The sequence below is a fragment of the Rattus norvegicus genome, chromosome 11 (genome assembly GCF_021556685.1).
Source record: "Rattus norvegicus strain SHRSP/BbbUtx chromosome 11, alternate assembly SHRSP_T2T, whole genome shotgun sequence".
Classification (NCBI taxonomy): Eukaryota; Metazoa; Chordata; class Mammalia; order Rodentia; family Muridae; genus Rattus; species Rattus norvegicus.
The window spans coordinates 113,368-185,456 of record NC_141544.1 but is presented as its reverse complement, the minus strand read 5'-3'; the positions used below and the strand labels follow the sequence as shown (position 1 = coordinate 185,456).

Sequence of the window (72,089 nt, the reverse complement as noted above, 5' to 3'; positions counted from 1 at the left end):
TGCCAATCACAGATGTGCATTCTGATCATTTAAAGCAGACATGACATTTTTATACCGATGTTTAGATTTGTGCTTTTTAAAAGCTTCTTATAAATACTTTTAAAGATAAAGAATACAATACTTAACCATTTCTCTGTAAATTCAAATTGCTGCCTACAGTGAAGGGAAACTGACTGAGAAAACTACTTTGCTTGCTCTTTGTTAATCTATAACAAATTGCTTAGTTATGAAGTGACATTGGCCTTGAAAGTAATTTGTTTTCTTTATGTGTACTATGTAATATTTGTTCTCATACAGTATTGCGTATCACTTTTTTCAGCATCAAGCAAGAGAATAAAACTAGGACATGATCACATTTGCAATTTTACACAGCTTGAAAGATTTCGCTAGGATATCAAAGCTATGGGAGAAACAACAAAGTTGTTGGAACCTCATTCCTTCCTTCAAAACTGTATGTATGTATATATGCACATAAGAGTAAAGGTCATTTTCTTGTTCTTTGGGCTTGTCAGGATACCCAGGGCTTACTGTGAAAGGGAAGCTGGGTTCTTATGATGCTTTAGTGCCCTGACTTGTGTTGATTGTGTTCCCATGTTGGACTCTAGCGACCTGGTTGTCTCTGGTGTTGCCTGGGCTGGTATTCCCTGGTGGTACCAGGCCTCTGAGACTGCAGGTATAGCTGGTAATTCCTATTGGTAGCAGGCCTCTAGCTGTCTTTTGTGGTGACAGGCCTCCAAGGGAATGAGCAGAGCTAGTTTTTCTGGTTATTTTCTGGTGTCAGCTGGCCTTCATGGAGGCAGCCTGACCTGTGGCCCAGGGAGTGGACTGCAGAGCGTGGAATCAGTGTCATCTTTTTCACAAGTGAATAGTACTCCATTGTGTAAATGTACCACATTTTCTTTATCCATTCTTCAGTTGAAAGAAATCTCTCTTGTTTTCGGTTTCTGTCTAGTATGATTGAAGCCCCTATCAACATAGTTGGGCAAGTGTTCTTGTGGCCGAAATGAATGTATTTTAGTTATACGCCCAAGAGTGGTATAGCAGGGACTCAAAGTAGAACAGTTCCCAGTTTTCTGAGGAAGCACATTGATTTTCGTAGTTGCTAGGAGTTCCACAGTTGCATCACTTTGCCCTGCCACCAGCAGTGAAGCATTCCTTTTTTCACATCCTTGCCAGCATGACCTGTCACTTTTATTATTTTCCTCAGCCACTGAGACAAGAGTAAGGTATAATCTCGACGTGGTTTTCATCTGTTTTTCCATGGTAGCTAAGGACATTGGATATTTTTTAAACGTATCTTGCACATTTGTCATTCCTTTGTTGAAAAATTCCATTTATATCTAGGCCCCGTTTTTTATTTGTGTTTTTGCTCCAAAATATCTAGTTTATGAGTTCTTCATATATTTTATAATTACACCATTCTGAACTGAGGAGTTGGTAAAAAAATATCTTTTCCCTTTCCTTAAGCTGTCTGTCTGTCCCACTGCCTCTGTCCTTTGTCTTACAGAAGCTTTTTAGTTTCATGAGGTCCCTTTTATTAATTGGTGATCACGGTGCATGCACGATGGGTGTGTTGTTCTGAAAGTGGGCTGCTCTCCTCTTTCTCTTATATCAGTCTCAGTGTGTAATATTTAGTGAGGCCTTGATCCAGCTGTACTTCAGTTCTGTGGAGAGTTATAGGTATGGATCTTCCACATTCGGAGTTTCTGTGTAACCAGCACCCTTCGTTGAAGGTGCTGTCATTATTCCATTGCGCATTCCTGGATTCCTTATAAAAATCAGACATCATTTTGTGGATAGGATCACATCTGGGACTTCAGATTCAATCCGTTGATCAACTTGACTATTTTTAGACCAATGTCATGCAGTTCTTTTATTCTTCAAGTTTGTTTTAGCTTTCCTCATTTTTGTCATTCCATAGGACGTGGTAAAGACTCTTTGAATGTGAGTAAATAATTCATTTTGGACTTTTGAAGAGGCAATGTTGGATCTACAGATTGGTTTTTGTAGTGAGCCCACTTTTACTGTGCTCATCCTACTGATTGGTGAATGTGAGAAATATTTATATCTTTTGAGAAACTTTTAATCATGTCCTTGAAAGACTCGACATGTTTATGATACATTCCTTCCACTTGCTTTTTTTAGATTACTTAAGCATATTTTATATTATTTGATGGTATTGTGGAAGGTATTGTTTGCCTGATTTTTCAGTCCATTTGTCATTTTTGTATAAGATGGCTACTAATCTTGTTAGTTAATCTTACATGCAGCCACTTCTCTGGAAGTTTTTATCGGCTATGGGAGTTTGATAGTGGAATTTTTGGGGTCACTTCTGTATTCTATTGTCATGCCCACCTCAGCCGGCAAGGAAGACGCAACACCGCCGGATCCTTGTCAACAGCCTTTAAGCAGGGCACCTTCATTGCTGATACGGGGACCTCGAGCGGCAAAGTCGCTCGCCTTATATACACAACAGTATGCTAATAATCTCTCAGTGATTGGTGGGGCACGGGTCACCCCACTGTCATCCCACTATCACCCCACTACTTGTCCTCCAGGGATTGGCGAAGAACAAATCAACTCACCAAAATGGTACCGCCCCCTCATTAGCATATTACCGGCCAACTGACACCAGGTGCAAAACCCGCGCATGCGCAGTACTATTGTTCACCACAGGAGGGCGCCGGATCATACAGCTGCCCTGACGAGGGGACAAGCCGGCGCATGCGCGGTAAGTTGTTTACATTCAGACGGGGCTGACTGTCGGCGCCATCTTTGTTTTGCCGCGCCACTCCCTACATTCTATCATATCATCTGACAATTAGGATACTTCAAGCCCTCCCTTCTAAATCACATCACTTGACCCTTTCCCAGCATTTTTATTATTCCAGCTAGAACATTGAGTACTATATTGAATACATACGGAGTGAACAGATGTGTCTTATTCCTGGTTTTTGTGAAGTTTCTTTACGTCTCTCTGTCTTTAGATGATCATGTATTTTTTCTGTTTTTTTTTTTTTTATATTGTAGATTATAGTTCCTGATTTTCATATGTTCAACAATTCCTGAATCTCTGGGGTGATACTTCTTCGAATATCTTCTTGATTTGCTCTTTAATTCTCCAAGTATTTTATTGAGTAATTTTGCATCTATGCTTATGAGAGACATTTGCTTTTTTACACTCTGTGTTGATTCTTTATGTGCTTGGGTGTCAGGGTAATCATGGCTCCATGAAATGAGTTGGGTATTGTTTCTTTCCATTCTGTATTCTAGAATACCTTGAGCTGTATTGGCATTCAGTCTCCTTTGAAAGTCTGGTTGAATTCTGCCCTAAAACCTAGCAGCCTTTGGTTTCTTTGGTTGGAAGCCTTGTAATTAATTCCTCTATGATTTTAGGAATTACAGAGCTTCTTGATATAACTTTGGTAAGTGGTACCTATCAAGAGAATTATCCCTTTCCTTTCAATTTTCAACCTTGGTTGTATATAGGTTTTTAAGGTACGTCCTCATGATTCTCAGGATTTCCTCATTGTTTCTTATTATAGGATCCTTTTTGTTTTTGATTTGTAAAATTTGAGTATTGTTTCTTTTATTTAGTTTACATAAGACTCTGTCATTTTTTACTCAAAGAATCACTCCAGTTTCTTTGATTCTCTTTGTGTTCTCATTCTGTGACATTGAATTCAGACTTCAATTCAATAATTTCCTTTTGTCTTGAGCTGACCACATCTTTTAGCTGTGCTTTCTTCCTTTGATTCTACAGTCTTTAGGTATACTATTAATATGCTAGAAAGAGATCTCTCTTATTTTTTTTTATGTATACTCGGTGCTATCAACTGTCCTCTTACTATTACTTTCCTGGTGCCCCATAAGTTTTAATAGGTTGGATATTCATTTTCATTGAATTCTAGAAAGCCTTTACCATTCTTTCCTTATTTTCATCTTCACTCATTGTTCATTTCTGCAGAATTGCTTACTTTCCATGAGTTTCTAAGCTTCCTGTTGTTTCTGTTGTTGATGCTGTGCAGCTTCCATCCATGCTGATCTGAAAGGACACGGGGGTTATTTCAGCATCCTTTGCGATCTGGACTGTACTCAAGTATGTCATTGCTTTTGGAGAAGGTTCCATTGGTTGCTGAGGATAGTGTATATCCCTTTGTGTTTGGGTACAATGTTATGGAAATATCTGTTGAGCTCAATGCCTTTTAGTGTTAATTAGCCAGAACTTTTCTCTGTTTAGTTTTGTCTGAAGGACCTGTTCATGGGTGAGAGGGTGAGAGATTGAAGTCTGCAACTGTCAGGGTGTGAGGATCATCAGTGTATGTCAGAAGTGTTTCTTTTACAATGGTGAAGGCATTTGCATTTTACATTATATAGATTTTAATAATTATGATATATTATCTTGGTAAACTTTTAATTTTACTATAGAGAATACTTCTTCATCTCTTTTGATTAATTTTGATTTCAAGTCTATTTTGTTAGACACTAAAATGGCTATACCAGCTTGATTCTTAGGTCCATTTGCTCAGAATATCTTTTCCCAAACTTTTACCTTGAGGTAATGAATAAGCTTGATGTTGAAGTGTATTTTTTGCATGCAATAGAAAATTTGATTCTGCCTCAGTATCCCTTCTGTTCGCCCTTATTATGTCGATTTATTGGTAAATCGGGGTTATTGATATTTAGAGCTATCAATTGACACTGATTTTTATTTCCTGGTATTTTGTGTGGTGGTAGTTGTGGTGACGGTTTTATATGTGTGCGTGTGTGTGCTTCCTTTTGTTTTGTTTTGCTAATGAGGTGAGATGACTTATTTCCTGAGTTTCATGTGTGTGGATAACCTCCTTGGGTTACAATTCTTCCCTATGGTACCATGTGTAGAGTTGTATTTATAGACAGATACTGTTTACATCTGATTTATCATGGAATATCTTATTCTCCCCATTTATGCTGATTGAAACATTTCTGGGTATAGTAATCTCGTCTCTCATCAGTAGTTTCTTAGAGTCTGCAGCATGTGTGTCCAAGTCCTGATGGCTTGTTGAATATGGAGAAGACAGGTATAATTCTAATAGTTCTGCGTTTACATGTTACTTGGTTTGTTTGCTTTGTTTTCCCCTTTCAGTTTTTCATACTTTTTCTTCATTCTGAGAACTTAGAATTTTAATTATTACGTGGCATTGCACTTTCTTTTCTGGACCAATCCATGCAGTATTTTGCATCCTTCTTCCACATTCACAGGTCTCGTCTTCTTTAGGTTACAAAAATTTCCTTTGATGAATGTCATGAATTTTTTTCTGGGTATTTGAGCTGGGCATTTCTCTTTCTTCTTTTCCTCTTCTTTATAGTTTTTGTGCAGAGTTCTTGGATATTTTATGGCAGCAAGTTTTGAGATTTAACATTCTTTGACTGGTGTATCCATTTCTTCGGTTGTATTCTCAATTCTTGGGATGGTTCCATCTCTATTCTGTGGTTGAACCTTGTGTCTGTAATTCATTGTTGCAGTCTTACAATTTCCATTTTCAGGATTCTGTTAGTTTCTGCTTTCTTTATTGCTTCTACTTCCACTTTTACACCTTGAACGACTTTATGTATTTATTTCAACTGTTTTCTTTTGTTTTCATTGGTTTTCTCACATTGTTTGATTTCGTTTTCCTGGATTTCCTTAAGTAATTAATTCATTTGCCCTTTAGGGACCTCTATCATCTTCATATAGTTGCATTTATCTTTTACTTTGTTTACAGCTTTGTTCGAATATTCAGGACCTGCTGTGGTAGCATAGCTTGGTACTTTTGGTACCATATTTCTCTGGCTATTATTATGCTCCTATACTGGTGTGTAGACAACTGTGTTTGAAGTGAGTAGAGGTCAATGTGCTGATTTTTGGGGTTTGCCTTGTTTTGGTTAGTTTTCTTTCTGGGTTTCTCATTACTCTCTGGGTTTTCAAAGAGTCCATTTTCTGAGTGTTGTCATTTTTACCAATCCACATGGCAGATGTGTTCAAGGAAGAATGATTGCTGGTATTGGACGCTGGAGTAAGAGAAAGCCAGGAAAAGATGATCTTAGAGGTACAAAGGAAGGGAGGTGTGAAGCTGCCTCTGGTGTTCTAGTTCACTCTAGGATCCATAGTGAAAATTGGGTCTGAGGTAGCAGGTAGTGGGGTAGGTCTTAGAGCAGCCAACTTAGTCTGCGGGCAGGCATGGCCTGCTGGTTGAGGAGGGGATATTTACCTGTAGTTGAGGACTAAGGCACATATGAGTCTAGAAAGGAAGACCAGATGGAATGGTCTTTGTTAGCTACAGGATGCGTGAACAGAGGGAACTGAAGCTGCTCACTAAGAGCAACCCGAAATAATGGGTTTCAGGTAACAGAGAATCAGTAAGGCAAAGGATGTCTGGAGGCATCCTACCTCATTTCATACCCAACATTTTAAGACTTAGGCATCAGGATCTCAGGAATCCTGTCTTTACTTCTATATTTATTTAGGTTTTTGTTGTTAGTAGTCTGTGAAAGACTTTGTTTCTTAGGGAAAAAATGTACTATGTGGGCTGGGCAGGTCACTCAGTAAACATACTTTTTGAGGTTGACCTGACCTCAGATACCAACATACTACCCAAGTTGAGGGCTCATAACCACCTGGACTCCAGATCCTGGGGATCTAATGTCCTCTTCTCTTATGTATCACCTGTACTCAAATGGAAAGAGGTGACACACACACACACACACACACACACACACACACACACACAAACCCATGTTAAAAACAGAGAGAGTACTGATGAGTTATAAATCTATTAGTGTGAAAACAAGATCTTTACGTGTACAATACAAATACACTGTTTTTTTAAAAAAAATCTGCTTTGTTGCATTTGGTTTGTAATCATTTGCATTCTTTACACTGACACAGACTCATATCCCATCATGCATCATTAAAAAAAATGGTTTCTAAGCTTTCCTAGTACATATTCTGTTCTGTATCATAAGAGAATGACACACTTTTGCTAATCCAAATTGTTTCTTTAATGTTGAATCATTTTGTATGCTTTACGCAAATCTCTCTAACTGGAATACCTTCCAGCATCAATCCATTTTTCATTATTCATAAAGGAATAAACCGGAGAGCATAGTTTGAGTGCTGGCCAGTGATTTCTTTGATTATAATTTTGTCTGAAATCCTGTATGTTATACCAAAACTATGTTATATTCATAAGCTTGTCTCTGTGTTTTCTTAGAACAGGGGTACCATCTATATTTTGTAATTTTATAAATTATACTCCTATTTTATCCTTGTTTCTCTAAAACATTGTAGACCTTTACCTTTTTTTACCTTCTGAAAATTTAGTGTATTGCCTTATCGTTCCTTGAGAGTTGGTTGGTTTGGCCACTTTCTGTGAAGAAACATCTTAAGTTTTCTCTTTCTGATGTTAAAGTCTTGCCTCTTCTCATTTCTTGACAGATCTGTGTTTTCCAGTTTTTTCACTCATCATTGTGTTTTGGGTACCTAAGTGGTTATGGTTAACGCATTGTTTTGGGGTTTTTAAAACCTTTCTTAAATTATTGTCACTGTGTCCTAATTAACTTCAGTTCTCCGTGTTATGGGGAAGATGGTCAATTCAGGGAGTGCCCCCGTCAGAATGACCGGTTTACTATGTCTGAGAGATTGTGTTGATTGATCATTGATATGGTAAGTCTGTTCCACAGAGGATGGCAATATCCCTAACAAGTAGGCCAGGATTGGATTAGAGAGCTATCTGAGCATGAGACAGTGACCGGCCAAGAGCACAAAAAGAAAACAATGTTGGTCTATTCTTTTTGTCTTGATTTTCTACCTTGAGTTCCTACCCTAAGCTCTCAAAATGATGGACTGAGATCTGACAGAACCATCCAAAAAAACCATCCATAACCTGAGACACTTTTGGTTAGAAGATTTACTCACAGCAGCAGAGAAGCAAGTTAGAATGACAACAACAACAACAACAACAGCAACAACAAACAGTACACAAAAGTGATTTTGCTGCTTTCCAGAACCTGTAAATTGTCTGTCTTGGAGGAATGCAGAAAGTATCAGAACTTGAGAAGGCAAAGGGCCTAGAGCTGTAAAAACTGCTCAATCGGCCATTCTTTTATGACCTGAAATGAGAGTTTTGAAAGTAATACATACAGGGGAAATTGATGTTATACAATGTCAGTGAGTACTGGGAATCATGAAAACTTTACCGAGGGGTCATTTGTGTGATATTGTTGCATAAAATCTTCCTTATTCTTCCCATGCTGTGAGAAACTGAGTAAAGCAGAATTAAAAAATGATGGACTGAATTCTTAGATGCAATATTAAATCTGTGTGGTGGCTCTTGTTAGTCACTCATTCAGGACTACAGTGAAAAGCATCACAGCAATGGTAGAAACAATTACAAAGTCTGTGATTTGTTGAGAAAAATAACATTATGTAACTCCAGATACAATCTGAAGTAACCCAAGAAGTATCCTATGGGGAACACGCCCTCCTGCTATGCTTGAAATTAGTAGAATGAGTAAGCAAAGTGACTCCTATTCCCAGAAGTAGGTTTCATATAAAACCTACTTGACTGTGGTCCAAGCATGGTATAGTCCTTTTAGACCCAGAACTTTGAAAAATTGTCCATGTTGTAATAATTTTGGAAGCAAGGGAGGTGAAAAATTCAAAGTTGAAGTTCTTTGTCTGTGGTTTGAGTTCAGTACTATTCCAACCACCTATGTTTGTCAAAGTCAGAGTCCCAGTAAAAAAATTGAGTTCACTGCATTGAAGCTATCAATATGAAGCCTGAGTTGAATTCTGAGAACAGAGTGATTTGAGTAACCTAAGCTATATCCACTCAGGTTATAACAAATTCAGATTTTAAACAAATCTAACATGGAGAGATGGATATAGGCAATGGGATTACCCAAACTGATAGATGTATGAGAAGTTGCAAAGATAGCACCATCTAAACCCTTTGAAAACCAAGCCCCATGGGTCTTAGAGCCATGCTGGGTTTCATGCTTGGATCCTATCTTCCCTCACTTTGTACACATTCCTCCCTACTGAAATGGGAAGGAGTATTCTGGGCCCTGGTGTGTTGGAAAGATGTAACACATTTCTGATTTTACAAGATGTAGTACTGAAGAGAGTACTGTGTGACAGGATTGCACTCCTGGGGCAGAGCCAGCAGGACATGGGCCCCAAGAGTTTCTCATTGCTATGCATATGGTACACATGCACACACACACACACACACACACACACACACACAGAGGCAGACACACACACAGACACAGACAAAGACACACACACAGACACACACACAGACACACAGACACAGACACAGAAACACACACACACACAGAGACATACACACACCCACAGACATACACACGAATTTGTTTTCCTCCAGGGAAATCTCTCCCTGTTGAGGATAATGTGTCTGTGGTAATTAGGAACAGCAGGCTTGCAGGAGTGGAAGGTGCATCTATGTTCCTCAGCATAAATGGTAAATGTTGTGATCTTAAGGGAAATCCTTAAGGCTGGGGGAAAGAACTCTGAAATCATGACTTCAAAAATACATAATTTCTCAACGAGGCAAAAGTGCAATGTGAATGGTATAAGGCACTTCGGAGATGTAGAAGAACAGAGGAAGCTGCACTGTGAATCAGACTGCCAGAAAGACACGAAGAAAGGAGAGAAAAAAATTGACTGAGCTGATATTTCAGGGCTGATCCCACCCAGCTGAACTTACTGTCCTTACTTACAAAGATAGGCAGAGCTCTAAATTCATTTCCAATGCTAGGAACAAAAGGAAAAGAATTATGCAAACCAACAAGAGCTCCCAGGGATTAAACCACTACCAAAGACTATACGTGGACTGACCCTGGGCTCCAACTGCATATGCAGAGGATGGCCTTGTTGGGGCACCAGTGGAAGGGGAAGCCCTTGGTCCTGTCAAGGTTGGACCCCCAGTGCAGGGGAATGTTGGGGGTGGGTGGTAAAGGGGGGTAGATGGCGGTGGTTGGGGGGACACTCTTATGGGAAGGAGAAGGTTGAGGGTATAGGGTGTTTATGTACAGGAAACTGGGGAAGGGCATAACATTTGAAATGTAAATATAGAAATATATCCAATAAAAAAGAAAAAGGAAAAGAAATATAATAAAGATAGATGATTGTTTAAAAAAATAGTATCACCTCAAAAAAAAAAAAGAATTACTTACTGTATTTTTTCTTATTGTGCAGGTGTGGTCACCAGAGGAAGCTGACCAGAGGAATAATAAAAGAGGAACCTGGGGTGAACAGTTGAATTGAAATGCAAATGAAAGAAAAGGCTTTGTTATGCAAGATGTGAGCTGTGTGATCTTCATAAAGTTTTGTCCAGCCAAACACAGGCTGTCAGGTGCCACCCATGATTTGGCTTCAAATCCCCAGCACCTCACCACACACACAGACACACACACACACACACACACACACACACACAGACACACACACACACACACACACACAGACACACACACACACACAGACACATACACAGACACACACACAGACAGACAGACACACACACACACACACACACACACACACACACACACACACACACACTGATCTCAAACACCCTTTACTCCAAATCACTCTGGAAACCAAAGCTGTTCAAGGTTGTTCTTTAGCTGTCAACTTGACGTTTTTGTTGTTTTGTTTTTTGTTTTTTTCTTTTGCTTTCTATCATTGGCTCATGGGCCCGAAGTGTGTTTTTGCACACGTGAAACATTTGTTGTCATCCTCACCTTCTCGTACATCTTGAATTTTGGAATTTGGCAGAAAGTATATTCCTTTTCTCAGGACGGATTATAATCTGTCATTATTACTACCTGAGCCCTCTGACTGATTGGATTGCAGGTGTGTGCCTTGTCACCTACCTGTTTTGTTTGTTAAGAAATTTTTTCATTTATATGAGTATCTTGCCTATACTCATTAAAATATTCCTTATGTGTCCGCTTGGCCCTCAACTTAGTCCGAAGATGGCCTTCGAAACCCCGAAGTAGGGAGAATGGATACTTGTGAGCCCATGTGAAAGTATTGGCAATGGAGCTCAATTATTCGCAAACGAGTGAGACCTCTTCTCTGCTGAGCCTTCTGCTCTACGTTCATTTTTTTAGAACCAGCATTGGTAATATTTTCATCCGTGTGCTGACAATGGTTTGAGCGTGCATTTCCTTTTAGTAAGGTATTATTAGTGTCAGATTTAAAATGGGCTGCTTGAACTTTCTGTAAGATGAGTACCAGACTGAAGCGAATGTAAAATTCTTTGTAGGAACTTCAATAATGACCTCTAACTTCTTTTTGTCTTTTATATTCATCTGATTTATTTTTGCTGGGGACTTAAGGTCTCACTATATTCCTATGGGTTTCACAGAATTAACTTATGTCGTACACCAAGCTGGCAACAAACTCACTGAGTTAACACCTGCCTCTGCCTCCATAATTCTGGGATAAAAAATTAGCCAACACGCCCAATTTGACCATCTTTTTTTCCTTCTTAGTAATTGTTCATACCTTTCTCTAATGTGTGTTGAGTTCTCTCTCTCTCTCTCCCTCCCCCTCTCTCCCCTTCTCTCTCTCCCTCTCTCCCCTGCCACCCTGTTAATTGGCATTTCTGTGCCAAGGCTATATCCTATAGAAATGACACAGAAATGACAGATGTGAACCTCTAATTCAGGTGCCCCAGCCAGCGAGGGTTCAGAATCGACCTGGAAGGGGGTGAAAGAATGGGGGCCAAGGGGCTCAAAGAAGGAGAGCGAGTCTGCGTTCTGATCAAGCTCTCAGAGTTTATTTCAAAAAGACAGCAGCTCGGAAAGACAAGCAGGGGGTGCTGGAGAGGTGGCTCAGTGGTTAGAGCGCTGACTGCTCTCCCAGAGGTCCTGAGATCAATTCCCAGCAACCACACTGTGGCTCACAACCATCTGTAATGGGATCCGATGCCCTCTTGTGGTGTGTCTGAAGACAGCGGCAGTGTACACATATCCATAAAATAAATAAATAAATCTTAAAAAAAAAAGTAGAATAAAGACAAGCAGGCGGGAAGGTCACACGGAATGATCTGTCACTGCCACCACCTTTCCTATAGCCCGAAACCATACATTGCAGGTATACACTGAGGAGAACAGATGACTGGCTGGGTGTCCCAAGGCCGGAGGCTCTAACTGGCTTAATTTTCCTGGAGATAGAGGCTGTACAGTGCAATGAGCAGAAAATTCGTGAGAAGAATTCCTGAGACTGAGTGTGCTCGGCTCCTGGCATTCAGGTTCCTTCAGACAGAATTTGGTGATTAAATCAGTACTTCTGGGTCAAGAAATCGTCGGTGGACTGACAAGATTTACACAAATATATTGTTAGTGAGGTGTACATTTTTTTTTCTTTTTTTCGGGGCTGAGTATCGAACCCAGTGCCTTGTGCTTACTAGGCAAGTGCTCTACCACTGAGCTAAATCCCCAACGCCGAGGCATATATTTAAAGTGATGTTGACATCGTGCTTTGTATTGCACACCTGTGTGAGGTATTTTAGAGTGCGGTTACCTACTATGATGGGCGTGTGAACCTCACGTGGGAAGAATGGGTTTCACCGGATCCTTCACAGAAGAATCTCTACAGACAATTGAAATGTAAATAAGAAATATTCAATTTAATAAAAATGGAGTAAAAAAATAAAAAATAAAAATAAAAACAAAAATAATATAAATTGTCGGCACCAGCACCGACACGGTACCGAGAATCGGGAGAAAGCCTATGGGATGAAAGAAACACGCACACACACACACACACACAGGTTATCGTGTCAAGCCAGGAGAGGAAGAGAGGAAGAGAGGGAGAGAGAGAGAGAGAGAGAGAGAGAGAGAGAGAGAGAGAGAGAGGAAGAGTGGAAGAGCGGAAGGAAGAGTGAGAGTCTCCTGTAGCTTTATTCACCACTTATATACCCAAGTCTCCAGGTAGAAAATAACTGGGAAGCAAAGTGGGAAACCCTGGCTCATGACAACCTGGCTCGTGACTTTGGTAACAAAAGACCAACTAAGAGACCTGAATTAATTAGGGAGAAATCTGAGAAGACCAGCCTAAATCTCAAGGATAAAGGCTGAGGAAGCAAAAGGCAGAAGTAAATTGACCACCACCCAGATGTGGTCCAGGTGTGTCGGTTCCAAATGCATCAGCCGGCTCAGCAGAGGTCGTGCAGTGGAGACACAGGTGTTTACTACTTGGTCTTTTCTTTCTGTGCTGTAAATACATGGGAGAGGCCTCTGTCCAACAATCCCATGACTTCTTAACTGTGGCCATGCAGTTACAAAGCGGCCAGGCCCAAATCCAATATGACTCATTAAAATAAATAATAATAATAGTAATAATAATAATAAATATAAAAAATAAAAAATAAACATGCGATGCTGGAGACATGAGGAACCTCACTGCTACAGGTAAGCCGGGGAATATCTTTTTACTTCTTAAAATAAAGGAACAGTCATTCCTTTGTTCGCAAATTCTAGTTGAGAATGAGTAAGCATGAGGTGAACAAATCAGGCGTGGTTATGAGGTGCACGGAAGACAGGAACTTAAAGTGTGCCTGATTTCCAATAATCTGTCACGAATTTTCTCTCACAATATTTGAGGCTACACTTGGGAAGATGAAAATACTGAAGAACACTTTCCAAGTTCTAGAAGACGTGGAAGGTAATTTTCACGCTCATGTGGGTTTGGATACACCTTTTGGGAAATTTTAATGTTCTCTAGAAATTTAAAGGAAAGCAACCATGTGAAAAAGGACGGATTTAAGTTTATCAGTGATCAATAAACTCTTCCCAAACCGCGTTCCTCAATCTCTGTGATCTGTGTTTAAAATTCATTGTAACAAAAAGTAAAAAATAAATAAATAGATAAATAAATAAATAAAATTCGATGCACTGTGAATGAAGGAAGGATACAAGGCCTCAACCATCACCGGCATTTTTCTCATAGCCCCATTGAATTATGGGTTAGAAATGGCTATCTGTTTAATTCCATACCACTCAGATATTGCAAAGTGTGCACACATCAAATAGGTCTTAAGTGTGAGTGCAAAACCTTCTAGTAGGTGAATAGTCCATTGTAAAGCTGGAGATACCCATACATGTGTCACAACATGGCTACCCCTGAGTGTGGATGCATATGAGACTCAGGAATGTTCTTTTGGAGAAATCCTAATCCTATACCACACGCTATTTGGAAGAAAATGTCACTGTGTAAAATGCAATGTAGAACCCTTTCATTTGCTTTTTTCTTTTAATATGTTTATCATATGTAACAATGGACAAAAGCCATGTCTGTCTTCCAGAAAAATTAGAATAAAAAACCTACAACTGTGATCATGTGGTAAGGACTTTATAAGTCAGAGTTGTCTCTTAGACATATGAGAACACACACTGGAGAGAACTTGTGAGTTTAATGAGTGTGGTAAATCCTTTTCATGTCATTATCGTCTCTAGAGGCATGAAAGAATTCACACCAGAAAGGAAGCCTGTGAATGTGTTTAATTATGGTGAAACTTTTGTACATTTATGTGTTCTTCATCGTTGTGAAAAATTCACACTAGAGAGAAATTGTATGGATAGGTTTCTTTTAATGTGTAGCCCAGACTGGCCTCATACTCGTGATCCTACTGCCTCTGCCTCCTTCAGCAAATCCTACAGGTGTGTGCCACCACAACTGGCAATTGTATGCATATAAGCAATGTTGTAGGGCCTTTGTGTTGTGGGATCCACTGAGATTCAACACTATTCAAATACCAGATCAATGCACATGACAAGAATTTATTTTACCAATCTATGGATAACAGAGCCAGACATGGTGCATTTGAGGAACTTAGGAACACTGGACAACCCACTCTCTAGATGAGACACAATTTGAATGGCTTGCAGAAGAGATGCTGGATCCCCTAACAGAGATCTCTGAAGACCTTAGAGACAAGCCCTATAACCCTGAGGATTATCACGTCCCCTTTGGGGGTGGTCTCACCATTAATCTGGCCGAGGACCTAGGGACCTTCATGATCAAGAAGCAGACCCCCAAACAATCAAATACAGCTATTTTCTCTCACTAGTGGCCCCAAGTGCTATGACAGGACAGGAAAGACTGTGTGTACTCCCTTGACACTATCTGTGCATGAGTTGCTGGCCAGGGAACTTAGACAACAACCTGGACTTGTCTTTATTGACCTATTCTGGGAAAGGCACTTGACGATCTGCTGGATTCAAAATCATTAAAATATATCAGGCAATGAGAACAGCAGCAGCCCCTTTGGGGGAATTAGAGAAAGGATTGAAAGAGGAAGGGGCTTCAGACCACATAAGAACAGCAATGACAACCAACTGGAGCTTCCAGGGACTAAACCACTACCCAAAGACTATACATGGACTGACCCTGGGCTCCAACTGCATATGTAGCAGAGGATGGCCTTGTTGGTCACCAGTGGAAGGGGAAGCGCTTGGTCCTGTCAAGGTTGGACCCCCAGTACAGGGGAATGTCAGGGGGTGGTAAGCCGGGTGGATGGGGGCAACACCATTTTGGGGGATGGGAAGGGGATCGGGGACTGATGGACAGAAAATTGGGAAAGGGAATAACATTTGAAATGTAAATAAAGAAATATATCCAATAAAAAATGTATCAGGCAAACACCCAGCTTCCTTCTGTAGCTAATTTTCTTGTTTTCCATACCTGCTACTGAGGACAACGTGAAAAGTGTGTGTTTCCTCCCCCATATATCCCCCACCACCGTCATATACACACTGGAGAGAAGCTCTAGCTATGTAACCTATGTGTTAAACACTTTGCATTTCATTGAAGACTCTAAGTATAAAAAAAGAACACATACTTATTACAAACCTTACAAATATAATAACAGAACACATACTGAAGTTGTGTGTGACCACTGAGAAGCCATGTGGGAAAAGAAAGCCTCTCACGTACCACTAGTCATTTAAATTAGGAGAAAAATGCAGAGAAACGTCCCGTAAAATTTTGCACTCCTTGGTATCTTTATACAGGAGTGAAAACCTTCAGTGTGTAATCAATCTGTAAAGACTTTGTACATCACAGTTGTCTCTGAGGACCTGAAAGAACTCACACTGAATGGAATTTCTAACCATAAAAGGTTTGGTAAGATCTTTAGTCAACACACATACTTTCACTTACACAAGATTATTTATTCTGGGGAAAAACTATGACAAGTGTCAACAATGTATTCAAGCATGATGATGTCCCTTCTTATTTTGTTTGCTCTTGCAAGCTCATATGGACAAAAGCCCTACGAATTTAAATAAAAAGGTAACCATTTTAGATTTCACAGTTCCCTCCCATTATATGAAAAATGCATCTAGGTGTAAAGCTTTTTAGCTCTGGCTTAGTGCCTTTTTCTTTTGCTGCTATAAAATAAACCATCTAAGACAACTTCCAGAGTAGTTTAATTTGGCTCATGTTTCTAGAGGGAAATGCGATCAGGGTGACAATGGCAATGCAACAAGTGTCATATGGCAGCTAAGGCAGGAAGGTCAGAGCTGAAGCATGAAGCAGAGAGTGGGAACTAGGAATGAGGTGTTGGTGTAAACTCTCAAGCCCACTCCCAGTGACATATTTCCACCAGCAGAGCAGTGTTTTCTAAGTCTCTCTCAATGAAATGACTGACGCAGAAGGACTGATTTCTCTGATGGGAAGCCTACTTGCTTGTTGTCTGTTCCATGAACCAGTGCATGATGAAGAAAAACTCTGTAGGTAAGATTCCAGGAGCCTTAACATGTGAGTTACTGGGATGAAACCTTAACAACAACAACAAAAAAATCATGTGATATCCCTGTGTTTCTATGTGTGATGTGCATGCTGGTTCCCATGAATATCAGACCCTTTAATTTTGAGGGAGGAGTTAAAGGAATGTAAAATATCTGACATTGGTCCTCAAGATGAACTTAACTGCTCAGCCATGTTTCTTGCCCTGAAAATACTTTAAAGACTTTATATATTATCTTAATACCAGGAAGTAGGAAAGAACTCATGCAACAGAAAAACCTTACTCATGTGAACATTTTGATACAAGTTTTAGACCTCAAAGTTCTCTTCAGTTTCAAAAAAAAATCCTTTTATCACTTCTCATCATAGCCATGAAGGAAGCAAATCATTTACCATGGTCACTCAAGTGTAATGGAGATCACCGATTGTCAAGTTCTACATGGCCGTGGAAGGGATGACTTGACATGGTTCCCACCCCTACAGCACAACTAGGAAAATGTTGACCTCCAGGACTGTTGACCTTTGCTCTGTGTCTAGGGCTTGTTTGTATAATAATGTACATAATTTATTCCATGTTCCTGTTTTGGCAAATATTTTCATTCCCAAGGTTATTGGGATCTGTTCTTCTTATCAAGGAGAACGACCCCATGATAATTAGAATCAGCATGTGTCCAGGAGTCAAGGGTATGTCTAAGTTGCTCAGGAAAACTGTTAACTGTTGTGACCTTCAGGACAGCCCTTAAGTCTGTGGGAATGAACTCACAAAACATGTCATGAAAAATATATCATTTACCTATGCAAAATATAAGGATGCAGTATGCCTTGTATAAGGGACTTCACCTTACAATACAAAGGCCGGTGCAACAATAAGCCATATTTTCAGAGAGATACAGATATAGGGAGATTCCTGAGTTCAAGGTCAGCCTGGGACAGATCAAGTTTGGGCACAGCTGTGGTGTCACAGTTATTATGGGGATGGTAGCTTCAGGGCAGGATCCCTCCCAGCTTATTAATTGTCTGTGCTTACAAAAAGAGGCAGACGACTAAATTCAATTCATATGGTAAAAAAATTGTACTCACTGTCTTGACTCGATTTGCCAGTTTAAATTATTATTAGAGAATTTCAAAAAGTATCACTGTTCATCAAAACAATGAAGTTTCCTTTGTGAATCTTATCCTTTCATTCTCTGATTCACAGATAGTTCATTTTACAAATACATCATAGCTGGCCTTAGAGTTATGGTCCTGTAATCCCAGTACCTGGAGGACAGTGGGAGGCCAATTTGAGGCCAACTTGGTCCAAGATAGTAAGTTCTGAGACTGTGCAGGCTACATGGAGATTGCCTGTCTCAAAAGGATTCCATACAGGAAAATATCAAATTATGGGAATTTTTCTAATTTAATATGACTGGGTGTAGCTAGATGGCTAAATGTCGGTGACAGCTGGCACAAGTTAGATCAAGGTCTTGATTGGACAGTAAAAAAGTAAGGCAGGGAAAAAGCTCTTGTAAGGTGGGAGAGAAGAGAAAGGAAGGGCAGAATCAAGTTGAAGGATGACCTAGACCTGGGTGGTCTTGAATGGCCCTAGGTAGATTTGTGTGCTACGTATGTGGCACTAGCACCGGGTAAAAGGTTCAGACATTTTTAATATTTACTGTAACAACTGGGGTCTGACTAGCTTCAACACAAACTTTTGTTATCTCTACTCAAATTAACAGGACTGTGTTAATAATAAAAATAAGCAATGTGGAGAGTCCAATCACAGAGGGTTAGTGTCAGACTAGGCCAAGAGACAGTCTGATCCCCAGTGACTAAAGATACAGACGATGTCGAGCCATCTCTCAGGGCCTGAAAATCAGGCCCTGTGCCTGAGAAGCCAATGTTCTTAGGGACCGATCCCTCCGTTCAGTCCCACGAGAGTGACATTAATAGTGATGTGTGATTCGGTGCTTCTATATCCATCTTTACCTCCACCCTGATGACCCAGAAGCAAAATAAAGTTTATAGTCTTTATAGGAAGTAACTCAGACCTGGTGCTAAAGACATTTTCCAGCCCAAATCGCCCCAAAATTAGGGTTGAGTAAGACAAAGAAACAACAAAAAACAAAATAGAGAAACTGACAATACAAATCGTTGAATAAATAGTTGTCGACCACTTGATCAAAGCCACGGAACTTGAGTTTATCTCATATGTTGTAAAAAGGCAGCACCGTCGGCTCACACGGACACACGTCGGGTTTACTATGCTGGAATCTACGCCTACTTTGAGAAGAGAAATGAACTTGCAGGTATGAAGTATGTTTACGGATGGGCCGTGAATCCTCTTTATTCTTTGGATCTTTTTGTGCCTTAGGTGTCAGAGTAGCTGTGCCTTCACAGAGTGAATCAGGCAGTGTTCGTTCTGTTTTTCTTTTATGGCACAATTCTGCATGAAAAGCATCTGGATTTTTTTGGTCGGGAGGATTTTAATGACCGGTTATACCCATCTTAAGGGATGGATTTCTATGGGTCAATTTATCTTATCTAGGTGGGCGGTTTATCTGTCGGCTCTGAGTTCATCGTGTGGACATTTTGTGGAATGTAAACTCACTGAGATAAATCACGTAGGTAAATCTGATTGTTAAATCACGAGCATCTGGATTTTTTATTTTAACTGGTTCCTGGGGGTGGATGCTATAACCATTAGGGGGCAGATGCTGGGGCACAAACAGAGCAGCAGCAGAGAACTGGGAGAGGGTATCCACTCCTGTGACCAGGGGACAGGTGCTGGGACCAGGGAGCAGGTGTTGGGAGTGTGGGCTGAGTCCACAGCAGGGAGCCATGATAAGGTGGCTGCCTCTGGGACCAGAGCAGGACACAGAGCCACGAGGTCCGGCCACCGCTGGGACCTCTAGAGTCCTGATGTTACTGGGTTGCTGAGAGAGACAGATGTTCCCAGCTGTCACAGAGACAGTGGCAGGGTGCAGCTAGCAATGGGGGCTGAGAGACTACTGCGACCAGAGAGTAGGTGGGGTAGCACAGCATGACGTCACTCTAGATACCCGCTGATGCCACATTTGTAGGTCGCTACTCACTATGCTCCCAGGGCAGGTCGCTGCTCACTGTGCTACCAGGGCAGGTCGCTGCTACACGGCCCCATGCATCCAAAGTCACGTGACTAGCTGGGGTGCGCTCCTCCCAAATCCGTGCTCTGCCACTTTGGCTTTCTCTCTGAACCCCAGCCGAGTCGCCTCGTGAAGGAGAACCCCACACAGTCTCAGTTTAGAATCAACAGGACACACAATCACTGGGCACCGCACCCATCATCCTAATTTGTGAGTCGTTCTGAGTTAAGTCCACTGGGGGTGAATCTCGGGGGCCTTGTGTTTGCTACGTCTTCCTCCGAGCTCCCCTTGTGCAAAATCGGGTCACATTTTCCAGCCTCTTCTCTTTCCTTCTGTGACCTGGAAGTCCCGCCTACCCCACTTCCGGTGATTGGTCCCGAGATCTTTATTCATCGGGGAAGGTCATGCCACGATGTAACCAGAGTCTGAAATAACGAGATAAAATGTGGCCGAGTCAATGTGAAAACCTTGGCCACACACTTTTAAATTATTTATACGAAGGAAAGGAAACGTCTGAAAATCAACTACATTTCGTGTCTACTGTCAGTAAAATGTCCACGGTGAGGGACATGCTCTCCACGCCCAGCCCCCCTCACTGCCCACGCCCCGCCCCACTCACCCCTCCTCCCGCACGTCATCATCATGTAGCTCCCCAGCCAGTCGGAAAGGGCCGGGTCCGGGTCCAGGGCCTGAGAGAATGGGCGTGGCCTGACGGTGACCCTGAGTGACACTTGTGCTACCCCAGCTCCTTCCCACAATCATGGACTCATGACCAAGCTCCTTCTAGCACCGCCCACCACCTGAGGCCCCGCCTGGATCAGCCCCGCCCATCAATCAAGTCAGTTCCGCCCATTCCCTGAGGCTCCTCCTGGCAGGAGACCCCGCACAAAGGCGCCACGCCCATGCTCAGGCCATCGCTATCCAGTAGAGAAGGGAGAAAATCAAGAGATAAATTGAAAGAAGTTGGGCCAGAATCAAATTTGTCTTCATCAAGAATAAAGTTCTAGAACTTTTTGAGAGTTTCCCAACTGTAGAACAAGACAGGAGGTTTGGAAAGGGACAGATAACTATAGGGGAAATTGTTTCTGACATCTCGATATCTAAAATCATTGACACTTAACTGGTTAAATAATTAATTATAACTAATTATTTTCTTAACATCTATATATGTAAGCTTACAAATTGTTATTTGTGGCATTTGAATACAAAAATTTCCTTATGATTTTCTCTTCTTTACTGCACTTCAATGAATCAGTCATTTGAAATCAGAATTAAGCAGCAGCAAATCTTTATAAAAAACTTTAATTTGATAGAATTTTACTATTATTATGTACTGAGATATTACATATATCAGTGAGTCTGTGTAGTGAGCAGAATGAGTAATTTATTACTCTCATCAAAATTCCAACTTTTTAAAGATACAGACATTCTAATCTAACATGTTCTTTCTAGGATCATTACATTGCCCTGGTACACTACATAATTAACTCTGAGGTTTATAGAGTATCTGCCAGATCGTTTCAATCACAGTTCTTAGTCTCTAGGCTTTAGTCTATAAAATTTACTATGTATTGATAGCGGTGTGTCCTCCTCTGTATCCTTCAAAGCTGTCTGGCTTCACAGAAGTGTGTGAAGGTTTCAGATTCCATGTCATTAAAGAACATTACAATTCAAAATTCCTTGTGATTTTGTGTCTATTCAGCTCTAAGTTTCAAATTGTTAAAATAAGTTTCCATGCTATCTTTTTCATAAGGAACCTTATGTTGAAAAAATAAGAATTGAAAATATTTGAAGTTTCACATGCATTTCACCATATTTTACACAAATATCCACTTATGCATGTGTTTATCTATCTCTCTGTCTTTCCATCTGTAGATTTGTCTGTCTATACATTCATGCACTCATCCATCCATCCATCCATCCATCCATCCATCCATCTATCTATCCATCCATCTACCTACCTATCTATGTTTCTATATATCCATGTATATGGCTCCTATCTCATGTATATCATATTGGTATATCTACATATATATACATATATATGTATATATATGTATATATATATACATGTGTGTGTGTGTGAAAACGTTGTTCATTACAAACACTTGTGGTTCCACCTGTGTACAAAAATTATGTTTTAAAGGCACAGGGAGAGAAAACGCAATGCACATGTCACTTTGTTAGATGACATGAGCCTTAGAACATTGACATCACAATGGTTATTCATCTTGACAGCTACAGAATCCTCAGACTTCAGTGGTTTTCTAGCCACTGCAGTCACCAGTTTGGTGTCTAGAGGGAGGAAGGTAAACGAAAATTTCACATTGTTTGATAAGTTCTTCATCCCAGGCACTATAAAAAGGTATATATTTATATAATTTGACTCTCATGATAGAATTCTGGTATTACGATGTGTTCTGTCTTGATAATTCAAGATCATTTGAAATAACTCTCAACTCAGCAGTGGTTTCTTGATAGGGTAATCATTGTAGCAATATTCAGTACCAATGTTCTACAGAAACAAAGTTATCACATGGAAAGGGGTACATTTTTAGCTACACAGGAGAATAATTTCTGTAAATTTTAAAAACTGTACAAGTTAGAAGTGAGGATTATTTTATGCCCAATCCACTTACTTTACCCCCATGACTGCAGATTATTTTTTTAAGCAACTGGTAAATATAACCCACAATGTAGGAATTCTCTGGATTTCAAGAAAATGTTATTGTTTCCAACACAGATTGTGCCCTTTGAAATCTAATGCTCAGAATTTAAAATTCACTCAGATTAGCCATGCACAACTTTCATCACATGGTCATTTGCTTAAAATTTTGTGCATGAAGCTAAGGTAGTCCTATTTTTCAAACATACCTTTACTTTATTGCTTGATGTGTGTGATTTCAACTATTGGGTGTTCTCACTTTGATTCATGTGAGTCTTAAGCCCCTTCTAAGTGTAAGCTATGAAATTTCTGTACATAATGTTTGAAAAATGTAACATATATTGTAGGATGAATTATAGTCACTTGAGTAAATATATATTTATATATCTTCAAACTGAAAGAGCAGGGCACAATAAAGAAATCACCAAAACAGAAGCCACTCCCTTATTACAGAGAACAATTTTATTATGGGTAAGAGAGAAAAATGTTCAGAGGCATATGGATACTTTCAAAATATAGAGAAAAGAAACAGGCTTGATATGACCACATCTGGCATAAGACAAGGAAGACTATCAACTATCATAAGAGAGAAATTTAGATATCTTGGTCACAGAAAAGGACTCACAAAGACAGGAGGGGGTTCTAGCACAGGTTAGCAGTTAGTATAATGAAGAAGGGGACAGGGATGTTGGAAAATGTCTATAAACTAGATGGGGGATTTTAAATTTATAACATGTATGATTACCCCCTTCAGGAATAAAGAAGGTCAGAATGGGAATTGATATCCTAATAGGAACAAGTCAGTGGAGAGCCATATGTCCCTTTTGCCACAGTCAAGGGAAATGTCTACCTTTGCTGGACAAGACCAATTTTACAAATTTTTGATTAATGCTTTGTTTTTTTCATTTTTGCTATTGCTGTTGTTCTTGTTTGTCTGTTTGTTTGTAACTATCACTAATCTTTCTTTACTATATTTTGAGCTGGACCAAGCCTGGCATCTCTGAGACTTTCCCACAGACCTAACTGGTTTAAATCAAGATAACCTGATTATTTTCAGCACATCTACAATGTTAGCTTACAAAGGTTTAGTTATGGCGTTTTCTCAGAGTATCATATTTGATATCTGACATAATATATATCTACATTAGGATTTATAAATGTTTCAAATATCAGTTATAAAATAGCAACGCAATAATTTTATTGGAGGGTATCACCACCACTTTAGGAACTGCATTAAAGTGTTGTAGCACTTACAGTTTGAGAACCATTGCTCTATATCCTACCAACTACACTTCTTCCCATGACACTTCTGAAAAGGCCCTATTCCTTCCATTCGTTCCCAATAGTTCCCTTCATACATGACATATTCTCTGTTACATTTTAAGGCTGTCTATAGCTCAACAGAATCATGCTTGGAAAACTGAGTCCGCATTTTAATACCATTCACCCTTTGAAATACAGTATGAACGTCAGTTTCCTAACTTATCCACTGAATACTTGTTCTGCTAGATGGAGTTCTGCATCAGGAGAATTCTTTTTTTTCAACATGGACATGACTAAGGAGGAAGATGTAGGAGAAAAAAATCGAACCGTGGTTTGCAAAGGCGCTGCGGTTATCTGAAGAGGCTGGAAAAAAATATAACGATACCAGACGCTATTCAGTGATATTTCGGTTGTATCCAGTAAACTGTAAGTATACGCATCATGCCTTCCTTACTATAAGAGACTACACATTGGAAAGGCCTTAAGGTACAAAACTATTTATAATATTTTTGAGATTATAATTACTTCACTATTCTTCTTTTTCCTAATCCATGTCCTTCCATATACACTTCCTTGTACTTTTTTAAAATCATGGCTTTGTTGAGTTTTTTATTACTTATTCTTACCCATTATTTTATATGTAAGCTAACATAAGATACACATATATAATAGATATGCATGGATAATATATATATATATATATATAGTTTCTAAGTACTTAAATATAACCTGCTCAGTCCCTATAATATTGCTTGTATTTGTGTTTTCAGGAATGTGTATTTGGTATTAGATAAACAATCCAACTGACAATCCTGGGGGGTATTTCTCTTACTCTCAGGTTTCCTTAGTGGCATATGCTTCTTTGAGTAGGGTTGATGCTTACTGGATTACCCCTATATATTTCTCAATTCATTTTGTCACATTCTTTGGGCACATTTAAAAAATTAATTAAGGTCCTACTCTTCTGTTTGAATCTGGTGAAAGATTAGCGACAAGACACCAAGGAGACAGTTAAGCTAGCATGAGCCCACAGTTCTAGCATTTTTCAAAACTAACTTAGGAGGATTACAACTCATAATGACAGCCCTGTGAACTTTCAATGACACATTTATCTACATAAAATATTAAATTCATCATAAGCAGGAGTCCTCTTGCTCGGTGTTTACAGATTGATTACAGAAGCAAGATGGTTGGTCATAAGGGGCTACATGTGAGCCTCCTGCCCTCATAGCTTCCACATTAGCATGAAGAGACAGGAAGCAGCTCCTATCCCTCCACTACCCAGGGAAGCTGCTGGCACTAAGTCTTGCTGGGTGATACTGCAGACACTAGAGAAATCTGATGTGATTGAATGAAACTGTGTACTTGGTTATATTAGAATTTATGACCATAGACATGTTTTCTGGGACCACATCATATATACTCTCCAGTAGTCATGATCATAGCCTTCATATTATTCTAGAAGATATGATGCTGGTATTAATATTATCCAGTAGGGGTTTGGGATTTAGCTCAGTGGTAGAGCGCTTGCCTAGGAAGCTCAAGGCCCTGGGTTCGGTCCCCAGCTCCGAAAAATAAAGAACCAAAAAAAAAGGTAAAAAAAATATTATCCAGTAAATATCTTAAGTGCTGTTCTCATAAGTACATAAATTTATCAGACAGACATCAATAAAATCATCTATTCCATTTTGGGGGGCAGGGGTTAAATTTTCTGATCATCAGTGAAACATGTTCGAGAAGATCCATTTCACAGATTGTGAGAAAAATAAAATATTCAGGTGAGAGTTCTTCTATACATTATAAATACACCAACTGGGCACATTTTCCTTGTAACCCTTACCAGTCATGTATGCTCCTTCACAGGAAATGGTCATTAGTGCCTGAGGCAGGCTGAAAATAAGAGAATGGACTGGGTGTCTGTCAATCTGTCCATCTTTCTTGTTTTTTTCTACTCAGCTCTCTTCCTTTCCACGGTGGAAAATCTTCACATTTTATTTTAAAAGATAGTAATCAACTCATCTGAAATGTAAAAAGAAGCAAACTGATCATTTGCCATATAAGTGTAGTTGATGGAAGGAAGTGAACTTAACTTTGTATTGAGAAAAAAGGAAATGGAAATGCTTGGTTTCTTAAAAGCAGTACATATGGTCCATTCTGTCGTGTTGCAATAGTAATTAAAACTATTTTTAGATTCTCGTTCACATTATGGGAAGAAGGTTATCAAGGTTATAAGAAGTGATTATCATTATTTCCACTTTCATGGATGGTTATCTCTCATCAGACATTGGAATTAGAGGTTTCAGGTTCAAGGATTTCGTGAGAATTTTGGTTTTTATATATGCATATATATATATACATTTAGATATTTAAATGGTGAATGTAAAATATAAAATATAAACGTGTCATTATTGAGACACATGTGTATGAATATCTTGAAGTAAATGTTCCATGATGGCTTGTACTTTGAGTATAGCATGTTACATTAGATTATATGAGGAATCTTTTTCTGTACTGCAATTAGTCTTCCCATGTTTTGAATATTAAAGGTTTATATACAGGATTTTTGAACCATGATTTATTCTTGTGATTGTCTGTCCCTGGAAGTTGAGAGGGGGTCATTATCTTCAGTTATGAAGCCACATATTAGCTCACGAGTATCTGAAGGAAAGTTTAATACCTAGGTTTACACAGCAAATGAAACAGATAATATTAGGTCCATCATTAAAAAAACACACAAAAAAATCATGAGTGTCAGGAGATCTGTCAGGAGATAGAATGGAAAGGAGAAAGTGACAAAAAAATCATGAAATGCATTTTATTAATGTAGAATTCTCAGAGAGCAAATTACTCAGAAAAAGAATGACAAAAGAAGAAAATTTATGCTTCAAAGATTATTGTTTCTTAAAATCATTTCTAATAGTATCAGAATGCTTGATAGGAAGACATGATTATAATTATTTGTCTTAATTATTGGAAAAAAGGATCGCCTTTTTGGTTACTTGTGTGATATGTACTTTGCAGATTTTCTACAGGAGCTCCTGGAATGAGATTATTGAATATTTTAGTACAGGGAGATAGACAACAGAAAATGAATTTTATTAAGTCAAACAATATTTTTGTTTTTATTCTGAAAAGATTGTTAAATGCAATTAATTAAAATAAAATATCTTGAAATAATTTCCTTTGTGTATTATGCAAAAAAAATCAAAGCAAAATACTTACTCCTTAACTAAATCCAGGTAAGAAATATTGAAATAGGTGGCTTTCTATAAACACAGATGTGCTTCAATTTAGCAATGGATGTGTCCTTTTTTGGTCTGAGGCAGGAAGAACTTGGTTTTACCACAATACCAAGTACAATGCAAATTAAACTAACAGATATTTGATTCTCTTTATAGGAATAAGAAGAAATTTAAGATAAAACATGTCATTCCATTGGATCACCTGTGGATTGGTGATGAAGTGGACGTGTTCAGGTCAGACAACATTACTGCTTCCAAGTCCATTTACCTATAGTGGCCGATGGGACATGTTGCTGCCACCTTTTAGTATCAGCTGTAATTTGGTCCACTGATCACAAGAGAATAACTTCAGAAATTGTGGGTCAAATTAATGGAGTGTAATTCACTTACCAGTGAATGAGTTTGCTCATTCTAAAATTCTACAATTAGAAAACAATAATCAGGCTACGGCTATCGGTGACCATTGAAGAGTGTGTATCTATCTAATAACTTCTTTCACCAAAGGCTTCATTAACCCAAAATGTCAGAAAAATAGAATCAATTTTAGTCTGATTGTATACGGGATGCCAACTCAACCTTTCCCCTTCTATGAAGATCCTAGATTTTCTATTCTCTTCACCATATCCATTTCAACATGTAGGTAGGTTTTTTATGGTTTTTTGTTTTGTTTTCTCTTTTTTTTGTTTTTGTTTTGTTTTGTTATTTTGTTCTCCTTACATTTTTAATTGATCAGGTTACAGATTGCAACTTATGCTTGTCCTTTTCTTAAGATCTACAAATTCTGCTCTCATATTAGTCCAGAACCTATCACTGTCTCCCACCAGGAAAGGGAACATTGTCCTTCAAAAGGAGGGAGGGGAAGTCCAGGAAGTTCCCACAGAATGCAAGAGTGGGTAACTCCTCACAAGGCAGAGGCCAGGAGGATGAGCTTGACAGTTCTACTCCAAGGAAAACCCAGATAAACAATGGCAAAGGAAGAACGCTGGGGTATTCTCAGTAGTGCCACTTCCTGTTTAGCATCCAGGGTTTGGAAACCTGCAGGATACACAGAACCAGTACAGCACTGAACAGAATCTTATGGCAGCATGAAGAAGCCAAGAAAGGTGCTGCACGGCAGTCCTCAGGCTTGCTTGACTCCCGCATAACAGGTTCTGTGTCAGGCGTGCCTCCAAGATCACACAGGTTGTGCAGAAGTTTGCTAAGCATCGAAAGGAGAGCCATTCGGGTCACAAGACTACAGAACAAGGTTCCCAAGAACAATATGACTAAAATACAAGGACATGTAGTGCTCAGGCAGGCTCTAAGAGGCGGAACCCAAGGCCTGCAAGCTGTCTTGGAGTGCCATCTTTGCCATCACTGCCACTGTCACCTCCAGCCAGGTTCTCCTGCTCACAGGCCTCTTTGGAACCAGGAAGTTTGCTACCCTGATTCTCCTTGAAACCCAAAACCACGTATCTGACTTTCTGCAACGCCAGCTGCCTTCTCAGCTCATCTGCCAACTGTGAGAGATCTCACTCCATAGCATATGCATCTTCGCCGTCTGCATAGTACTTGGGCTCCACCTCACTAACCTGGAAGTTCAGGGTGTTGGAATAGAGGTGCAAAGCTGCTCGGTTGCTCTTCCTGGCCTGCAGGGAGACATACTGAGCGCTGGCCTGAGAGGCCTGGTCCATTAGCTACTGGGCCAGGCCAAGGCACCGGTGGGAGTGCTTCACAGCCAGTGAGGTGATGTCTCCATGAGGGACATCATCAGGTCCTCTTCCATTTTGGCCAGAACATAACCCACAATCTTCCCAACCTCATCCTCAGCAATGTAGGGAGCTGGACCCACGAGAGGCCATGATAGCAGTGCTTCATCTGGGAGTTCTCGGGCAGGCAGAGCAGGTTGCAGTGTTGCATGTCCATCACGTCATATGGTCGAGCCCAGTGGATGTTCATATTGGTGGCAGGAAGGCCTATCAGACTCCGGAGAGTCAGAGAGGATGCCACAGAGCACAACCTACACCAGCGCCATTTGCTTTAAGACAGCTGGATTATCCAAACACAACTCACACAAGATGAGGAAGGTCTCTCACTATCTTCCATTTCGTTTCGACGATGCCATACAGAACTTGTCCATCTTCATGCACATGGGGCCACAGTCATGTCCGAAGCGAATGACGACCACACAGTCCTCCTCAGAAAGGATGGCCTGGTCTACCTGCCAGCCATTATGTAGACGGGGAAGCATGGAGGACATCTTGAACGCGCATGGGCCGTTGAACGCCACGAGCTTCCTCTAACCTCGTGTGAGCCCACAGGGCCGGACCAACGGGGTCCTCCACCCAGCACCAGCACCCTTCATGTTTTGATCTGCGATGTTCATCAAGACTGCACAAGATCCATGGGGCAGGACAGAGGTGCATTGTCTTCTGAGAAGAATGTGGACAGGACAAGATCCTACTTATCCTAGACATTCTTCTCCCCAAATGATCTGATTTTATTTGTATTCTAAAAGTACACAGATTTAACTCTTTCCAATAATATTGTGTAGTATAATTTTATTTGACAAATATTTTCTACACTCCCACATTTTCTTAAAAATTAGTGTTTAATTGAATGATGATGCTCATGAAATATTCAAGTATTTGAATGTCTCTGTAGCAGAATATCACTGGTGTTTATAGTCGATTAAAGAAGACTAGTGTCTTTAGATCATCAGAGTCAGGTATAATTTTCAGAGTTCAAGAAAATTTCAAATTTGCATTCAAATCTTTCATGAAAAGATGTGCTCATGGCATATTGAAATTATATTGAGTGTAGTTGTAGGGATTGTGTAGCATATGCCTTCTGCTCTAAACAAGCATACAACAACAATCAAATTTTTCCCCATGAAAAATTCATGCCTACCCCAAATTTGAGCTCTTTTCATTCTTCTATCCAAACTCTTAGTGTCATCTCACAGTTGACTCAAATAACATAAACATAAGGTTTATGACCATGCTAGGCTCTGTGACTGTGCTCTTTATGGGGAAAAGAATTTGTCATGGACTCTGACAAAAGAGAAGATGACCTTTTGTTCTCTGAATATTTTCTACTCCTCTGGTAAAATCTCTAAAGATTGTTATTTAATGCTTAGTGTTTCTCTCTTATCAAATATGAGATGTATTATATTTAGGGATGGTAAAGTGTCTCATAACAGCATAAGTATACAAAAAATTAGGTCGTTTGGAAGTGGAGACATGTTGACACTACCAAATATACTTATACCGTAATTGATGGCCACGGATGTAAGATTTTTTTATGTATAATAACCTTAAAAATCTTACCATTTATCATGACTCTAATATTTTCAATTTTACAGTTTCATGGAAAAGACCACTTGGTTGCATTTCTTTCTACAAAGCCTTCAGGCCAGGGCGATATTCATACTAATGAGGTGCTTCATGCTCCACCAATCCCTGGAGGACAAGTATACAACCGTAGCCTGTTATGTATAAAAGGCGAGCGCCTTTGCTGCTCGGGATCCCCGTATCAACAATGAGGTGGTCCTGCAATAAAGGCTGTTGAGAAGAATCCGACGGTGTTGCATCTTCCTTGCTGGCCAAGGTGGGCGCGACAGAAAACAACATGAAACAAGACTGATTCATGTACTATAGATGCAAAAGGAGTAAATACTTTTCGTTATGTCACTGAAATTTGAACCAAATAGTCCCAACAGCATATATTTCCAAGGGAAGTATTATTACTACAATTAAACTGTCTATTCCTGAGGCCTTATTGCTTATATATAGACTTCTGTGTTGTTTCCACTATTCCTTATTCATTTAAAAATATGTGTACTAAACAATTATTATTATATAACATTAACATAAATCATTACATTTCTCTCCATACCTAAGTGTTCAGTGATATATTAGCTGGAAAGAATAGGAATTCAAGGCCCATACCTAAACACAGTAAAAGTCATATACAGCAAACCAGTTGCTAACATTAAATTAAATGGAGAGAAACTTGAAGCAATCCCACTAAAATCAGGGACTAAACAAGGCTGCCCACTCTCTCCCTACTTATTCAATATAGTTCTTGAAGTTCTAGCCAGAGGAATCAGACAACAAAAGGAGATCAAGGGGATACAGATTGGTAAAGAAGAAGTCAAAATATCACTTTTTGCAGATGCTATGATAGTATATTTAAGTGATCCCAAAAGTTCCACCAGAGAACTACTAAAGCTGATAAACAACTTCAGCAAAGTGGCTGGGTATAAAATTAACTCAAATAAATCAGTAGCCTTCATCTACACAAAAGAGAAACAAGCTGAGAAAGAGATTAGGGAAACGACACCCTTCATAATAGACCCAAACAATATAAAGTACCTCGGTGTGACTTTAACCAAGCAAGTAAAAGATCTGTACAATAAGAACTTCAAGCCTCTGAAGAAAGAAATTGAAGAAGACCTCAGAAGATGGAAAGATCGCCCATGCTCATGGATAGGCAGGATTAATATAGTAAAAATGGCCATTTTACCAAAAGCGATCTACAGATTCAATGCAATCCCCATCAAAATACCAATCCAATTCTTCAAAGAGTTAGACAGAACAATTTGCAAATTCATCTGGAATAACAAAAAACCCAGGATAGCTAAAACTATCCTCAACAATAAAAGGACTTCAGAAGGAATCACTATCCCTGAACTCAAGCAATATTACAGAGCAATAGTGATAAAAACTGTATGGTATTGGTACAGAGACAGACAGATAGACCAATGGAACAGAATTGAAGACCGAGAAATGAACCCACACACCTATGGGCACTTGATTTTTGACAAAGGAGCCAAAACCATCCAATGGAAAAAACATAGCATTTTCAGCAAATGGTGCTGGTTCAACTGGAGGTCAACATGTAGAAGAATGCAGATCGATCCATGCTTATCACCCTGTACAAAGCTTAAGTCGAAGTGGATCAAGGACCTCCACGTCAAACCAGATACACTCAAACTAATAGAAGAAAAACTAGGGAAGCATCTCGAACACATGGGCACTGGAGAAAATTTCCTGAACAAAACACCAATGGCTTATGCTCTAAGATCAAGAATCGACAAATGGGATCTCATAAAACTGCAAAGCTTCTGTAAGGTAAAGGACACTGTGGTTGGGACAAAATGGCAACCAACAGATTGGGAAAAGATCTTTACCAATCCTACAACAGATAGAGGCCTTATATCCAAAATATACAAAGAACTCAAGAAGTTAGACTGCTGGGAGACATAACACTATTAAAAATGGGGTTCAGAGCTAAACAAAGAATTCACAGCTGAGGAATGCCGAATGGCTGAGAAACACCTAAAGACGTGTTCAACATCTTCAGTCATAAAGGATGCAAATCAAAACAACCCTGAGATTTCACCTCACACCAGTGAGAATGGCTAAGATCAAAAACTCAGGTGACAGCAGATGCTGGCGAGGATGCAGAGAAAGAGGAACACTCCTCCATTGTTGGTGGGATTGCAGACTGGTACAACCATTCTGGAAATCAGTCTGGAGGTTCCTCAGAAAATTGGACATTGAACTACCTAAGGATTCAGCTATACCTCTCTTGGGCATATACCCACAAGATGCCCCAACATATAAAAAAGACACGTGCTCCACTATGTTCATAGCAGCCTTATTTACAATAGCCAGAAGAAGGAAAGAACCCAGATGTCCTTCAACAGAGGAATGGATACAGAAAATGTGGTACATCTACACAATGGAATATTACTCAGCTATCAAAAACAATGACTTTATGAAATTCATAGGCAAATGGATGGAACTAGAAAATATCATCCTAAGTGAGGTAACCCAATCACAGAAAAACACACATGGTATGCACTCATTGATAAGTGGATATTAGCCCAAATGCTTGAATAACCCTAGATGCACAGAACACATGAAACTCAAGAAGGATGACCAAAATGTGGATGCTTCACTCCTTCTTTAAAAGGGGAACAAGAAAACCCTTGGCAGGGAATATGGAGGCAAAGTTTAGAACAGAGACAGAAGGAACACCCATTCAGAGCCTGCCCCACATGTGCCCCATATATATATATATATATATATATATATATATATATATATATATATATATATATATATATATATATATATACAGCCACCAAACTAGATAAGATGGATGAAGCAAAGAAGTGCAGGCCGACAGGAACCAGATGTAGATCTCTCCTGAGAGACACAGCCAGAATACAGCACATACATAGGCGAATGCCAGCAGCTAACCACTGAAACTGAGAATGGGACCCCCATTGAAGGAATCAGAGAAAGGACTGGAAGAGCTTGAAGGGGTTCGAGACCCCATATGAACAACAATGTCAACCAACCAGAGCTTCCAGGGACTAAGCCAATACCCAAAGATTATACATGGACTGAGCCTGGGCTCCAACCTCATAGGTAGCAATGAATATCCTAGTAAGAGCACCAGTGGAAGGGGAAGCCCTTGGACCTGCCAAGACTGAACCCCAGTGAATGTAATTGTTGGGGGTAGGGTGGTAATGGGGGAGGATGGGTAGGGGAAGTCCATGTAGATGTGGAGGGGTAGGGGTTAGGGGAATGTTGGTCCAGAGACCAAGAAGGGGAATAATAATCGAAATGTAAATAAGAAATACTCAAGTTAATAAAGATCAAAAAAAAAAAAGATTTAATGCCAGGCATGTAATAGACTTGCTAGTAAGAGAGAGCGAGCAGGATAAGAGCAAAAACTTCTTTCTTCCATGTCCATATATAGTCTTCTGATAGAAGGAATTGCCTACATTGTAGCTGGATTAAATACCTGGATTCAAGGTGTGTTTTTGTATTTTACAAATTCAGACAAAAAGTAGATCTTCTAACTTTGAATGAAAGTGGAAGTCCTTCAAAAGTATGCCCATTATTTTATGGTTTTAGATAATTCCAGTTGTAGTCCAGTAGGCAACCAAAAATAGCCATCACGAGTCTACATCTTGTCAACTTGAAACAACATCATATTTCCTTATATTGTAAATAATTTGTAAATGAAAATAATAACCATATTATAATGGTGCCTTGAGAAAATAGAATGATCCTACATACAGTTAGAAATACACTATATATTTAGCCAAGTCATAGGTATACTGAATGAGATATAATTATCAATTCTACAATCTCAAGCGCATAATACATTTAGAATAGGTGGAAATGGTTTTTACGAAACATTCTTTTACTATCTCAAATTTGAAATAAATATGAAAACCATTGATATTGTCTTAATTACTATTATATTGCATGATAACGAAATGGATGAAAGAAAACACAAAATCTATAGAAACACTTTGTTAACAAAATACGAAGAATTATTGATTTCAATTATTAATCTTTTTTCAACAACTGGTTATGGTTGTAAAGACATCCATGTGTAAATACAAACTTAGGTTGTATTTATAAATACCTTCTTCACTACCCTGTCTTATTTTCTTCACCCATAAGAAGCACCTCATTAGATACCAATCTCCATGCCTGATGGGTTTGCACCCTTTGTCATTCTGCATGGGTTTGGCTATTTTCCCTTGAGTATGACCGCAAAGATTTCTTCATCTTTTCCCAGCTGAAGCTGTCTCTGGTGTCCACTCCCTGTTCTGAAAATTTTTGTGGGAGAGCACCCAACTCTCTTCTAGAAACTCAGAGTCAAAATGACTTAGCTGACTGCATATTCTTGACACTTGTTAAACTGCTTTCTTGTTTCTCCCTGCATCAGCCAACCAGGATGTGTTTTTTTTCTTGCATACTTTGTTTTTAAAAAGAAATCTGATGATTTGCATTTAGAGTTAGTCAATTGAAAATGTTTCCTTCCAAGCCTTGATGATTCTGAGTAGTCTTTCCATTTTACCCTATAATATCATGAAGCCACAGCTTTACCTTTTTCAAATCCTAACAAGTTTGAGCAACTTCTACATTTCATCATGGACTATGACCCTGATGTGTGTAGATTTCTTTCAAGCCTGTAACCTGAGGCATTCTACAGGGAACCAAGACAAAGAAACTCAACACAACAGTTGAGGCCCTTGTCTAAATTTCCTATAGAAATTGTCATCTATTTTGTCACTTCTAGAAGTAATACTGGACACAGCACCTTCTCTTTGAACTCATAATGGTCATTTTTTGATACTGGTAACAGAAATCAAGGTTCTAGTGAGATGTCACCAAATGACCCTTTACTCAACTGTTTGGTTGTATTGTAGCCACCATTAATTTGTCTCCTTATATTAATTTATTTGTTTATGTGTTGTTTATCTCTGTCCCTTCTGATCATTCTGTTGCATGTCATTGTGATTTGAGAATTAGGTATTTAAACTAATAAGCAGCTCACTTCTTTGGGATATTGTCTTTACTAATTCTCGAAGACTGATAAAGACAAGGAGATGTGTGTGGATTCTACAAGTTAGAATGGTCTTCTTTTGATGTTAAATGGCTGAGTGCAGGGACATAAAACCACTGGAAATCTGGAGAAGTACGGCTGGGTGTCATAAGAACTCCTGGCCATTCTAATTAGTTTCCTTACATAGATGTGTGCTTAGGTTTATATTGACAGGTTCCTCTCTGGCTTGGACCTGTTTCCTTACAAGTATATCTGTGACAACTTTAGAAATAACCTTCCTCCAAAAAATAACAGGGACCAAACCACCATCACAAGAGTACACATGGATGGACCTATCACTTTTGCCACATATGTAGCAGAGGATGGATTTGTCAGGAATCACTGGAAGGAGAGGTCCTTTGTCCTGACAAGGCTCAATGATCCAGGGTAGGGGATGTCAGGGAGTGGAGTGGCTGGGTAGGAGTTTAAAGGAGAACCCTCAATGAAGCAGGGAAAGGGGAGTGCGATAGTTGGTTCCTGGAGGTGAAACAGGGAAAGGGAATAACAATTAAAATGTAAATAAAAATAAATAAATTTTATCAGTCTTCCAGTAACCAAGCCTGAAGGGGAAAAAGCAGTAAAATTCTACACATTTATTAAGATGAGGAAGCATTACACCTATCCTCTTTCTCTTTAGGATTGGTGCCCTCATCCTGGGCATCAGCCATGCTCCAAGTGACCTTTCCTCCTCGTTTATTGTCTCCTTGAAAAACTACAGTTGATCCAATTATGCTCCTTGTTGCCTGAACACCCCCAATATGCCTTAAATCTGTCCAGTTCCTGCCATTATTTGCCTCCAGTTATCCTCTGATTTTACTCTTTTTGGGATCAAAAGATCTGAGTGAGGAGCCCCTATACCGAGTTATTATATGTGTTTCCTTCTGGACCAGTGTCCAAATACTACAGAAACCCTCTTTCTCTGAGAAAACCCAGACACTCATCTCTATCTTAGAAAATGTTTTTTATGTTCATCAGCACAACGACAATTATTGCCAACAGTTACTGGCCACCCTGTTCATATCAGAAGAGAGGGACTGAAAAATGTTGGAAAGGAAAAACGTGGTTCAGGGTCCATATATGGATCTCTGACTGATAACACAATTGTATTGAGAGTCTGTTTCCATTCAACTTACCCTCCTTACGAGTCTGACCTTGATCAAGGTACTGGGTGCTGGACATCTATTTCCAGACTTTCTGGCTGGGCTCCAAGCAGCACCTCGGAGACCAGAAAACATGTCAAAAGTAAGTGAGTTCACACAGGGTACCTCAGAACAACCTTCTACTTTTATAAAGTAGTTCCTATGCACATATCATATCCCTATACCAATAGTCCCATATGCCCTGGAGACAAGGCAGATGTTCAAGAGTGCTTTTGTCACTCAGTTGGCACCAGATATTTGATGTAAAAAGATTAGAGGGATGTGCAGGTATGGATGAGTCTCAGTGGTTAGTGGTAGCTTAAAATGAGTGTGAAAATAGAGATTTGATTGAGAGCCAGGAGGACAAGAGACCATTAGTGGCAATCCTAACAGTAAATCTGAATGATAAACAAGTTTGGTGAAACAAACAAGAAAAGGGCCAGGAAACTACCAACCAACCATTGGAGAAAGACAAACATGCTACCTGGAAAAATAAGTCCTGTAATTGGAAGTAAAAGTAAAGTGAGTACTACACTAAAGTGAATGTTGGGGTGCAGGCTACAATACTCCAGGAGCCTATGGTAAAACTTAAAATTGTGGAAAAGCAATTGAGTTCTTACTTGTCACTGGATCGACACATTCAGTCCTCAATAATCCACTATGATAATTACCTGATCAAAAGAGCATTCAAAGTAGCAAAAGGAAAACTCCCTTAATGCCTCTGAAGCAGCAAACATTCCATTGACATAGGCAAGGGGATAATAACTCACCAACAGATGAATTGATCACGCCAGATTGCCCCACTTCTTCCTGTTTAATTCTGGCATGAGACCTTCTCATAAACTGAAAGCAACCATCATCTTTCCTAAGAATGAGACACAGTTAGACTTCCAGACACTAAGAAAGAAAACACTGTTTCTGTTTACCAAAAGAATATCTTCTTTCTGAAAGTCCTGCTCCCTATTCAAAAGATAGTTGGATTATCATTCAGATTTGTAGTGAAGAATCCTATGTGTATTGGCAGACACTATCCTCCCAGACGTGGCCCTAAAACATAGTCCCATAATTTTTCAACTGACCAGTTCATTTGTGTATATGTAGATTAAATAATTCACAGTCTGGAAACAATGGGAGAGTTACAGTCTATATTACCCAGACATAAAAGTTGAGAATCCTGATATCCTGCCAGTCTCACTGGAGTATGTTGTCATTACTTGAGAAGAAACTGGGACCATTGATTATATAACTATCTAAGATCTGAGGGACTTGCACTAGAGGGTAGAGACTACCCACCCCATAGTTCCGATCTCATATACACTCAGAAGTCTGAATCCTCCAGAGAAAAATATATAGACTGTCTGGTACTTGAAAGATGCATTCTTCAGGTTCTCTTTGGCAGAGGAGATAAATTTAAATTTTGAATGACAGTTACAGAGGAAGGTAAAGTGGACAAATAACTTAGACCCTATTTACCCAAGGTTTTCAAAATCCTCCAGTCCTCTCTGTTGCTGGCCTCAGAAGTTTCCCAGGTCGACACTCTTACAACAGATAGATAACCTCCTCCTCTCTCCTGAAACTCAGTATAATTGAACAAGGACCACTGAGGCACTGCTCCAAGAGTTATAATCACTGAGCTAGCAAGGGTGAGCTAGGAAAGTTCACCTTTTTATATTAAGAGGACACCCATCTTGGCAAAAATCTGGGGGAGGCAAAAGAAACCTGTATCAGAGAATGGTTGCTGTTGTCCCACTGGTCCCAACTGGAAAGGTTGATAGACAGGTTTGAGAGATTCTTGGTATGAGTGGGTATTGCTCTGCCTGGATATCATGGTTTTGGAGAAATAACAAAGCCTCAATACCCCAAAACACATGAGGATACTAGGACCGAATCTGAGTTGAGACGGAAGTTATGGAATTTGATACTTGATAGTTCATTTTGGTTACAGCCCAACATTTCAATGTTCCTCAGAATGTTTTCATCTCTTTATCCATGAAACAGATGAAAAGACACTGCATGAGGTATTTACAAAAACACTTTAGGATCATGAAAATACCTTGTAGTGCAACTGTCCAAACAACTGGACCCTGTAGCCTCAGGATGGATCACTTGTCTAAAAGCTACGTTAGCTGCCCCTATTCTGTGAAAGAAGCAAAGAAGTTAATTCTGGGTCAGCATTTTATACTCCTATCATCCCAGAGAGTTGAAGCTTTTCTACAAGGAACACAAGAACCTGGCTTCTATTTTTTTTTATTATCTTTCTTAACTTGAGTATTTCTTATTTACATTTCAATTGTTATTCCCCTTCCCAGTTTCTGGGCCAACATCCCCCTAATGCCTTCCCCTTCCCTTCTCTATGAGTGTTCTCCTCCCCATCCTCCCCCACATTACCACCTTCCCCCCAACAATCACGTTCACTGGGGATTCACTCTTGGCAGGACCAAGAACTTCCCCTTCCACTGGTGCTCTTACTAGGATATTCATTGCTACCTATGAGGTTGATACCAGGGCCAGTCCATGTATAGTCTTTGGGTAGTGGCTTAGTCCCTGGAAGCTCTGGTTGGTTGGCATTGTTGTTCATATGGTGTCAAAAGCCACTTCAAGCTCTTCCAGTCCTTTCTCTGATTCTTTCGACGGGGGTCCCATTCTCAGTTCAGTGGTTTGCTGCTGGCATTCGCCTATGTATTTGCTGTATTCTGGCTGTGTCTCTCAGGAGAGATCTACATCCGGCTCCTGTCGGCCTGCACTTCTTTGCTTCATCCATCTTATCTAATTTGGTGGCTGTATATGTATGGACCACATGTGGGGCAGGCTCTGAATGGGTGTTCCTTCTGCCTCTGTTCTAAACTTTGCCTCCCTATTCCCTGCCAAGGGTATTCTTGTTCGCCTTTTAAAGGAGTGAAGCATTCACATTTTGGTCATCCTTCTTGAGTTTCATGTGTTCTGTGCATCTAGGATAATTCAAGCATTTGGGCTAATAGCCACTTATCAATGAGTGCATACCATGTGTGTTTTTCTGTGATTGGGTTACCTCACTCAGGATGATATTTTCCAGTTCCATCCATTTGCCTATGAATTTCATAAAGTCATTGTTTTGATAGCTGAGTAATAGTCCATTGCGCAGATGTACCACATTTTCTGTATCCATTCCTCTGTTGAAGGGCATCTGGGTTCTTTCCAGTTCTGACTATTATAAATAAGGCTGCTATGAACATAGTGGAGCACGTGTCTTTTTTATATGTTGGGGCATCTTTTGGGTATATGCCCAAGAGAGGTATAGTGTCCTTTGCCTTACAGAAGCTTTGTAGTATCATCAGATCCCATATGAACATAGAGAAAGTCTTGGCTCTCCAAGAGGATATTTGGGTTCCCGTATGATTTGTTATGCTTCACTGATATGGACATCAAAGAGATGTCCACATTGAGACTAAAGGTAACTAGATCACTGACCTCGATGCACAGCAAGTGTTCCTAAGACCAGTGATGCTACTGACCTTCTGGTGACAATCCCAACCCACTGCTACCTGAGACTTCATGGTATAAATAAGATGTGAGTATTCAAAAGTATCAAACGGATACCTTGAAGCCACAGGTTATTACTAAACAACAGAAGGAAAGATCATTCTTCTAGAAACAATTGGCAGTTTTCTAGTAACTCAGCTTTACCAGGCTACTTGACTTGGTTCCACAGAACTCTATGAATTGCCAGCACCAATGTGTGTTATACCGACCTACATTGGACAGCATGGCAGGAGATGTCTAAGCCAGATGTTAAGTTTAAACTTATATAAATACAAGACAGAGTTCGTTTGACAGGAGAATTCCATATGAGTGGCCAACACTATGATGAATTATGGGAACCTGACTTAACTGACATATAGACTGCTAGGATAGGATAAAAGTACGTGCTTATTTTTATTGATACCATTTCTGCGTGAGTAGAAGCTTCTCCAACAGAGAGAAACTGCTGAAAGAGAAACTAAAAAGCTCTGCTAGGAACTTTTCTCCTAAGTTTCCCTTTCACTAAGAATGCTGTCGTGAAATAGCCCAGATTTATAGCCAGAACCTCTGAATTAGTAGTCAAGTTTTATAAATATTGTGCAATCTTTGTTGTGCAAACATAACTCAGAATTCTGGGCAGGTGGAAACGATGAACAAGACATTAAAGGAAACACTATGAAAACTCTCAGTAGACTCCAGGGAAGTATGGAAAGCATTTTTTGTTAGGTTTTTTTTTCTAATAGGGCCTGCTACATTCCATGAGGGAGGGATTCATCCATATAATATTATGTTTAGAATACACCCCAGATTGCTTCTAATGTTCAGAGATTAGCAGTTGGAAAAACTCTTCAACCATTTCATTCTTCAAATTCAGGCCTTCCAGTTTTCCATGAAATCTACACTTTGTCCTTCAGGGAAAGGCAGTGAACATCTAAATCCACCAACAATATCCCATTGTTTGGGCCAAGTGGTAGTCCAACTGCATGAGCCAAATGGGCATTCAAAATACAATGAAGTCAATTTGCAATGAACCTATGTGATGATTTTTTGGACTCCTACAGCTATGAGGGTAGGTGGAATCATAACTTGGATTGTGCAAAACTAGGTCAAGAATGTAGAATACACAAATGACAATGCCAAATAGACTCCCTCCTGTTCTTATGAACTTGTCGAAGTTGAGGTTTCCCTGGACCTCAAGCCAGTCCTCTCCCTGCACATCCTCCTGAATCTTATGTTTTGCCTGAAGAAAGAATCACGGTAAAACATCCAAAACCCTCAAGCCTGGTCCTGGGAATATAGGAAGGTTGATCTTAGAGAACTGATATCTAATGGGAATACAGAACAGCATTCTATAGTCCATGTTGTCCTTTGCTTTATTGATGTCTGGTAAGTTTTGGATAAAATAAGGAATTGGGAGTTCATCATTTGAAGTAGGTACACAATATTTACACTGTTATATTCATTCTATAGCTGGAATCCCTTTGTTGCTAAAATCATTGAAAAAATGGAATTGGATAATGGAATTTTTGAGTACACATTCAGGAATATATATAAAGTCCACTATCTAGGAATGTACAATAAGAAAATGTAATAAAATATTCAGTCAATTAAAGTTCCGTAAGGAAAATACTGGCCTTTGAGAAACAGAGATATCTGAGGAAATTGAACTGTAGGCCACAGGAATGGACCTGGAAATAAAATTATTATCAAGAAGAATCTCCTCCAGTCCATGTTCCTAGATCTTTTCTGTCCATGCCAAGCCCCCGACTAACTTTCTCCATTCAGAGCTTGTAACCACTAATGAAGCAAATAGAAGTCCCTAGCTTTAGAGAGATGCAGTACGTAAAGGTTTCCACTGGGTCACAGGAGACACTCCTCGAAAGGGCACGCTTGAATCTGGCCAATGTAAGGAAAGCTGTTCGGCAGGTAGGCCATGGCCGTTCTCAGTGACATCATCATTAGCCTCTCCCTGAAAAATCCCTTGTATCCTGGAGAGCCCTAGCTTCTTCTGTGATGTCACAAGTGTTGTTGTGACTGCAACTGCCTCTCAGATATACCTTCAGTACCTCTAGGGGTTACTAATTGGCCCCTAATTCAGAATAAAGAGCTATTTGGGAGGGACAACAAAGAGGATGAAGAGATCAGAGATGGGGAGAAGGAAGCTGGCCTCTGTCTTGGTATAAAAAAGGAAGAAATACGTTGTCAATGGGAAAGCTCTGAGTCCTGGGTAGGTTTTGAGTGGGTTCATTGAAGAGATAGCCTTGATCTGAGTCTTCCACATATGCGAATCAGGAGCTGGGAGCCTCTCAGAAGCATCTGGACTTCCCTACTTGTTATGGTTCCTGTAAGTCAGAGAATTTATATCATTCATTTCTTTATACCCGAAGTCAGGTGTTGGGAAGGGCACAGTTGTTTTCCTGGGAGCTCATGGCTTTTATTCTTTTTGCGCAGAAGAAAAAGGTCCTAAGGAAGTAGGGAACGACAAGTATTGTGTCCTCAGCTCAGAGTAAACTCCTCCATGCTTTGGATTCCTATAATGCATTTTGTGTCTGACACTAATATCTGGGAGAGAGAAGTGCTTCTAGTTGAGACTTCATCATCTCAGTCTTTCCACTAGTATTACTCTGACTCCCATTTACTGACAGTGACCCTTTAAATTTCTGAGTCAGTAGCTGAGATTAGCTGGCAGGATTTTTTCTTTTATTTCTTTCATTTTTTTAGCAAATTTTATTGCTTTTTTTAATTGACATTTCTATATTTACATTTTAAATGTTATTTCCTTTTCCAGTTTCCAGTCCATAAGAGCCCTAACTGGTCTCCCTACCCTTCTTGTATAAGCCCCCTTACTGCACCTTGACATTCCCTTGAACTGGGAGTCAAAAAAGGTTGGACCAAGGGCTTCTCATTCCATTGGTGCACAACAAGACCATCCTCTGCTACATATGCAGTATGAGCCATAGGTCTGTTCACGTACAGTCTTTGAATATTTGGTTAGTACCAGAAAGATCTAGATCGTTGGCATTGTTTTTCTTATGGGTTTGAAAGCCCCGTCAGCACTTGTAATCCTTTCTGAAAATCTACGAAAAAGAGACCCGTTTTCAGTTCACTAGTTTGCCACTAGATTTCACTTCTGTATTTGACATGCTCTAGGTGTGTCACTCAGGAAAGATCTATATCCAGACCTGGCAGCATGTACTACTTAGCTTCATCACTCTTATCTAATTTTGGTGGTATGTGTATATATATATATATATATATATGTGTGTATATATATATATATATATATATATATATATATATCAAATTTTGGTGGCCCCTAAAGCTATGAGGTTAGGAGGAATTTTAACATGGATTCTGCACAACTACCTAGGAATGTAGAATCCACAAATGACAATGCCAAATAGACTCCCTCCTCTTCTTATGAACCTATTGAAGTTGAGGATTCACTGGACGTCAAGCCACTCCTCTCCGTGCCCCTTCTCCTGAATTTTATGTTCGGCCTGCAGAAAGAATCATGGTAAAATATCCACAACCCTCATGTCTGGCCCTGGTAAAACAGGAAGATAGATATTAGAGAATTGATATCTAATGAGACTACAGAAGCACATTCTATACTCCATGTTGTCATTTTCTATCTGATGCCTGGTAAGTTTTGGATAAAATAAGGATTTGGGTGTTTATCATTTGAAGTAGGTACACAATATTTACACTGTTATATTCACTCTACAGCTGGGCCCCCTTTTTTGCGAATATCATTGCAAAAACCTTGAATTGTTAAACGGAATTTTTGAGTACACATTCAGGAATATATATAAAGTCTCCTATCAAATAATGTACAATAAGAAAATGTAATACAATATTCACCTAATTAAAGGTCTGTAGGGGAAATACTGCCCTTTGGGAAAAGGAGAAAACCTAGGAAATTGAACTGTATGTCACAGGAATGGACTTGGGAATAAAATTATGATCCAGGAGAATGTCCTCCACTCCATGTTCCTTGATCTTTTTTACCCATGCCAAGCCCCTGACTAACTTTCTCCATTCAGAGCATGTAACCACTAGTGAAGCAAAGAGAAGTCTCTGGCTTTAGAGAGATGCAGTACGTAAAGGTTTCCACTGTGTCACAGGAGACACTCCTGGAAAAGGCTCCCTTGAATTTGGTCAATATAAGGAAAGCTGTTCAGCAGGTAGGCCATGGCCGTTCTCTGTGACATCATCAATAGGCCTCCCTGATAAATCTCTTGTATCCTGGAGAGCCCTAGCTCCTTCTGTGATGTCACAAGTGTTGTCGTGACAGCAACGGCCTTTCAGATATTCCTTCAGTACCTCTAGGGGTTACTAATTGGCCTCTAATTCAGAGGAAAGAACCATTTGGGGGGGAGAACAAAAAGGATGAAGAGATCAAAGATGGGGAGAAGGAAGCTGGCCTTCTGTCTTGGTATAAAAAATGAAGAAGTACCTGGTCCATGGGAAAGCTCAGTGTGTCCTGGGTATGGGTTGAGTCAGTTGCCTGAAGGGATAGCCTTGATCTGAGCCTTCCACATATGCGAATCAGGAGCTGGCAGCCTCTCAGAAACATCTGGACTTCCCTGCATGTTATGGTTCCTGTAAGTCAGAGAGTTTATATCATTAATTTCTTTATTCCAAAAGTCAGGTGTTGGGAAGGGCACAGTTGTTTTCCTGAGAGGTCATGGCTTTTATTCTTTTTGCCCAGATGAAAAAGGTGCTAAGGAAGAAGGGAAAGACAATATTGTGTCCTCAACTGAGAGGAATCTCAAACAGGCTTTGCATTCCTATAGTACAGTTTGTGTCTGACACTGATATCTGGGAGAGAGAAGTGCATCTAGTGGAGACGTCATCATCTCAGTCTTCCAACTAGTATTACTCTGACTAACATTCCCTGACATTGACCTTTATACTTCTGAGTCAATAGATGTGATTAGCTGGCTATCCTCTTTTCTTTTATTTCTTCCAATTTTTTTTTATTTTTCAGCAATTTTTATTGATTTTTTATTGTATATTTCTATATTTTCATCTCAATTATTATTTCCTTTCCCAGGTTCTTGTTCATAAGATCCCTAAATGGTCCCCCTCACATTCTTCTATTACCCCGTTTACTGCTCCTTGACATTAACTTGAACCGGCTGTCAAACCTAAGGAGGACCAAGGACTCCTCCTTCCATTTTTGACCAACAAGGCCATCCTCTGCTACATATGTAGTTGGAGCCATAGGTCTGTCCATGTACAGTCTTTAAATATGGGTTTACTACCAGAAAGCTCTGGTTCATTTGCATTGTTGTTCTAATGGGGTTGAAATCCCCTTTAGCTCTTGTAATCCTTTCTCAATATCTAACAAGAGGTCAATTTTCAGTTCACTGGTTTTCCACTAGCACTCACTTCTGTATTTGACATGCTCTAGCTGTGTCTCTCAGGAAAGACCTATACCAGTACCTGCAGCATGCACTTTTTAGCCTAATCAATCTTATCTAGTTTTGGTGGCTGAATAAATAAATAAATATATATATATACTTTTTGTGGCTCCTACACTTATGGTGTTAGGTGGAATTTTAACACAGATTCTGGGCAACTAGGTCAGGAATGAAGAATACACAAAGGACAATGCCAAATAGACTCCCTCCGGTTCTTATGAATCCACTGAAGTTGAGGTTTCACAGGACCTCAACCAATTCCACTCCCTGCCCATCCTCCTGAATCTTATGTTTGCTCTGAAGAAAGAATCAGGGTAAAACATTCAAAAACCCTCAACAATGGCCCTGGGAACACAGGAAGGTAGATATTAGAAAACTGATTTATGGGGTTGGGGATTTAGCTCAGTGGTAGAGCGCTTGCCTAGCAAGCGCAAGGCCCTGGGTTTGGTCCCCAGCTCCGAAGAAAAAGAAAAAAAGAAAAAAAAAAGGAAACTGATTTATAATGGAACCACAGAACCACATTCAATAGTTCTTGTTTTACTTTGCGTTACTGACCTCTGGTACTTTTTGGATTAAAAAAAGGATTTGGGAGTTTATCATTTGAAGTAGGTACACAATATTTACACTGTTATATTCACTCTCTAGCTGTGACTCATTTGTTGCCAAAATCAATCCAAAAAAATGGAATTAGAAAACAAAATTTTTGAGTACACATTCAGGAATATATATATATATATATATATATATATATATATATATATATATATCCTATCAAGGAATGTACAATAAGAAAAAGTAATACAATATTCACTCAATTAAAGGTCTGAAGGGAAAATACTGGCCTTTGGGAAACAGAGAAAACCTAGGAAATTGAACTGTATGTCACAGGAATGGAACTTGGATTAGAATTATTATCCAAAAGAATCTCTCCTCCACTCCTTGTTCTTAGATCTTTTCTACACATGCCAGCCCCTGAGTAACCTCCCTTCAGAGCATGTAACCACTAATGAATCAAAGAGAAGTGTCTAGCTTTAGAGAGATGTAGTATGTAACAGTTTCCACTGTGTCACAGGAGACACTTTTGGAAAGGGCACCCTCATATCTGCTCAATGTAAGGAAATCTGTTCAGCAGGTAGGACATGACCGTTCTCAGTGACATCATCATTAGCCTCTCCCTGAAAAATCTCTTGTATCCTGGAGAGCCCTAGCTCCTTCTGTGAAGTCACAAGTGTTGTCGTGACAGCATCAGCCTCATGGATATTCCTTCAGTACCTCTAGGGTTTACTAATTGGCCTCTAATTCAGAGTAAACAGGCATTTGGGAGGGAGAACAAAAGGGATGAAGAGGTGAGAGATGAGGAGAATGAAGCTGGCCTTCTGTCTTGGTATTAAAAACAAAGAAATATGTGGTCCATGAGAAACTCAATGAGTTCTTGGTAGTGGGTGAGTGGGTTTGCTGAAAAGATAGCGTTGATCTGAGCCTTCCACATATGGGAATCAGGAGCTCAGAGCTTCTCAGAAGCATCTTGACTTCCCTGCTTATTATGTTTCCTGTAAGTCAGAGACTTTATATCATTAATTTCTTTATTCCAAAAGCCAAGTGTTGGGAAGGGCACAGTTGTTTTCCTGAGAGCTAATGGCTTTTATGCTTTTTGCCCAGAAGAAAAAGTTCCTAAGAAAGAAGGGAAAGACAAGTATTGTATCCTCCGCTCAGCGTAAACTCCTCCATGCTTTGGATTCCTATAATGCATTTTGTTTCTGACACTGATATCTGGGAGAGAGAAGTGCTTCTAGTTGAAACTTCATGATCTCTGTCTTTCAACTAGTATGACTCTACCATTCCCTGACAGTGACCCTTTAGATTTCTGAGTCAATGGGTGAGATTAGCTGGCAGTTTTCTTTTTTTTTTTTTCTTCCATTTTTAAATTTTTTTCTTTTTACTTTTTTTTGGAGCTAGGGACTGAACCCAGGGCCTTGCACTTGCTAGGCAAATGCTCTACCACTGAGCTAAATCCCCAACCCCTATTTTTTTATTTTTAAACCAAATTTTATTGCTTTTTATAATTGGATATTTCTATATTTACATTTCAAATATTATTTCCTTTCACAGGTTCCTGTTCATAGGATACCTAGCCAGTCTGCCTCCCCTTCTTCTATAACCCCCTTACCATCACTTGAAATTCCCTTGAACCGGGAGTCAAACCTAGGAGGACCACGTTATTCTCCCTTGATTGATGCCCAACAAGGCCATACTCTACTACATATGCAGTTGCAGCCATAGGTCTGTCCATGTACAGACTTTGAATATTAGTTGAGTATGTGAAAGCTCTGGTTCGTTGGCATTGTTGTACTTATGGGGTTGAAAGCACCTTCAACTCTTGTAATCCTTTCTCAAAATCTACCAAAAAGAGGTCCATTTTCAGTTCACTGGTTTGCCACTAGCATTCACCTCTGTCTTTGATATGCCTTAGCTGTGTCTCTCAGGAAGGATCTATATCTGGTTCCTGGCAGCATGTACTTCTTAGCTTCTTCACTCTTCTCTCTATATATATATATGCATTGGTGCCACCTACAGCTATTATGTTAGGTGGATTTTTAACATGTATTCTGTGCAACTAGGTCAAGAATGTAGAATCCACAAAAGAAAATGCCAAATAGACTCCCTCCTGTTTTTATGAAATTATTGAAGCTGAGGATGCACTGGAACTCAATCCACTCCTCTCCCTGCCCATCCTCCTGAATGTTATGTTTGGCCTGAAGAAAGAATCGTGGAAAAACATCCAAAACCCTCAATCTGTCCCTAGGAACAGAGCAAGGTAGATATTAGAGAAATGATATCTAATGGAACTACAAAACCGCATTCTATACTCCATGTTTTTCTTTGCTTTACTGATGTCTGTTAATATTTGGATAAAATAAGGATTTGGGAGTTTAACATTTGAAGTAGGTAAGCAATAGTTACACTGTTATATTCACTCTATAGCTGGGCACCCTTTGTTGCCAAAATCACTGCAAAAAAATGCATTGGAAAACAGAATTTTTGAGTACACATTCAGGAATATATATATAGACCCCGATTAAGGAATGAACAATAAGAAAATGTAATAATATATTGACCTAATTAAAGGTCTGTAGGGAAAATACTTCCCTTTGGGAAACCGAGAATATGTAGGAAATTGAACTGTATGTCAGAGGAATGGACCTGAGAATAAAATTATTATCTAGAAGAATCTCCTCCACTCCATGTTCCTTGGTCTTTTCTGCCCATGACAATCCCCTGACTAACTTTCTCCATTCAGAGCATGTAACCACTACTGAAGCAAAGAGAAGTCTCTAGCTTTACAGAGATGTAGGACATAAAGGTTTCCACTATGTCACAGGAGACACTCCTGGAAAGGGCACCCTTGAATCTGGTCAATGTAAGGAAAGCTGTTCAGCAGGTAGGCCATGGCCATTCACAGTGACATCATCATTAGGCCTCCCTGATAAATCTGTTGTATCCTGGAGAGCCCTAGCTCCTTCTGTGATGTCACAAGTGTTGTTGTGACAGCAACGGCCTCTCAGATATTCCTTCAGTACCTCTAGGGGTTACTAAGTGGCCTCTAATTCAGAGTGAAAACCATTTTGGAAGGAGAAAAGGAGGATGAAGAGATCAGAGATGGGGAGAAGGAAGCTGGCCTTCTGTCTTGGTGTTAAAAAAGGAAGAATTTCATGGTACATGGGAAAGTTCAGTGAAACCTGAGTAGGGGATGGGTGTGTTCGCTGCAGAGATAGCCTTGATCTGAACCTTCCACATCTGGGAATCAGGAGCTGGGAGCCTCTCACTAGCATCTGGCCTTCCCTGCTTGTTATGGTTCCTGGAAGTCAGAGAGTCTATATCATTATTTTTTTATTCCAAATCCAGATGTTGGGAAGGGCACAGCTGTTTTCATGAGAGCTCAGGACTTTTATTCTTTTTGCGCAGAAGAAACAGTTCCTTAGGATGAAGGGAAAGACAAGTATTGTGTCCTCAGCTCAGAGTAAACCCCTCCATGCTTTGGATTCCTATACTGCAGTTTGCGTCTGACACGGATATCTGGGAGAGAGAGGTGCTTCTAGTTGAGACTTCATCATTTCAGTCTTTTCACTAGTATTACTCTGACTCCTATTCCCTGACAGTGACCCTTTAGATTTCTGAGTCAGTAGATGAGATTAGCTGGCAGTTTTCTTTTCTTTTATTTCTCTCATTTATTTGCATTTTTTAGCAAATGTTATTGCTTTTTTACATTGGATATTTCTTTTTTTTTACCCAGTTGATAAGATATAATTGCCCACTTAAACATACAAAGTCCGGTACCATCCATCCCTTAAGGACATTGACAACAACCTGTAAATACACAGAGCAGAATCTTAACATCCCCTGCCATGGCTTCTCCCTTCTCTCTGTCTCCTGTCTTCTCCTCTCTCTCCTCTTCCTTCAAACTTCTCTCCCGCCCATCCTTCCTTCTCCTCCAATGACAGGTCTCCTTCTATCCTGTACCTGCCCCTCACCTGTACTTTACAAATTCAATGGCAAGGTTCTGGTGAAGTCACCTGATTCCTGAGTATGTGACTAAGCAGCTGTCCTTGCGGCACTGGAATTAGCATCAAAATACAGATAACTTCAAGACAAACCACAACATTTCCCCCTTTTTGTCCAGTTAAAATGCCTTTTCACTTATATATAAATTGAGTACAATTATTACCATTCTACAATTTATAAAGCATATGATATTCTCAACACCCAGTCCATCACTATATCAGTTAAACAGAACATTTAGTTATCCATTCCAACCTAAGAAAGGCTTAAAATCTATATTATATCTTGCATAGCTTGTATAGTATCTGATAACTATCCAATAAAATATGTATATTCAGAGTTATACAGCCTGATAGGCTATGAGACTATAATCAGTCTTCAACCCCGTCAGAAATCTTGGAATGACCAAATATTTATACACATAGGAAGCCTGACAGGGCTTCCAGAACTGACAGGTTGTAGAGACAAATCTCCACTAGCACAGTCCCCTGTTAGCAGCATGTGAGTTCAAGTCTTCAGCCTTCTGGCCCAAAATCAACTGCCAGACTCTTAAAATGCAGATTTTGAAGGGCTGATCACCCTGTCTTGGCAGGGTTTATCAGTCAACTATTGTGCAAAATTTGTCCTTTTCTGGACAGTATCAGTCTGCAGATGAAACAGGCAGTTTTGTCCAGTGTCTGCCTAGCCACAAAGTATTGCCTCACCTGGATGTAGAGATGTTCAAATTCGTCGTTAAATCCACCAAAGGGGAAATGGTAGGAGCAGATATGTCTCAACAAAAGATAAATAACTTTAAATCTCAAATTTTGTGGATTTCTGATGTTTTTGAAAACCATCTATCTATGTAAGACAATCTGGACTGTTGTTCCCATATCTTAATATCTTGAACGTACTCCCACAATATGTTTGCTACTTGGCCCTTAACTCACATGTGTAATCAACTCAGAAGTTTGTAATGACATCAATAGAAGGACTGGCTCTAAACCTTGTACTTTTAAACTCTTTTTAACAAATAAATTCTGTATCAAAGCAGAGTTATGATTTTAGCTTAGTTAACAAATGAGATTACAACTGTATAACTCATACTACTCATATCCCCCTGTTAAATTACAACCATTTCTAAATTCCTGATAAAAACAACTTAGAATAACCAATTTCAGCCCCCCAAAGTCCAGGGAACTGGGGCGACGACTCCCCATAACTTCTTCAAGCTGCACATGGGGGTTGAGATATCCTTGGTGGTAGGTGGTAGGAAGAATGAAGGAAATGCTGTAGCCAATGTGTCCTGACTGGACCCAGCTGAAAGTGCTTGAGACCAGGAATCCAAGTAGTCACACACTGTAAAATACAACTCTCAAGACAAAAGTTAAAATCGAGATATCTTTTTGTCTGATTCTCCTGTATAAATTTTTCAGGCGGTCTAACACTATGAAATCTGATCAGTATGACTCTGCGAGGTTTCCAGAGCCTAATCACACTTTTTAAAAACACAAAGACAAAATCTTTCTCCCAAAATACTGTGTTCCTAAGTCTGTAACCAGAAAAGCCTGTATCTTGCACTGTCTCCCAGAGTAATAATATAATCATAAAACTCAAAGTCACAGCCATCATGAAGACTAAACAATTTTTTAAAAAGGAAGTCCCAAACCTTTCCCTAAATTCATGTTGTTTCCTTCTATTGACTTCAATAATTACCAATGTATAAAATATCGACTTTTGGCCTTAGCATCGTATAGAAAACAACTGCACTGTCCTCATGAGTCAATGTTTATGCCGTGGCTGGGGGACAGCATTTTACTACATGCCTCCATGACTTTAGTAATCTGTTTTAAAATTAATACCTGGTTAGTGATTGTATCACCTCACTGTTGCACATTTAGTCTATTAATATGTAATTTCAATATTTACAGTTATTATTTCTATCTGAAGATATAGTTAAATATATTTACGTTAAACATTTTATTATTTATCTTTGAACAATTAAAACATTTTATTCCTCATAGAAGCACATGTGAGCTATTGTAAGGTTGATCTTCTCTATTAAGAATTGCTTACATTTCTGTGGTTCATCAAGAGTCAAGAAATATTTTAACATATACAATAAACTACCAGTTCTATTTTAATTTTCATGCTTTAGAAAAGTTATTTGTAGAAATATTTTATTTAAAAATTTGAATTGTCTTGAAATCTGTCTTATAAACAAAATCAATATTAGGAAGAGATGGACAGATCTTTCCAATCATTAATTAGGCATTAATATGTTGCTAATGCCCTGAAAACAAAATATTTAACAATAATGTGAATTAAAGTCTTATGTGACTTATTAGTATATCTCATGTACAGAATTTTTTATAATAAAACTTTGTTGTCATAAAATTACACAGATGTTTTCAAATATCCAAAATAATATCAGAAGCTTTACTTTTCTTTGAATGTTCTATGCTCACATTCTGTCTCTCTCTCTGTCTCTCTCTCTCTCTCTCTGTCTCTCTCACTCTCTCCCCCTTTCTCTGTGTGTGTGTGTGTGTGTGTGTGTTCCTGTGAGTATGTGGTTTAAGAATATATGCATACCTTCACTCCTTCTTTAAAAGGGGAACAAGAATACCCTTGGCAGGAAATAGAGAGGCAAAGATTAAAACAGAGACTGAAGGAACACCCATTCAGAGCCTGCCCCACATGTGGTCCATACATATACAGCCACCCAATTAGACAAGATGGATGAAACAAAGAAGTGCAGGCCGACAGGAGCTGGATGTAGATCGCTCCTGAGAGACACAGCCAGAATACAGCACATACATAGGCGAATGCCAGCAGCAAACCACTGAACTGAGAACGGGACCCCCGTTGAAGGAATCAGAGAAAGAACTGGAAGAGCTTGAAGGGGCTCGAGACCCCTTATGAACAACAATGCCAAGCAACCAGAGCTTCCAGGGACTAAGCCACTAACCAAAGACTTTACATGGACTGACCCTGGACTCTGTCCCCATAGGTAGCAATGAATATCCTAGTAAGAGCACCAGTGGAAGGGGAAGCCCTTGGTCCTGCTAAGGCTGAACCCCCAGTGAACGGGATTGTTGGGGGGAGGGTGATAATTGGGGGAGGATGGGAAGGGGAACACCCATAGAGAAAGGAAGGTGAAGGGGTGAGGTGTTAGGGGGATGTTGGCCTGGAATCCAGGAAAATGAATAACAATTGAAATGTAATTAGGAAATACCCAATTTAATTAAGATGGAGGGAAAATATGAGTAAATAATATAACCAATAAGAAATGGAAAAATCATTAAAAAAATTTTAAAATGAAAGGTTATAATGGGACAACTTGAAAATCAGCAGCAGAAATCTGCCTATCTATGTACTTTTAGTTTACAGAAGTAATATGTCCTGTCAGTTATGATCCATTGTGTTAAAAATCTTATTTATAATCAAGTAATAACCAGTTAGATTTTGTTTCATCAAACTAAATGGAATGTTTATTTCCTACATAAATTAGATTAATTATAATTAATTCCACTGTAATGAAGATACTGAGGTTGTATTTATACATGGATATACAAGGTTGTATTTATGCATGGATATACAAGGGACATCACAGTGCCTTGCAAATATCTGTGCTTAATCAATGAGGTCTTTGTTATTTCATATTTTGGTCATGAAAGAAGAAGCCTTTTCATCCATGTAGAGTATTTAGTTCAGATATTCATAACTACTTCAATGTTTGACTACCTCTTATGTCAGAAATATATCAAACTAAGTTTTAAGTGATTGAAGAAACAAAAATCAGCATATGATTAATGGACAACATGCATCAAAAGAACATCTTTCTAATGAATGATATCAAACATTTAATGAAAGCACAACACCAATACTTGTAATATTATTCTATGAAATGAAATGGAATAGAGTTATCACATGTTTCATGTAACATAACAAGAAATCAGATATAAAATTCCACAACAAACAAGGGACAACAAACTAGGAGACAATGGAATATTCTCTGTTAAACATGAAAGCAAATTTTTATTTTATATACCCATCGAATATTACTGTTCAAATGTTAAGATGGCCATCCTACAGAATAACTTAAAGGGAGACGCTGTAGTGCATGATGTGCATTCTTTTCATCATATCAAGCCTATAACATGTGATTTAGGCAAAAAGAGAAAGAGAGTTCCGAAGTACTATTTGTGTTCCAAATAACATAGTGATTGTCTCTTGTGAAAACAATATGGAGCCTCACCTCTCAAACTTGACAAAAGCAAATTCGACATTACTGAAGGATCTGCATGTTTCACCTGTATGCTTGAAATAATGAGTACAGTATGGACCTCAGTCCAATGCATATGAGCACCAAATATCTTCCAAAAGACTCACACAGCTCAGGATGGCATTTTAATTGCAGGCACAACAGAGTGAACAGTCAGCCTCCATGCATGTTCCCAAATCATTTGATATGGCATTACCATAAAGTATAGAAAAGGATAGGAATTCGCCTTAGGACACTCTACCCATTTTTAGGTGTGCAAAAGTACTGAAAACATACTTACACTGTCGAAGACATAATTTAACCAAAATATGGAACAAATTCTAATCCACAGTAAGTAGGAAAACTCATAAACCCCATAGCAAGATTTTATGATAAGCCAGGGAAGTACCAATTATCCTGAAAATAGAGGAAAATTTCCACTTTATTTCTATTGGAATAGAAATCAGTGTGGCCCTTATGGACATAAGAATAAGGTAGTTCAAAAATTATAAATCACATTCAATGCTCCCTCCGTGTCACTCATTGTAATGTAAACAAGTTACATATATGAGCATATCAGACATACATCTGTGTCATTGCAATGTAGTCCGAGACAGTTCTATATCAAAACAAATACCAACTAGAAAAAATAAAAATAATATAAAGTATATATTAACATTAGCAATAAAATTCTCTCTCATAAATGATACATGAATTGTTTCATTCCTTCAAATAGAACACATGCAATTGTACTCATTCATCTTAATGAGGTATGAACAAACTCAACCAAAAAATATTTTATCAAATGGCATTGACTGCCAAGGACTGATTATCAGGCAATCGATCAGCATTATAACTCATTAAATGTCTGCATTGGAACAGATATCGGACAGCATGGGTATTGAATCTGTATAATTCCATGCATCATTGGATTTAACATAATTACACCTTCTCCAGATAAAAGGAATCATAGGAAGATTGAGGAGATTTTGTAAACATGACTTTCATACAATAGGATATGAACAGAGAAAATGCTCAACTCCTGACTCAATGTTGCCTGTGAGACTGTGCTTCCCTTCAATAGAAAACGGAAGACAAAATGTCCCATGATTCAACTCAAAGCCTGAATGATGTGGATCATTTATAACTTCTCAACTCTAGTCTTACTATAGAAGTTCTGTTGAAATCTATTGGGTTCACACATATGGCTGTTTACACGTGATCTGGTTCAAGCTGTCCAAAAGAACATTGCCCCTTGGAGGATTTGTGTCATGGCAGTTGTGGATGGAGAACATGATCTTCAAAACATGTTTTGGAAATGTTTTGATCAAAAGTTTTCAGACCTCAGATGTAGAGCTTGAGGCCAGAATTCTCCTATTGTATCCAGGGAGAACATAGGATGAATGGAAAGGAGCTGATGAATATAATTAAGTGAATCTCCAGACAGCAGAAGTCTTAAAATATACACATAGGTGTAAATGCGTGTGTGTTATGTTTGTCTGAATAAAAAACAGGTTTCAGAGCTGCTCCAGGCTAGATCCTGGCAGACAGGAGGAAGCTGTGTGCTTTCACTGTTGCCTTTTGCTTCCTGTTGTTTTTTCTCATCTTGTGCAGTTTGACTGAACCCAGTTGCTTTTGGAGGATAAAGAATAGTGAAGATAATGATGGACATTTGCAAAATGACTGTGGTTTTATCCTTTGTACAATCGAGGGACCTATTGAAGAAAATTTTTATAGTAAACTTCTTAATTACATTAATTTTAGGTAAGTCATTAACATTATTCTCTCTTTCAATGTCATGAATTTGAAATATATAGCTCTGACAAAAATTGTCAGATTCAGTTGTGTTTTTCTCCCTGTAACTTTAGGAACAACTGAAAATTAATTATAACATCGATCACTATTTTAATACTTTCAAATATGTCACAGTTTAGCTGAGCTTTACTACACTGCGTTCTAGTTCACAAAGCTGGAAAATGAGATATCTGTTGACTCTTTGTACATAACATATGGTGAAATATGTGTTCTCATTTGCCTTGAAATCGCATTTCCCACTTTAGGCAAAATTTCAGTGCGATGAGACTGCACCACTGCCTATCCTCCAATGTCTGTCAATGATTCCTGTCTGCGCGTGCATCAAAGGCCCCTCTAAAAAGCTTATCTTATTTTGGTCTCTAAAAGTTGTGCATAAATTCATATACTGAAATATATATGTGCAGAAGGGAGGGAGGTCTACTATACTTTATTCCACATAGTATTATTATTGCATACACACTTGTGAATATACATATATCTTTGCTTTTTAAAATACTCTTTAAATGAGCCCCTCCTGTCATTCTGGAGTTGTCACTGAATATGGAAAAAGCCTACTGGGCTTCATACTATTTTACCAGAATACTTTCTGGTCTAGTCATGCAAATACCCAGTCACATATTAAACTTATTGACAGTATGAGATTGATGTTTACTCTTCCTTTTACTATTTGAATAAATGTAACATTAGAGAAAATCTAGGAGGACAAATGTACTTCTTATAGTACAAACTTAACTGCAATTGAAATTTTATGTTTTGAACACCTCCTTTAATCATCACTATGCTTGGTTTTAGAATACCAGCAAGGAAACTCGAGTTTTTTCTGGTTATGTTTTTTGCAACTGATGAGATCAACAAGAATCCTTATCTTTTATCCAACATGTCTTTGCTATTTTCCATCATTTTTGGCATGTGTGAAGATACATTGGGAATTGTGGATGAAGAATATTCACAATCAAGCAAAGGTTTGGATTTTACTAATTTTATCTGTGGAATGGAGCCAACTTGTAATGTACAGCTTACAGGACCATTATGGAAAATATCCTTAAAACTGGCAATTAAATCCAAAGGTCCAAAGGTAAGAATGTGAGACACTGTATGAATTAACAACGTTTAAACTACCTTTACATGTGCCTACAAGAAAACTTAGACCCATAATTTCTTAGTATACTGTTACACACACACACACACACACACACACACACACACACACATAAACACACACACACATACACACACACACACATATATATGTATATATATATATATGTATATTTAAATTACTGGTCTAACAGGCAAAACTGAATACTCAGACTTGTAGAGAATAGTCTAGAATATAAAAGGAAAATATAGAATATTTGTAGTATAATCATTCTATCCTTAAACTGAGTTATGAATGGTGAGTAACATTACTTCTATATGACTCCAAACATCCTAACAATCATATTCCTCATGGGGATATTTCGTCCTCTCTTAAACACTCTCCAGATCTTCTTTGGACCATTTAACCCTAACCTGAGTGACCGTGACCAGTTTCCCTATGTCCATCAGGTGGCATCCAAGGACACGTGTTTGTCCCATGGCATGGCATCCTTGATGCTTCATTTTAAATGGACTTGGATAGGACTGGCCATTACAGATGATGACGAAGGTATTCAGTTTCTCTCAGACTTGAGAGAAGAAATGCAAAGGTATGCGATTTGTTTAGCTTTTGTGAATACGATCCCAGAAAACATGCAGCTATACATGTCAAGGGTTAAGATTTATGACCAACAACTTATGACATCTACAGCAAAAGTTGTTATCATTTATGGTGAAATGAACTCTACTCTAGAAGTCAGCTTTAGGAGATGGGGAAACTTAGGTGTGCAGAGAATCTGGATCACAACCTCGCAATGGGATGTTATCACAGATATAAAAGATTTCAGCCTTGATTTCTTCCACGGGACTGTCACTTTTGAACACCACCACAGAGAAATTGCTGAACTCAGAAATTTTATGCAAACAATAAACCCTTCTAAGTATCCAGTAGACATTTCGCAGTCTATGCTGGGTGGAATCATTTTAACTGTTCAATCTCGAAGAACAATAGCAAAATGGATTCTTTTACTTTCAACAACCCATTGGAATGGTTAGCACAGCACACATTTGACATGGTCCAGAGCGAAGAAGGTTACAATTTGTATAATGCTGTGTATGCTGTGGCCCACACCTACCATGAACTCATTTTACAACAAGTAGAGACTCAGAAACTGGCAAAAGCCAAAGGAGTATTCATTGACTGTCAGCAGGTAAAGCTTCATATATTTCACTATACTTAGATATATCAATGTGATCTTTCATGTCCCTGAGACACTCACATACAGTTTAGAGATTATTCTATTAGTCTAAAGATCTCTACACTGCAAACCTCTCAAATAAATCTTTTACATGTATGTATATCATGCACAGTGATAACTTTTAATAGGAGACAATATATTTTTATGAATATCAGTGAATTTTGTGAAAATGTGTTTCAACGTTTTGCCACATGATTTCAAATTTAAAAAAGGAGCCAGGAGGAAAAAATCTTAAGTGTTGACAAGGATAGAAAATTTTTCTCAAGAATAGTTTCTCAAGAATCAGTACATGTGCTTTGATTAATAATTATTCATTTAAATTAATGATTATTTATAAAATCACAAATGATTAAGATTATGCATTTTATTAAGTTTATGTTTATTTCATATATGTATACAGTACGTATATAAAATACCTACTACCATTCTTTATGTCCACAGCTTCCCGAATTTTAGACTTCTACTTAATTCTTACATATGTGGCTTCAGTTCTTAAATACTATTTTGACAAACATGCACACACACACACACACAAACACACACACACATACAAACAGACACCATGTTACTTGTTTTCTGGTAATTATTTTTTCTAGCATGTTTTACAATCAAACATTAATATGAAGTATATTAATTTTTAGTTTTTCAGGAGGTATTATGTATTTTACTACATTTGATAACTTTCATACACCTGTCTTGTTGGAAAGACATTTAAAAATATGGTACATTCTCAATTAAGCATTGCCTACATTGATATGCATATGTAATCATCTAATGACGCATCTCATTTAGGTGGCTTCTTTGGTGAAAACCAGGGTATTTACTAACCCTGTTGGAGAACTGGTAAACATGAATCACAGGGAAAATCAGTGTGTAGAATATGACATTTTCATCATTTGGAATTTTCCACAAGGCCTTGGATTAAAAGTCAAAATAGGAAGCTATTTTCCTTATTTCACACAGAGTCAACAACTTCATATATCTGAAGAGTTGGAATGGGCCACAGGAGGAACATTGGAGGTATGCCACAAGTGTTATTTTTTTCAATATACATAAATTTAAAACATGAGGCACTGAAATAATAACCATGAGATGAAGACCAAATGCTTTTTTAATTTATATATTTTTAATATTTATTATATTTTATTATATTTTAAATGTTATCCCCACTCCCGGTTTCTCCTCCTCTGCACAAGATTGCCGTTTCTGTAATCAGTGGGAGGGATCTTGTGGAAGTTGGATGCCCTAGCATAGGGGAATGTTAGAGTAGCGATGCCAAAGTGGGAAGGTTGGTGGGGAAGCTCCCTCATAAAAGCAGAGGGAGGGTGAATGGGGTGGAGATTCAAGGTTTTCTTATAAACTTAGGAAAAGTTCATTAATTGTATGAGAGTCTTACATAACATACTTTGTTCTTATTCATTTGAACAGCTCTTACTTGGTGTATCCTCTCCATGCAACTCACTGGTCTAATTTTTTTTTCACTTATAAATCTTGAGATAGAAACTGATGCCACATAAGCCTTCCCATTTGATCAATAAGTTTAAGAAGAAAAATTTTAAATTGCTATAACTGACATGCTACATATATAATATTACATGATATAGTAAATATTGTGTAAATTTCAGTGCACTGCAAGGTGATATATAATAATAAATTATCAAGGGAATATTTATAGCCAAGTCAGATAATGTCACATATATCAATCTATGGGTCATTGTATATATTATATATACATGAACTACACTGACTCACACGTTTTTGTGTGGGTGTGTGTCCGCGTGCATGCGTGCGTGTGTGTGTGTGTGTGTGTGTGTGTGTGTGTGTGTGTGTGTGTGTGTGTGTGTATTACCTCAGGTTCCCTCCTCCATGTGTAGTGTGACATGTACTGCTGGATTCAGGAAAATCCATTGGAAAGGAACAGCAGACTGCTGCTTTGATTGTGTCCAGTGCCCAGAAAATGAGTTTTCCAACGATACAGGTACATGATTGCATGAAGGAGAAAATTGTTGAATAAAAATATCTTCTATTTCAAAACTAGAAATATGATATGGCCTAGATGGAAACTGAAGACCTAAAATCTCCGTGTATCAGAATTTAATGATGGAATAATGTCAACATCTTTTGCACTCAAGGAAATAAACTGTAATTTCTTCTACAAACAACTCATGTCTCTCACAATATAGTGGCTACTGATTTTATATTATGCAGAAAATGTTTACAGTAACATACATGTGTAACACTTTTAAAAACAATAATTTTAACCATAATCTTTGCAGATGTTTATTCTTCTTTGATCCTTTGTACAAAGAATCTTGACTACATTATCAGTCCACAGTCTTTCCCTCTATAACACAGCTTAGTGCCTGACAAACACCAGATGCTCAGGATAACAGTTGTTCTTTAATGAAATGAACGTTAATGCCTTACATGGCTTAAAGGATTAAGAGTTTCTTCTAAAAGTTTGAACAAGGGTGAAAATTTCAAGAATGCAGCAACAGATGGGACAGTGCTTATCACTAATCACTGTCTACCTAAGCAAAGAAGGATGAATGTCAATATCCATAACCTTCACGCCATAACCTTCAATATCCATAACCTTGGAATGTGTACTTGGGAAAAAAGAGATTATACAACAAGAGGGATATGCACAGATCTATGAGGCATATTTCTTCAAGAAGGACAATATTCCCTTATGTGAATGGTCTTTGCAAAATTAATTATATGCTCTAGTGCCTATGTATAGGTATAGACACAGTGCACAACTCTCAAAGCAAACAAAGTATATAGTGTCTTTCATGCAATGGCATCAACAACTATATCTGCACATTACCTTTGTCTGTTTGTAGTAAATTTATGATTTGAGGAATAAAATAACCTGGGAATATAAGTATTATTAATCACATTTTCTTTCTTCTTGGTTTAATAAGTTATTTTTGTTCCATTCCCTGTGATGATGATTTTTTCCATCTCAAAGCATAGGTGAATAGAAAGCAATCTTAAGTTAATGGTCGCTAGAGCAATAAGAAATGTAATAGATACTGAACATCAAATTATTTATTTACATATCCTCTGAATAATACAAATAAGAAATTAACTACAGAAATATGATATTTTATAAGGGTTTATTGTTCTTTGCCAGCAGATATGGAGCAGTGTGTGAGATGTCCAGATGATTCATATGTCAACTTAGAGCAAACACAGTGCCTCCAAAGAACTGTGTCATTTCTGGCTTATGAAGATCCACTGGGCATGGCTCTAGGCTGCATGGCCCTGTCCTTCTCAGCCATCACAATTCTAGTCCTAGTCACTTTTGTGAAATAGAAGGACACTCCCATTGTGAAAGCCAATAACCGCATTCTCAGCTACATCCTGCTCATCACTCTAACCTTCTGTTTTCTCTGCTCATTGCTCTTCATTGGACATCCCAACCAGGCCACCTGCGTCCTGCAGCAGACCACATTTGGAGTATTTTTCACAGTGGTTATTTCTACCATGTTGGCCAAAACCATAACTGTGGTTACAGCTTTCAAGCTCACTACTCCAGGGAGAAAGATAAGAAGGATGATGATAAACGGCGCAATTAACTTTCTCATTCCCATTTGTACTCTAATCCAACTTGTTCTCTGTGGAATCTGGTTGGTGACATCTCATCCCTTTATTGACAGAGATATACAATCAGAACATGGGAAGGTCATCATTATTTGCAACAAAGGCTCAATCATTGCCTTCTACTTTGTCCTGGGATATTTGGGCTCCTTGGGTCTGGGGAGTTTCACTGTGGCTTTCTTGGCTAGGAACCTTCCTGACAGATTCAATGAAGCCAAGTTCCTAACGTTCAGTATGTTGGTGTTCTACAGTGTATGGATCACCTTCCTCCCTGTCTACCATGCACGAGGGGGAAGGTTATGATAATTGTGGAGGTTTTCTCTATCTTGGCTTCTAGTGCAGGGTTACTAGGGTGTATCTTTGTCCCAAAATGTTATGTTCTTTTAGTTCGACCAGATTTAAATTTTCTAAAGAAATAAAAAGATAAATTGCTTTATTAAAAGTTTGATACTTTCAAAATATTAGATGATACTCAACTTATCTGTTTTACTTTGTCTTAACAAAGGTATTCCTTAATCATAAAAAAAAAAAGTTTAAGCAGTATACCTACAGATAGTATTTACACCGCAGGGCAGTATTGCTTAAAATAATACCAATTAGTAAGTTTTGGTGGCAAATTATCTCTCACAAATGTAAACATATTGAGAACAGGAAACCTCAAATGAGGAAGAACTACCACCACTTTGACTTGTAGGTGTGTGTTTAAGGAATGTTCTTAATTAAGTATTAGTATACGGTGACCCTGCTGCCTCTGGGTAATGCCAACTCTAAGCAAGTTGTTCTGGGGGTTATAAGGAAGAAGACCGTAGATAGGATGGACATAAAACCAGTAATCAGCATTATTCCATGGACGCTTGTTGAGTCTTTGCATCCATGTTCTTATCTTGGCATTATTCAATTATGTGTGACCAAGAGACAGGGGGAAATAACACTTGTCTCATATATTCCTTTTAACCGTGGTGTTTTGTTACAGCATCAGAACCTAAGACATCAGCAAATTGATAATTTGGCTTATATGGGAATAGGAGTATCTTAGATCACTGATGCAATAAAAGGCATTGATTTGAAAAGAGAAAGAAGATTGAATCATAGTAGAGTGTGGAGCACAGTTACAGCATTGAATATTCTTTATGGATATCACAGAGCCCTGACATACTGGAATGGCTTTATAATGTAGTATGAAGATATTCAGAATATCCAATAACATACTAAGAAGAGTACAGTATATGAAAAGTACTGTGGGGTTCAGATTATGTCTGCTCTATAAGGCTCTTGAATGTTATATGAAAACAGCATTTCATTATGAAATGTGTTTCTTTCAGTGAGAAAAACAATAATGAAAATAATGTAAAGCACAATATCTTTTCACAATTAGGTCACCAAAGTCGAGGAACAAATCACTTTTGATGATGAATCTCATTACACATTTTGTCAAAATAGGAGAAACAAAATATTATTCAGTTTAATATTACATACACAAAGAAGTAAATACAAACACATACTCATTGCTATTTGCCAACATTATTTGGTGAAATATTCACAAAATATTGCTTCTTCCGTTATTTTTCACTCTGATTTGATAGTTTATTTTTGAGACTGTAATTTAATTGCTTTTTTTGTTATATTTCCTGATTCCAACAAATCATTTGTATCCCTCCCTGCACTCCTGAAATGCACATGTGCTCTTATATCAATATTACTGAATGCATATATGTATTTTATATACATATACATTTTGAAATATAAACTGTAGATTCCATCTAAATTTGCATACATTTATATTCTGATGACTCATTACTTGGTACTACATGAAAAAAATCTTTGTTCCTTTCCTTTGCAGTGACAAATACTCCCATGCATCTATATATACTATCCTGTTAATTGTTATTTAAGGTAAAAGTTTTTTAAGCTTACTACCTTCCATACTGGCATACACAGTGTAATGTTTATTCATCGGATTGTACTTTTAGAGACATATTCCCAAAGCTTTTTGTTTTACCTTTGCTCCTTTCAGAATATTTGTGTTCACAGCCAACTTCCTCATCCTTTGATTTTCAAGATCTTTTCCTTTAACTTTTGCACTTTTCCCTGTCCCTTGGGAGAGGGAAAAACTTTTAAGAGGATACATCCATCTTTATTCCCTTCACCTTTCCTCTAGTAGCATGTAATATAATTTCTAGCAACTTCAATTCTAGTCTTTAGAGCTAAAGCTTCTAGTTGGGGACTAACACAACTTCTACAATACAGATAGAAAACATGTAGTCCCCATTTTCTGCCCACTGTCACATGTCCCTGGCTGTGAAGTAAGTTTCTTAGTCTGATCCAAAAGTGTTAAATAACTTCTTGGGGAATTGTACTTAATCATTGAGCATATTGTCACCAAATTCAACTTTTGATGAACATTCACACGGGATTCAAGTATTTTCAAATCATTTGCCCGTTTTTTAAGTCTATCCAAATGTCTCTTCCTCAGGGGTCTTTTCCACCAAGTTCTTTTTTTTTCATTGAATTTAATTTAACTTTTTACCTTTTTATTTCTTCTTTATGAATTTCACATCATGTATCCACACAGGTTCCTTTGAGAAAGCATACACAAAATATTATGTTGGTTAATTTTTTCACCTTGATACAAATTAGAGTCACTTGAGAGGAGGGAATGTGAACATGATTTTAGGGTATTTCTTTGATCAAAGATCAATGCAGCAGGAAACAACCAAATGTGAGTAATGCCCCCCTCCCCTTAGTCCATCAGCCCTGGACAGTATAGAAGAGCAGGCTGAGCAAGCCAGTAACTTTATTCCTCCACAGTACTATTTAGTTCCTGCTTAATTTTTCCCTACATCAGATTATAAGTAGGAAGCCAAATGAACCCTAAAATTCCCCAAATTGCTTTGGTTAGTGTTTTAGCACAGTGACAGAAATTGATTTCAAACTTGCTGGCAAATTTGACTCAAATTAAGGACTGAGTCTTAAGCACAAAATAATATGATTGAAGTGTTTTCTTAAGTAGTTTCTTTTTAATTGAAGCCTAATGATCACTGGAGGCATGGCAGTACTTGATCAAAATTCTCTCAATTGGAAGAATGAGGCAAGGATGGGTTATGAGAAACAAAGTCAAAATCGAGCTGAGTGATGCTAGATCCCTTTAGTAATTGTGAGCATCTGTACTTTTAATATGAATAGAAATATTTTCAAATATTTTTTTTGGATTGGGGAGATAGTTTGGCAATGAAGGGAATTGTGTTCGCGGGCTCACAAGATTCTATTAGTACACCTCTTAGTTATCATTTCCCACTTTTATCCTCATGCACCCATGGACATATGAGTCTCTCTCCAGCACTTATACATGATTTAAAACTATAGGGAAAACAAAACAAATAAAAAGACAACCAAAATTCTATGAATAAGTTCTCTGATTTACTTCTTTTTTCTCCAAAGTGAAGTTCTACTATTCAAATTTAGGCTCAAATTCAAGAACCCATACTAATCTTGAACATTCAATTTTTCTGCCCAAGCATCCCTAAGGGATTCTGGCCTGAAACTGCACACTGCACAGGTGTACTTCCTAATGTGAACAAACAATACCACATATAAATCACATAAGAAGAAAAAAGCAGCAGCCACAACTACATAAGTGTTCTCTAGGAAGCTGGGTGGAGTTGCTGCCAAATTCCTGTATTCTCTGTAAGAACAAGGCATATTGGAGGCCTGCAAGTTCATCAAAAAAAAAAATCTTCTGGGGCTGGAGAGATGGCTCAGCGGTTAAGAGCACCCGACTGCTCTTCCAGAGGTCATGAGTTCAATTCCCAGCAACCACATGGTGGCTCACAACCATCTGTAAGGAGATCTGATGCCCTCTTCTGGTGTATCTGAAGACAGCTACAGTGTACTTATATATAATAAATGAATAAATAAAAAAAATTTAAAAAAAAATCTTCTGCTAAACAGTGAACATATGACTAACATGAGAGATTAGAGAATATCTTACAGGTAAAAACAAAGATTTTCTCAACTTTGAAAACTTCATTTTCCTATAGTCAATATTGATTAGAAAGTTTGGTGGCTTCTGGAATCTTCTCGAACCAACACCATCACTTGTTCCGCCAGTCATGTGCACTTGTATTGGAATTAAATAAATAAAAAAAAACCCTAGAGGTTTCCATTTAAAAAATTAACTTCTATATTTTTTTGTTTCAATCTTTCTTCTTTATAGCATATCTCTAAATTGTTAATTCTCTTCTACAATGTCAGACTAGATTCTAAGTTTTGACAAAAGGCTTTAAAAGAAAAATTGTCAACCTGGGGCTAGGACACCAGGGTGAAATTTTTCATTAAATTATTTCATTTACTTAAATTCCAAACTATGCTCTCCATGGTCCCCTTTTTGGAGTTTTTCACCATCACCTCTAGCATATGCCTTGACAGTGTATTCCCCCAAATGTTTCTGACGCTCATCAATGACACACTCCTCACCCTCCCCCGCAACAATTTTCCCTGTAACATAAAGTCTCTACAGAATTTGGCACATCTTCTCTCACTGGGGACAAACAATGTCCTCCTCTGAAACATGTGTGCTGGGGGAACAGACCACCCCATTAATCTTCTTTGGATTGTGTATTAGTTTTTGGTAGCTCTCAGTGATCTAGGTTAGTTGACACTGTTTTTCTTCCTATGGGGTTTCCATACCCTTCATCTCCTTCAATCCTTTCTCTAACTCTTTGGCAGTGATCTGTGTCTCAGTCCAATGATTGACTATAAGTATCTCAGTCAGCTGTGGATGTAGACTCACAAGAGACAGCCATGATAGTCTCCTGTCTGCAAGCACAACAAGGCATCAATAATAGTGTCAGGCTTTGGTGGCCGTTTTGGATGGATCCCATGTTGGGCAGGTCATTCAGGGCAAAATTACAGTTCTGAAGGAGAAACTGAAAATTTCTTGGTGGCACTCATCAGAATATAGGAATTGTATTAAATATTAATGCATTAGGAAGATGGAGAACCACTGCTCTAAAATGACAAATACTTATTGGTGTGTGTTTGATTTCAAGGTTGAACGCATTGCATTCTACAGCCAGTAAATAACCCTCTGATTCTGAAGGATAGGTCAATTTTCCACTGTCCCTAATTCTTAGTAGTTTTTTGCTTTATGTGGGGGTGTGAACATGGAGCTGCATAAAATTTCTCCCTTTTCATGTTCATAAGTACATTGATATTACAGTTTTTGCTTTTGTCTCTTTTTTCATTTTCTAGGGGACGATGATTTACAGTAGATGACCTGGTATTTTTTCCACTGCATCCTCAATTAGGTTCCGTGAGTCAAAGATGAAGTAGCTGTGATGCAGCTGTATTTGGATGTTGGTAGCTGTACCTATCTGTGGTTAAATAAAAGAAGTGATTCTCAATCTTCCTAATGCTGCAACCCTTGCACCATCCCCTGACTGGGCTATGTTATTTGTATTCAGTGGGATAGGAAGTGGCTAGCCCTACAGAATTTTGATGTATCAAAGTGATTGTATATTCGGAGGGCATTCTACCATTTCGTAAGATGATGGAGGAAATGTGGAGAGCAGAAAATGCTCCTAACCCTCAAGACACTGGAAACTCCAGGAAGTTTAGAGGTCTGGTGGGGTGGATAGGGTTTAGACACTATGGGAATAGAACAGAAGGGGTATAAAATCTGGAGTGTAAAAATAAATAAATAAATAAATAAATAAATAAATATTTTTAAAAGGAATATATGAAAGGAGAACTCCAAGAGGGGGAAGCAACTATGATGTAAAGTGTATAAATCAATACATACATACATACATACATACATACATACATTACTTATTTAGTTAGTTAGTTACTTAAAGAATGAATGAAAAAAGAAAAACATCACATGGCAGGAGAGTGGGATTCCCAGAGTGCAAACAATCCTGAGAGCACAGTGGAGACCACCACTTCTGCTCACAATCCTAGCCCAAGAAAAACCTGCCTGGAGCCCACTGGACAAAGGAACCTATGAGCACTCCAGGACAGGATCTGTCTGGTTTCCGCCTTTGCCAAGAGCTGACCCTCTGACACAGGTCTCTCTCACACACAAATTCCACTGGGAAAAAAACAGTCTCCAGAGTGCCCACAGGCAGACTTACAGGAGTCTCAAACCACTGTCAGAGACAGCAATACAAGCTAACACCACAGATAAACAAATAAATGGCGAGAGGCAAGGTTAAGAAAGTAACAAGCAGAATCCAAGGACACTTGACATAATCAGAACCAAGTTCCCACACCACAACGAACCCTGGATGCGGATCAGCACACTGGAAAAGCAAGATTTTGATTTAAAATCACAGCTCATGGTGGTGTTAGAGGTCTTTAAGGACATAAATAATACCCTTAGAGAAATACAGACAACACAGGAAAACAAATAGAGGCCCTTTAAAAGGAAACACAATAATTCCTTAAAGAATTACAGGAAAACAAAACGAAACAGGTGAAGGAAATGGACAAAATAATCCAGGACATAAAAATGGAAATTGAAACAATAAAAAGGCACAAAGGGAGACAACCCTAGAAATAGAAAATCTAGGGAAGAGAAGAAAAGTCATAGACACAAGCAATACCCAAAGAATACAAGAGATTAAAGAGTAAATGTTAAGGTCAGAAGACACCGTAGAATACATTGAAACAACCATGAAAGATAATGTGAAACACAAAAGGCTCCTAACCCAAAACATCCAGTAAATCTGAGGTACAACGACAGAATCAAACCTAAGGATAGTAAGTATAGAAGAGAGGGAGGGTTATCAAGTTAAAGGGCCAGTAAATATATTCAGCAAAATTATGGAAGAAAACTTCCAGACCCTAAAGTAAGAAATGGCCTGTAAATATTAAAAGAATTATACAGAACTCCAAATAGATTGGAGAAGAAAACAAAGTCCTCCTCTCATATAATAGTCAAAACACCAAATACAGACAGCAAAGAACAAATATTAAAAGCAGTAAGAGAAAAGGGTCAAGGAAAATATAAAGGGAGAACTATCAGTGTGGCAACGGATTTCGTACCAGAAAAATGAAAGTCAGAGGATCCTGTGCAGATATGACAAAAAACCCTGAGAGAAAACAAATGCCAAATCAGTCTACTTTATTCAGCAAAACTCTCAAATACCATAGATGGAGAAACAAAGATATTGCATGACAAAACAAAATTTACACAATACCGTTCTACAAAGGATAGTAGATGGAAAACTCCAACACAAGGTGAGAAAATACACCCAAAACCTCAGGAAAGTAATTTCGACTGACCCAAAATAAGATAGCTACACAAACATAACTCCAGCTCTAACAACAAAAATAATGGCAAACAACAATCATTGCTCTCCAATATCTCTCAACATTAATGGACTCAATTTCCCAGTGAAAAGATATAGACTAACAACAGAATAGATATGTAAAGAGGACCCAACATTTTGCTGAATACAGGAAACTCTTCTCAGTGTGAAAGACAGGCGGTACTTCAGAGTGGAAGGATGGAAAACAATTTTCCAATCAAATGGTTCAAAGAAAGAGGCTACAATATTCATTCTAATATCAAATAATATTAACCCTCAACCAAAAGATATCAATAAAAATTAGGAAGGACACTTCACATTCATCAAAGGAACAATCTACGACCATGAACTCTCAATCCTCAATATCTATGCTCTAAATGCAAGGGTACCTATATTCATAAAAGAAACCTTACTAAAGATGAAAGAACACATTGCATCTCACACGATAATAGTAAGAGATTTCCACACCACACTCTCATCAATGGACAAATCATGGAAACAGAAACAAAACAGACACATAGAGAAACTACCAAAAGTCAAGCACCAAATGGATTTAACAAATATTTATAGAACATTTCATCCTAAAACAAACATACACATACACACACACACACACACACACACACACACACACACACATACACACAAACACACACACACATTCTTCTTAGGACCTCGTGGTAGCTTCTCCAAAATTCACCATATAGTCAGTCACAAAATAGAGAGGGAAAGAGAGAGAGAGAGAGAGAGAGAGAGAGAGAGAGACAGAGACAGAGAGAGAGACAGAGAGACAGAGAGAGAGACAGAGAGAGAGAGAGAGAGTGAGGAAGAAGAGTGAGAGACTCCTGTAGCTTTATTCACCACTTATATACCCAAGTCTCCAGGTAGAAAATAACTGGGAAGCACAGTGGGAAACCCTGGCTCGTGACTACCTGGCTCATGACTTTGGTAACAAAAGACGGACTAGGAGACCTGAATTAATTAGGGAGAAATCCAAGAAGACCAGCCTAAATCTCAAGGATAAAGGCTCTGGAAGTAAAAGGCAGAAGTAAATTGACCACCACCCAGGTGTGGTCCAGGTGTGTCAGTTCCACATGCATCTGCCGGGCTCAGCAGAGGTCATGCAGTGGAGACACCGGGTGTTTACTACTTGGTCTTTTCTTCCTGTGCCGTAAATACATGGGAGAGGCCTCTGTCCAACAATCCCGTGACTTCTTAACTGTGGAGATGCAGTTACAAAGCAGCCAGGCCCAAATCCAATATGGCATGCAGGGATGGTTTAATATACGGAAAACCATCAACATGATCCATTATATAAACAAACTGAAAGATCAAAACCACATGATCATTTCATTAGATGCTGAGAAAGCATTTGACAAAATTCAACACCCCTTCATGAGAAAAGTCCTGGAAAGAATAGGAATTTCAAGGCCCATACCTAAACATAGTACAAGCCATATACAGCAAGCCAGTCGCTAACATTAAACTAAATGGAGAGAAATTTGAACTAAAATCAGGTACTACACAAGTCTGCCCATTTTCTCCCTACTTACTCAATATAGTTCTTGAAGTCCTCGCCAGAGCAATCAGACAACAAAAGGAGATCAAAGGGATACAGATTGGAAAGGAAGAAGTCAAAATATCACAACATATAACAAAGACACGTGCTCCACTATGTTCATCGCAGCCTTATTTATAATAGCCAGAAGCTGGAAAGAACCCAGATGCCCTTCAACAGAGGAATGGATACAGAAAATGTGGTACATCTACACAATGGAATATTACTCAGCTATCAAAAACAATGACTTTATGAAATTCATAGGCATATGGATGGAACTGGAAAATATCATCCTGAGTGAGGTAACCCAATCACAGAAAAACACACATGGTATGCACTCATTGATTAGTGGATACTAGCCCAAATGCTTGAATAACCCCAGATGCACAGAACACATGAAACTCAAGAAGGATGACCAAAATGTGAATGCTTCACTCCTTCTTTAAAAGGGGAACAAGAAAACCCTTGGCAGGGAATAGGAAGGCAAAGTTTACAACAGAGGTAGAATGAACAACCATTCAGAGCCTGCCACACATGTGGCCCATACATATACAGCCACCAAACTAGATAAGATGGATGAAGCAAAGAAGTGCAAGCTGACATGAACCAGATGTAGATCTCACCTAGAGACACATCCAGAATATGGCAAATACATAGGCAAATGGCAGCAGCAAACCACTGAACTGAGAACGGGACCCCTGTTGAAGGAATCAGAGAAAGGACTGGAAGAGCTTGAAGGGGCTTTAGACCCCATATGAACAACAATGCCTACCAACCAGAGCTTCCAGGGACTAAGCCACTACCCAAAGATTATACATGGACTGACCCTGGGCTCCAACCTCATAGGTAGCAATGACTAGCCTAGTAAGAGCACCAGTGGAAGGAGAAGCCCTTGGTCCTGACAAGACTGAACCCCCAGTGAACATTATTGTTGACAGGAGGGTGGCTATGGGGGGAGGATGGGTAGAGGAAGCCCATATAGAAGCTGAGGGGGAGGGGTAATGTTGGCCCGGAGACCGAGAAGGGGAATAATAATCGAAATGTAAATAAGAAATACTCAAGTTAATAAAGATTAAAAAAAGATTTAATGCCAGTAATGAAATAGACGTGCTAG

General features: G+C 38.7%; 1 long non-coding RNA gene and 3 pseudogenes across 2 annotated transcripts; 1 reads left to right on the top strand and 3 right to left on the bottom strand.

Annotated features, from left to right (window-relative positions):
- Window positions 1-18,806: 18,806 nt before the first annotated feature.
- Window positions 18,807-20,719, bottom strand: LOC134480937 (uncharacterized). Its single transcript, XR_015632872.1, has 2 exons — window positions 20,531-20,719; window positions 18,807-20,336 (listed from the first exon to the last, which is right to left on the bottom strand). It is a non-coding gene; the product is annotated as an uncharacterized LOC134480937 (long non-coding RNA).
- Window positions 20,720-28,370: 7,651 nt separating this feature from the next.
- LOC148002387 (N-alpha-acetyltransferase 11-like) lies at window positions 28,371-29,019 on the bottom strand (annotated as a pseudogene).
- A 110-nt stretch (window positions 29,020-29,129) lies between these two features.
- Window positions 29,130-29,320, bottom strand: Txnl4a-ps2 (thioredoxin-like 4A, pseudogene 2; annotated as a pseudogene).
- An 18,845-nt stretch (window positions 29,321-48,165) lies between these two features.
- On the top strand, window positions 48,166-62,523 carry Vmn2r116l-ps38 (vomeronasal 2, receptor 116 like, pseudogene 38; annotated as a pseudogene). Its single transcript, XR_015633704.1, has 7 exons — window positions 48,166-48,362; window positions 55,962-56,111; window positions 56,955-57,237; window positions 57,711-58,450; window positions 59,291-59,518; window positions 60,353-60,476; window positions 61,641-62,523. The product of XR_015633704.1 is annotated as a vomeronasal 2, receptor 116 like, pseudogene 38 (transcript).
- Window positions 62,524-72,089: the final 9,566 nt, after the last annotated feature.